We start from the raw sequence: 66,743 nt of genomic DNA, 5'->3' as shown, positions 1-66,743 counted from the left end.
CGAGTTCCTCCGATCCTCCTCCCCCTACATGGTGTTGCATTCAACAGAGACGGCGGTTTGTTTCTCCGAGCTGAGCTGTCAGGACTCAGGACCGAGGTTCCTTTTCAGTGAAGGAAACCTCCGATGATGATGCTGTCTGCTAGCTAAACAGTTTCCAGTCTTTCAGATGCTGCTAACCAGCAGTGTTTTTCTCGTTTGACGCCAGCTGCTTACGTGCTAATCTTATGCAATTGGAGCCACAACTACCCGGTGGTGCAGAACGGTGGACCGGTGATCTCCGCCCTATTCGTACGAACCTTATTTTTTCAGCTAACGAATATTATTTTTTCTTTATAACGAATCAGTACTTTTAGTCATGGTTTATCAAACAGGACACTCATCCGTGCGTCATGACCACCTCGGTTCTGAAAGCTACACCACCATGGCGATCCTCGCTCTCTGCTCGTGACTTGTCGACCTAGCCGCAGATGGAGCAGTAACGGAATCACGGCCCTGCGAGACCGCATCCGCCTCCGGCTATTACTCAGGGACAGTGACAGTGCGTGAACAAGCAGCCGGCTCAGTGCGCGCACGGGGTGAAATTCCCCCAGATCTTTCGTCTCGTTGGAACGGATTATTCGCTGGGATTTGATTCAAAGCGAGGCGAGGTGAGATGCTTCCTCGCCTGTGAGAAAGAAAGGCCCCTGAAGAAGAAAGGCATCTCTGCTCTACGCCCTCTTGGCAGCAATGAGTGAGGAGTATCAGGAACCTCGAACCTTATCGTCGCCTCCCTTTTCTGCATCCTCCTAAGTGCACTGCCCTTTCTGGCCTACCTTTCTCATCCTCTGGCCTCTGCTCACTGCTCAGCTCAAGCTCAAGCTCAACCTCCCTCGGATCAGCTTTTATTGTGCGACCCTTTTCTGTGCCTGGTGATTCTTGCTTTGTGTTGTATACATGCCCTGTCCTGCTGTTCCTTGCACCCAGTCACTGAAGCTATTCAGATTGTTGGGGGGCATCGGTTCCTTGTGGAGCTTGACTTGCTTTAGCTTCCTATTTCTGCTTGGTTTGGTTTTATCACTGCCAGTTGGCACAGTCGCTTGTTTTGGTGTCGTCTCACAACAACAGCAAGAAATCGAAACGGGGAAGCGAAATGCATCACAGTACAGTACAGAGGTTGAGCGAACGAGTGAGTGAGATTGTTTTGCTTCTCAAAACAAGACAAGATGAGATACTATTGTGAAAGAACATTAGACACAGGAAATGGTGATCAATTGCCGAAAGGGAACTGATTAATTTCTCGCTAATTAACACAGGAAATGGTGATCAATTGCCGAAATGAGGATTCTACGGCAATTAGAACATGGCGCCGCGATTTGATCGACGGGCTAGCCAACTCTTCTACTCAGTCTCAATTAGAGGAGGCGACGCTGCAGCAGCTGCTGCTCCCTTCATCGCCGTCATCCTCTTCCTGGTTGACGGTCTCGGAGGCGTCGGTGACGCACGACGACGGGGACGACGAGCTCTCCGCCGCCGCGTGCTCTTCTTCTTCTTCCCTGCCGCCACCAAGGCGGGCGCGGTGGGCCGGCCTGGCCCTCCTGAAAATGCGGCAGACCACCCAGTCGGCCGCCGCGCCACCACCGGCATGGGAACTCACCTGGATTACAGATTCAGGTACATGAAATAGCAAGTTAGCCACCGTACGGTCGTCGCGAAGCACGAGCTACGTCAAGCCAGCCAGGATTGGCGCTTACATTAGTGGGCTGAGGCGCCTTGGCGGCGCAGCCATGGAGGTGGAGGCCGGCGGGGAGGAGGCGGTACTCGTGCATGGCCCAGTCGGTGCGGGCGCCGCCGCGGCCGCCACGGCGGGGGCAGAAGACGAGCGTCCGCTTGGTGCCGACGGGGCGCTTGCAGCGCGGCGAGACGACGAGGGTCTCCTTCCCGGACGGCCTCCAGACGCCTGTGCCGGCCGCCCTGGCCACGCCGCCGCCCTTGCGCCAGCACCGCGTTGCCGGGCGGTGGAAGAAGAAGCGCTCCCCGTCGGCGTCGGCTGCTGCCCCTGCAGTTTCGTTCGTTGGATCGCGCGTACTCGTAGTCAGGTAAGGGACGCGAATGGAAGTGGACGAGCGGCAATGCGGGGAGTGGGGCGATGGAGAGGCACGCGTGGTACCTGGTGCGGCGGCGGGGAGGAGGTCCCACGGGTGGAGGCGCGCGAGGTCAGCGTCCGGGATGACGCCGGCGGGGAGCGGGCAGGCGAGCGCCTTGCGGCGGAGGTAGTGCAGCAGCAGCTCCTCGTCGGTGGGGCGGAAGCGGAAGCCGATGGGCAGGCCCGCGACGGGCACGCCGGGACCCCGCTGCTGCTGCTGATGCAGGCGCCACGCGCCGGGCCGGCCCTCCATCGTCGGCCGACGGGATCGAAGCAGGATTGGATTTTTTTTTTATTTTTTGGATTTGTGTGGGTTGATCTGCCTGGCCGATCGATGTCAGATAGTAGACGACATCGGCGACCTGATTTTTGGCGTGGTGGGATGGGGATGAAGAAGGAGATGGATGGGATCCGTCGTCTCGGCGTCCCTCGTCGTGTGGAGGAGCGGAAAAGAGGGGGCCGTCGGCTCCGCCGTTTTATAGGGTAGCGGCGGTGGCGTGAACCGGACTCAACCCCGTCCAAAGTCCAAACACAACTGCCCTCCCCCGTGCCCGTCTCTTCCTATTCAGCTTTCTTTTTTTCTCCTTTTGGAGCCACTCAAGTCCTAGTCCTGCTCAATGGGATGGGAGCATTGGCGGCCATGACTGCAATGCAACCCGGTGAATAATTTGTGCTTAAGCTTGCATTTGCAGAGATTGAGAGATGAGTGCACTATAAACCGGCAGTAATTTCAGTTTCTACTACTGTACTAGTAATACCATTGCCCATTGGTGTAGTATATCCTTCTACCTTTTACTGAAAATGAAAGAGCAATGGCCATGGGCAACAACAACAAGCCAACAAGGCAGGGCATGCTCACGAGTCACGTCTCGTGTCTCCCGGTGGTTGAGTTCAGTGCCCTCTCGGTTTCCAAGGTACGGTCGGGTGCGGTTCCTTTCCGGGCTTTGCTTGCTTGCGCTTGCCTTTTCCGCCCTGACGAAATTCCTTCTCGTCGTGTCGTGGGTCTCTCTTCTTCGCTCGTTCGCCGCCTTTCCCAACGGGAGCGCAAGGAGAAGCTTCCACGCCATGGCCACCGCCCTCCTCCGTCCTCACCTGACGGCTGACGCGCCTACCAACATTGGATCCCCCCACATTCACCTCGTAATCTTGCTACAATACAGGCTTGTTTAGCACGCCGCTTCCAAAAAGGGCACCCAAAAGTTACCGCCGACGTCTCTCGTGCTCGTGCAGCTGCGCTACAGACAGGCAGAGAGGCGCCGCGCCCGCGCGCTAGTAAAAGTCGTCGCCTTTGTCCTCTTTTTCTCTCTCCCGCTGGCGATGACCGACCGCCGTGCGGTGCCAAAGCCAGGCGGTATGAACAGCGTGGCGTGCGTGCGCGTCCCCCGTCAAATATCAGCGCGTTTTGACCTGCAGGCAGCGGGCGCTTCGTCCACCGACCACCGCCGGTGGTCGGCGTATCGGGCATCGTCAGAAGGCAACACGGGTGGGTCTTGCCTTGCTCGACTCGCTCGTCAGGCGGAAACGCCACGAGCAGCAGCGGATTTTGCTTTTTGCCAGTGAGCCGTGACTCGTGGGTCAATGTGGCATGCCACTCGGTGCAGAGCAATGCAGCGCAAGGCATCGGGCGCGTTGGGGCAAGGCAACGCCTTTTGCAGTTGGCAGTGCCTTTCGGAGCCCGCCCGCCCAGGCGACCGCACGCGTACGTCCGCCTTTTTTTGCCTTTGGGCTTCTGGCATTTGCAGTTGCAGCGAGGGAGGGGAGTGCGAGGGCAGGAGGGTGGCCGTGCCCTGCGCGACGGGCACCACGGTGCCATGCATGGCGCGTGGCGTGCACGGACGACGTGACTGACGCCGGCAGGTCCTGGGCGAGACGATTCTCGGCCCGGCCCTGCCCGGCAAGCAAGCCGGCGAGCGCTCACGGACGGACGGACGGCCGCCCCATCACTAGTGCCATCACGTGCACCGCACTGCGCACTGGCCCGTGGGCGGTGGCCGCTGCGTGCGTCCATCCCCATTGACTGCGCGCGCGCTCGCGGATCCTCTCCTGTCAAGACTCAAGACCCCGGTGGCGTCCCCGCAAGTGCCACCCCGCCGACCCGCGACAGACGGAGGCAGGAGTGCCCACGGGCGCACGTCTCCGGCGGTGGCACTCCGCTGGACGGATGGATGGATAGATGGGCAAGGCGGTGGGCCGGTGGCGGAAGCTACAGAGCATGGCCACCGGACGCTGCCGTGGCGGGCGAGGGATGCCGCCCGGCGCCCGCGTCACGCACGCATCGTCCGTACGCGTCTGGACAGGACAATCGTGTGGGCCGCGCGCACCACATCGCCTTTTTCCAGCACCGGACCGGACGCCGCGGTTTGCTCGGCTTGCACGCAGAGCGCCGAGCACGTCTTGTTGCCTCCTCCAACCTCACCCTGCACCTGCTCGGGTCCGGATGGTTGGTTGCTGGCACGGAAGGACGTGCCACCCGTCTGTCTCGGTGCCGTGGCAACCCTGCCTTTGCCTTGGCGTGGATCGCAGGGAATGCCAACTCCAGCGAGCCTTGTCTTACAGAAAGGATATTGCGTACAGTACCGCAACGAGTTTGGTGCGTCGCTCACGTCCGCTTTCAGTCCTGGAGTCGGGGGGAAAAGATAAGAGAGCTCCAAAGCTAGCTTACTTTGCACTTGGGAAGGAGACAAATGTTTTGGGGTGTTTTCTGTCCCCTAACCTGAAATAAGTATAGTATACCACCGAGCACGGGCACGGCGACTTTTCGGCCTTGGATTGGATCGAGACGAGAGCTACTGGCCGGCCCAGCCGAAGCCTGTTGGGCCCGGGCGCGCACCAAGGCCACTTTCCCACTACGACGTGTTGGATTACAACCATGCATCCTGGCCCACGGAAAGTGCCTGGGCCCTACTTCCACACTGGGCCGACGTGAGTGTTACTCCGCTTGTTAGTATGGTATTAGTATTACTCCTGGTCCAGGTTGGGTCTGCAAAAGCAAAGAGAAAAAAAGGAACTCTAATACTGATATCATTACCAAGAGATGATGCGGCAGTTTAGGGATCCATGAGCGGCGCAATGATTGGGGGCTCTTGGTTTAGGGCGAGGAAGGATCCGAGCGGCTGCCAAAAGCTCTCACGAAAGCGAGATGGCATGAGATGCGCCGGCCGGCGGCCGCAGCGGTCCAACCGGATCACCGCTTTTCAGCCTGGTTTTACATTTCACAACCTATGATGCTCCATGAATGATTGCCTTCTTGCTCCAAAATCTCGTGTCTGCAAGCAACAATTTGGAGGACAAGTAGTCCCCTTCGGCCGCACTAACTAACCCCAATCAAACACACTTTCTGCAGTCACAGAAAGTTGACACAAAACCCATTTCATATAGAATCAAGATTAAAAAGAAACATTCAGCGATAACTCTCGTGTTCCTCACTTTACAGGCAAGCATGGTGTTCAATTACAAGCACAACTGCTCGTGCACTCAACTGTACGCTGACAAAACCTAGGCTTCTAAGGGTAGTCAAGTAGACAAGTACCTTGATGGCACTCTGATACCAAGGAACAAACATATTTATCAGTTAAAAGCTCCCGAAACTGCATAGATGAAGTCCAAGAAACCAGTCCCCTTGAGAAGGCCCTTGCCAGTTAAAAGCTCGAAATCTATCAACAAGAGAAAGCCAATTATAGCGGCTTTTCCATTGATCAGCTCATTGTCGCTGGTGAAACCGAAACCTCCGACATCCTCGTCGACTATCATTCTCACCTGAAAACGTAAAGAGATATAAGTTATGTAGACTGAAGTTAGTTAGAAAAGCAGGAATCATATTGAACAGAAAAAAAAAATGTCTGAAGGTGGCTAGCAGAGTATGAGGAAAAATCTGATACCTCTTCCACATTGACATCCGATGCAGTAACGCCAGGTTGAGCTTTCCCACTAAATATAATCTCCGCTGATCCTACACTATCAGACCCACTGATGCTGATGTATATGTTTTCTTCATCTGTTTTCACACGGTAAGTGAATAGTTTCCTCAAAGCCGGCGTAAGAGCCCTTAGGACAGGGTTTTTGGGATACCATTCTTTTATTTCCCCAGTGCGAAGGTCAAATGTACTGTCTGTTGATGGGCAAACAATGCACCCATCCTGAAACACCAAAAAAAGAAAATGCAAGGTCACATCTTCACAAAAGAAAACAAAATCATATCATCTAAGTAATACACAAGAAAGGTATTATTACTCCCTACCCATGACGCTTCAGACATGTTAGAAGAAATTAAGGATTGAGTGTTTTGACTCTTTTGCCCAAAACCTTCAAAGAATGTTCGAATTTCGATGACAGGGTTTAGAAGTTGAAAAGCTTGATATGGCTGAACGATAGACTACCACGAACATTTCACTTTTGTAAAATGTACATAAACAGAAGCGATATAGGACAGTGCATAAGACAAGACTCATGGGCTTGTGAAACCAATAAAGCTTTAGTGAGCACATCTAAGGGTCACATTTGTTATAATCAATCATAAACGAGAGTAATTTCATTAGTTCATGAAGCGGGTAAAGAACTGCGCGTAGTCAGATACATTTTATGCAAACATGAGTTCCTAAAATCACTTAAAGATGCATTTCGGTACATACAAAACAGGCACAAAGTTGATACCTGCTCACACCAAGCACACAAGTTAGAAGTAGCTTTTTAACTTCTTTTCAAACTCTAGAACCAACTAGGGAAGTTTATTAATAGGGAATTTGTAAATTGTTTGAAACAAGGGTACTTCGACGGGTTTGGTTGTCCATCTTTTTCTGTCTTCATACTTTTTCATACGGTATACAGAACAGGTAACGCCTGTCGGCCTGTGTCACTCGCGGGCACGAAAAAGCTAATAGTCAGCTGCGCGCGGCGCAGGCCGGCATTGGCGTGAGCTCGAGTCGAGACGCACCTGCGTGAGCTTGGCGTTGAGAAGACCCTCAGTGTAGGCGCCCTCCGCTGGCGACCGGTTCTCGATGGCGAAGACCTGGTCCTTGTACCAGAGCAGCAGGATCTCCTCCCCGTCCTGCACGATCACGCGGCGCTCCCCGCGCGGCAGCGCGGCGAGCGGCACCACCGGCACCCACGACGCGCCCCCGCCTCCTCCCGGGCCCTCCGCCGCCGGCGCGGCCGAGGTCGGCTCGGCCCCGGACACCTCGGCGGCGCGGCAGGCGAGCCTGGAGCTGGAGTGGCGGCAGTGCCACGCCGCGGCGCGGAGCGTGGCGCGCCGGCAGTGGGCGGGGCTTCGGCGGTGGAGGAAGGAGGAGGAGGACGCGGCGGCGGTGGCTGTGGTAACGGCCGCCATAGGGACGGGAGGGGAGTGGCGGGGAGGCGAAGCGAGAGGGGGTGGGTTTGAGGAGGAGGGGGACGGGGTGGTGGTGGTGCGTGGTGGAGCGCCCATGGCCACAGGTTGGCGATAAAGCGACAAGACCGGGCGTGGGGAAGAGAAGCGGACACATTTATAGGTTCCCGTCCAGTGAACTCCTTTGAGATCCGAAGATGCACAGCACGACGAAACCTGTCATCCATTCTTGTCCTCCAGCGAGCTGCCATCCACTTGCCACTCGAGCTCGATGAACGGAGACGGGCAGATCCACCGTTGGAGCTCGCCCCCGACGGCTACCACCACCAAGCCACGTGCTTCCCCGTCTTGCCGCATCTCACCCCAACTGGCAACTGCAGCTGCAGTGCGGCAGGCCGGCAGCTTTCGATTTGGCGGCGGCGCAACGCAGCGGCTCGCCCCCGCCGCAACGCAGACTGCCCCGCGCCCCCGCATCGCAGCAGCCCGGCTCCGCCGCCACCGCGCCGCACCCGCAGACCCGCCAGCCGCCGCGTTGCGCCACCGCGGTTGAACAGAGGCAGGCACCGGTTCGTGACTCATGGTCCCTCACGCGCGGCCCAAAGCGCGGCCCTCCTCCTATGCGGCGCAGCGAGCCAGCAACCGGCACCAGTCGAATATACTCGGTTCGTTCCGAATTACTCCCTCCGTTCCATTGAGTTTGTCATTGGAAAACCGTGCCCCCCTCACAATCCCGCTTCCCGAGTGACAAACTCAATGGAACGGAGAGAGTATAACGCTATGAATAAAGAAATACCAAAACATCTTGTACGGAACGGAGAAAGTAGTAGTTAATCGTGCCCAACCCAAATACCTCAATAAAATCAAGAATTAAACATCATTGCATATGCCAATGTCCTTAGAGCACATCTAACTTCATCTACTTTTTATCTAAAATCAAAGGAACTAGAGGGGACTAAAGATGGCAACGGGCAGAAAAAACCCGCATACCCGCGGGCACTCGACCCGGCGGGCGCGGATACGGGCATGAATCTGTGCCCGCCGGCACGGGCACAGGTTGCTGCGGGTGGCGAGCGCGGGTGCGGGCATGAGATTTTTCTCGCGGGCGCGGACGTGCGAAGCCACTATCCGCGCAGATATTACTAAAGATGACAACGGGCAGAAAAAACCCATGTACCTGCGGGCACCCGACCCGGCGGCGCGGATACGGGCATGAATCTGTGCCCCGCGGGCACGGGTACGGGCACAGGTTGCTGCCCATGACGGGTGGGGGGCACGGGTGCGGACATGAGATTTTTCTCGCGAGCGCGGGCGTGTGAAGCCACTATCGCATGGGTATTACCCGTTGCCATCTTTAGAGGGGACCTGCAGCGGTGTATTCCTGCTAGCCTTACATCCCTACTCATAGGGGGTAGGCGGCGGCACATGCTTGTGTGCTCGAGGAAGAAAGCAAGAGGGAATTTTTTGTGAGCCATTATAAAAGATCGGAATTTCTTATGAGACACTGTAAAAGGTCGGTGGATTTCAGCGTCACTGCTCTAATCTTTTTTCCCTCCATGCCACTGCCGTCAGATAGGGCTCTAACGGTGTCAAACTACAGGTGTAAAAAGATTAAAAATACCCTTAAATTTAAATATATCATTAATTTTTTTGAGCATCTTAACGGCCTCACAGAGTCACAGGAGGCCACAAGGCTTTAGGATATGACATGGGCATTATAGTCTTTTTCTCTCTATTCTTTTTCCAATTTATTTTGGCACATTAGAGCATCTCCAGTGCCCCAATAGTTAAAAAAGCAATTGGTAAATCAATAAGTTTTTCAAGTGGCTAAAAAAACTTGGGAGCACTCTATTGGATTTCTTCAACGGTTTTTAATATCTCTATCTTAAAGTATAAAAGACAATTTTAAATCACGAATCACGGATAATATCTAAGTCATCCTAAGTCCTGGTTACTTTTATACTGTGGCAGAACCGCCCGAAATAGCACGCTTCCCGAGGCAGACACTAAGCACCTCGAAAACAAACTATATCGAACGGTTCCGCCGAGCACACCCCAAGAGAGAACTCGAACAATTCACGTTTTTCCTCTAGGATCCAATAATGAGAACGAGTTTACAATACTCAGTCCATTTCATACATAAGAGTTCTCAAAAATATATTATTACAATACCAAGTTCAGAGTGTGAAATTTAACTAGCGGAATTTAAAATAAATATCTAGCGATAAGATATAAGGATCCGTCTGTGCCTACTAGAAGAATCCTCCACACAACAACTACTCCTCAAGCTGCACCTGCAACAGGGATAAATAAATCCTAAGCACATAATGTACTCGAAAGACTTATTCGACTAGTGGGAATAATTTTTCGACTCCAAAGGATATGATAAGCTTTATAGTTTGCTGGATTTTCATTTTGCAAAAAAAACAATACTAGTAGTGAATCCTTATGTATGTGTTTTATTAACAGTCATAATTAGTTCATTAGCTAACCATTCTATGTAAGTACATGTTCTACTTTCAAGCAAGAGTTGAACAATCAGATCCATTTCACCATCTTTTATCTTCTAGTTATTACTACGGTGCTAGATCGTAGACAAGTCGTACCGTATTACACAGCGATTCATGAATCAATGTAGCCTAGTTGGATACCTCAAAACACACGCCCTGCTTATACCTCAGGCATAAGCATGACCAACCCACCACTCTCCTATCAAGGGGTCTAGGTCTCCGTTCAAACCTAGACTCTAAGCCCCCACACTTGAGTCCCAGACTTAGTGTGGTGCTTAGACCTCCACCATCTCCACCTCTAATCAGTCGATCCGAAAAGAGTCGAAATCCACGACAAGAGAGCAACGAGCCTTCCCGCTCTCATAAGCAAGTATGTGCTCAGGATAATAAGTTTGTGATCTGACTAGAATCCAATGCAACGATCAGCCCTTAATCGACATGGACAGGGAAAACAGTGTAACCAAGCTATGTCTCGTTGGCCACGGGACACAACCTCTTACACCCACCAATACCCGTACCATATCCCTGCCCGAACTCTATTTCTTTTCACCATTTTATCATGAGAGTAATATTTAATAATCACCTATTGCGAGTAATGACAAGTTACTCACGCTACCGAAAAACCAAAGCATAGCAGCTACACGGCCTAAGCTAATAGGACTCATAGGTAGGTATATCTATGCATGTAGTTTCAACAATAAGCCTATAACGTAAATGCACATCACACACACATATATATAGTGATTATTCCTCATCGTACTCCTCAATCACCTCCTCAAACTCATGATCTCCGTCAACTTGTTCTCTACATGCATGCGATGATGATACAACACTTAGCATTTCGGCAATAATAACTGTTAAAATAAAAATACACATGGTAAACAACTAAGGTAGCTCTAATAACTAAGATACTAAGCTAACTATCATCTTCATCAAGTAAAGTGTTGGGTTCAACTAACAAACACCTAGCTTTACAATTGAAGGATATATCTCTATTTCTACTAATAATTTAATGTATATTTGAAACAAAGAGCATTTAACTATTCTTATGTTAAATCTATTCTAAAGCTACAAAAATTACAGTGAGCATGTAATAATATCATAACGCTACTGTAAAATTTTGAAAGCTAAAGCTATCACTATTTTACCACAAAAATTCCTGCAATATTTAACATAATAATATTAAGCACTCTCAAATAATTTAATAGCTCCTGATATCGACAAGTATATATATGAACTAAATACACTAACAGATAGAGCATAATTTTAAAAGCTTAACAAAATTGGTTTCACAATTTTTGAATACCTACATTATTTTATATTAATTACCAAAGTTCAGCTCAGAATTAAAATAAAAAGCTATTTCTATTCTTCCACGAAAAAACTAAATTAATTTCGGCCCAACACGACCCACATGGCGTAGCACGCGTGTGAGCGCGTGGTGGCCCACAGGCGCGGCCCACGCGAGGCGACCCGCGGTGGGGAGATCCTGTGCGCACTGGCACATTAGCAAAAATGCCCTCGCGTTATTAGAAAATAGCACGAACAATATACGTACTATTTCTATAGTCAGCGACTTTGCGACGGAACCCTCGGATCTTCTCCTCTTTACAATGGCAAGGCCCTCGACCATCCCCGTGCTCACCGACGCGATGAGTGGTGGCACTGGCGCTTACGCCGGTCACACAGGACCCACACGGACCTATCTACGAGGGCGACGCTCATATAGGGTTCGACGCGAGATGATGGGCGGTGGTTGCACGAGCCGAGACGCTGTAGAAGGACCTCTCCACGATAGCGGGCACCCTATGGCAATGGCAACAGCGTTTTGGTGAGCCGCAGCAACAACAAAGCGGTAGGGGTAGCGGGTGAGCAATGACAGCTCACCAGTGACCTTACCGAGAAGCTGTCTTGATCGGAGACGACCCAAGCGAGGCTGGCCACGTGCGCGCTGCGAGGTGAACGGCTGACTGCAAAGGCACAACTATGTCAGTGGTGAGGAGGCGGCACTAGAGCTGCGACTAGTGTGCGCACGACAAAGACGGAGCCAAGGTGAGCTAGTGGTGCATAGGATTTGACATGGGGTGAAGTGTTGGAGGCAGGCCACGACGCGGGCGGTGAGGGGCCTTAACGGCATGGCGGCGGGTAAAGCTCCAAAATTGGAGCTCGACGTGTCAGGGACCTAATACTAGGGTACCCAAAGATGAGGAGTTAATAACCGTCAAACGTTAATGGCTCCGAATAGACAAGAACACAGCTACACTTCTTGCTGAAATGACTGAAGATTGGCTCCGCCTCGCCCGACCTCTAAGGGCTGGCTCTGCCTCACCCATCCCCCAAGGGCTAGACTCTGCCTCGCCTAACGCCCAACGACCGAGGGCTGGCTCCGCCTCGCCCGACGTCTAAGGGTAGGCTCCGCCTCGCCCGACGTCCAAGGATTGGGCTCTGCCTCACCCAACATCCAAGGGCAGGGTTCCGCCTCACTAGGTGTCTAGGGGCAGGCTCCGCCTCGCCCGACGTCCGAGGGCAGGGCTCCACCTCACCCGACGTCTAGGGGCAGGCTCTGCCTCGCCCGACATCCGAGGGCTGGGATCTACCTCGTCCGATGTCTTGGGGTAGGCTCCGCATCGCTCGACGTCTGAGGGCAGGCTCCGTCTCCCCGACGTCCGAGGGCTAGCCTCCACCTCGCTCGACGTCTATGCGCTACTCCTTCATAAGTACACATGCAGATAAGGCGGGGCACTCAAGTCAACCATAATATCGAAGACCATACGCTTTAAGCCCTTCTAGGCATGTCAGAGCCAAAACAGTGTTGTGGGCGTCGACATTTGTCCCATAGTGTTAAGCGCCCAGCCTACCCTCTCTCCCTTCCCTTGCTAATGCGGGCCTCAGGCCGGCCTGGCCTGTTAAAGAGGCCGTGCTTTTCGGGCCGGCCCAGCACGAAAAGTGACCCGACGGGCCGTGCCTAGGTCATCGGCGAGGCACGATGGACTAGGGCGGCACGGCTCGGTGGCTCGTCATGCTCTACCATGCTGTGCCCTACCAGGCCGTGCCTGGTACGGCCCGGGCGGCCCAAATGGCCAGCTATACATACACTAGAGGTGCCATTGCCCATGGAAAATACTATATATTTTGAAGTTGGTTCTCAATCGTATCAACATTTTTTTTCTGATCGAGACTTCATTTCCGAAATTTGATGTTGTTTCTCTGCTGATTTTGATTTCGTATAATTTTAAAAAATTAAAAGTGGTTAAAGCCTCTTTTCGACCGTTTTCATCCTTTCTCACTTCCTTTACACCTAGTTTTTTTTACATTCAACACCTTGCTTGTTGTGCTTGACAATCGCTTTCTTGCTTCTTTTTTTGGTTATTAATTATTTCTTGCACAATTGTTAATTGGCATATCCTGTTTTTGCCAACTCATTGATGACTTCATGGCTCAATGGGTGCTCTCTTCCATCTCGCTTCCAAATATGGTGATCACAATGAACACTGTGGCTCCTTTGAAATGCAGGATTTCTTTTCCGTTTTCTATGTTTTCTGTATATATAAAAATAAACTGATTCTCGTGATATTCCAAATTCCTACGTTTGAAATAGGTCATATATATATATATTTGGAATCCAAGCTCACGGTAGCAGGGAAGAAGAACGAAGATCTTATAAGGCCGGTCTCAATGATAGTTTTATGGGCATTAAATGAGGCAATATATCAGCTAATTTGATGACATGACATCATATTTAAGAGGAGAAAGAGAGGTGATAATCATTTCATCCCCACAAAACGTATGCACAGCGTTTCCAAGGTCTTGGAAAAAGAGTTATTTGGATTCTTGCCATTACAATTTCTCCAGTTTTGAAGAATGACATTACTATTTGTCTTATTGGAAGCTTGCCATTACTATTATGCTTTCCCCTCACCCTTGCCCTTTTTCTACATCTGGAGCTGTCGGTGTTTTGGAACCGGGGGTCCCTCAACCAACGAGTGAATTTGTACTGCGTGTCCCTAATCCCGGATGGTGATGCAAAGAGACACAAGGTTTATACTGGTTCGGGCAGTCGAGGCCCTACGTCCAGTCTGAGAGATTGATCTTGTATTCCTTGCACCGGAGTGCTCGTGGTAGGGGGTTACAAGCTGAGTGAGAGAGGGAGCTAGCCCCAGGTCTCGGCGAGGGTGGTGCGAACTGCGTGGGACGTTGCTCCTAAGCAGCGTGGAAGTGCGTGATTCTATCGGTGTGTTTGTCCTCCTGCCCCCCAGAAATGGCCCTGGCTACCTCCTTTTATAGTTACAAGGAGGAAGCGAGAGGTACATGAGAAGGCTACTATTTGCTGACGTATTCCGCTCCCTGAAGCAGTATGGCGTCGTGGGAGTTCCAATCGATGTCTAGTCGGTATGGTCTTCAAGGCTGACGACATGCTGCGCTCTTGTACTTTTGTTGACTTGGTGAAATGCCGAGGCCTGGGGGCTGCTGTAGTAGGCTGTGTCGAGACCTGTCGCGCTGAGGCCGAGACCCACTGTGCCGAGGCCTGCTGTGCCGAGGCCTTTAGCGGGTGGCAATGTGAGGTCTGGGCGGTCATCGCCGATAGTTGATTTGGGCGGAATAGTGCCGAACACGCGTCTATAGGATATGGTGCCCCGTATCGTCAGTAAGGGATGGTAAAAAGGCGATTTGACCGTTGTCCTGTCGCGGCATGCTGCCGATCGTGACTTTCGTAGTGCGGGCAGCTGGGTGCATTAATTGGATGCGATAGCCCGCCAGAGTGACCTTTGAGGTGGAGGTGACGAGATTGCGGGACGAGCCCGGCCTCGGGCGAGGCGGAGCATGGCCAGTTCGCCCGAGGCCCTACCGGGAGTCTCGGGCGAGGCGGAATCCGAGGCTCATCGGGGGTCTCGAGCGGGGCGGAGCGGTCGGTTCGCTGGCCCCGAGGTCACAGGAACCCGGTTCTGACTCCCCACGCCGTGTCCGTCCTTTGGTGCAGGAGTTTAGGCAGCACAGTAGCCGGTAACCCTTGCACAGCCCCGTCGTGGATGGCAGGGCGCTGATGTGACGGACGTCCGGTCTGCCACGTCGCTGCACCGCGCCGCCGTGTGATTTGTCGGAGTGGTTGAGCGCCTCGATAGGACGTGCGGAAGTGACATGCTGGTCGTACTCGGTCTTGTGCGTCGTGGGGCTCCAGTACGGCTTGATGCAGGACATGGCGGGCGTCGTGCGGGTTGCCGTGTAATGACGCCGTAGGGGGCAGCGGCTATGCCGAGGCCGAGCCATCGCGGGGGGCTCGGTGGTCATGGACCCTCAGGCTGCCGAGCCCGTGAAGCAAACTGGAGGTTCTTGGGGGGAGTTATTGGCCTTGGGTACTGATTCCGAGGCTACAGTAGCCCAGATGTGGCTCCCCACGCTGCATTGTCCTCGGTGCAGGAGTTGGCAGCATAGTGAGGCATGGGCGTCACGGTGGTTAGTACAGTGGCGGGTAACCCCTGCCCAGTCCTGCCTCCTGTCCCATCGGCCATTCTGCTGTACTGTGCCGGGCGTGCGGTTGTCGTCAGGGGCAACAATCGGCTGAGCTGATGTGACACGACGTTTTGTCAGAGGGACGGGAGAAGGAAGGGGCGGCGGAGTGCTGCCGAGCCTGCCTTGCGCGAGACGGAGGGTCGGTGGCCCGGCCGTGGCCTTTGGCGGGGAATCGCTCGGGGTCGGTAGCGAGGGGGCCTCGGGCGAATCGGAGAATCGGCCGAGGCCTGCGGCGATGGGCCTCGGGCGAGTCGGAGAGTCGGCCGAGGCCCTTGGAGCCTCGGGCGAGTCGGAGAATCGGCCGAGGCCAACAGCGTTTAGCTGGTTTCGATCTTTACGAGGTCTAAGCAGTCGTTTTTTGGATTTTGCTTAGGGTACCCTTTCTCACGGTATCCGACAGTAGCCCCCGAGCCTTGGGGGGAGTGGAGGCACTCCCCCTGAGGTTCTGACGAGAATTGGCTCTTGATAGTTCCTGTCGGGATGTTGTTTCGTTTTCGGGGTTTCGGTGGGTGCGCGCGAGCGCACCCGCCGGGTGTAGCCCCCGAGGCCCTGGAGGAGTGATTTCACTTCTCCAGGGGCTTTTCTCTCTTTCGAGTGGGGAGTTACATTGTGTTTGCCGGGCCCGTGGGTGCGAGTTCGGATCGCAGGGCCTCGACGGTGCTGCGGGAAGAGCCCCTTAGCCTCCGCCTGGAGCGAGAGGGCCGTCAGGGGTTCACCCGTCTTTTTATTCGACCCTCGCGCTTCCTTTTCGCTCGGAAGGAGGGTTTGTTTTGCCGAGACCCCTCGTGTGCGAGTCTGAGCCGCTGGGTCTCGGCAAAGTGTCGCAGGAAGAGTCCCTTAGCCTCTGTGCGGAGCAAGAGGGCCGTCAGGGATTCTCCTGACTTTTTGTTCGACCCTCGCGCTTCCTTTTCGCTCGGAAGGAGGGGTGGAAGATGCCACGCTACCCTCGGTGGGCGCGAGCGACGGCATTTCCGGTGAGCTGTTATCGGGTAAGTCCGAGTGGAGGCCCGTACCCCGTTCGCTGGGGGTCGGCTAGCGGTCCTGAGACGCGCTCCAAGAGTACCGGAGGGTTTCTCTAGTGGGTGCCGAGGCCGTTCGCTGGGCCTCGGTGGCTCGGTGCCTCCCTACGGTGGGATCCCATTCGGAGACTTCCCTGCCGGTCTCGGACACGACACAGGGCATCCCAAGCGTCTCGCTTGCTTGGGCCTCGGCCTCGCATAGGCTCGCCCGTAGTCGCCCCTGACTCTGTTGTCCTGGGGCGGCTGTCGAAACCCCTGGGGGCCCAGCCTTCGAACCCCTGGACCGTAACGGGCTTGGGTCGCTTGTCTTTATCTTGGGTGCAGGAAGAGCCCCCGAGCCTCCGCACGGAGCGAGAGGGCGGTCAGGGGTCCTCCCGTCTTTTTTGCCCGTCCCCCGCCCGTCCTTTTCGCTCGGACGGGGGGGGGGCTGTTTGCCGAGCCCACTCGTGTGCGAGCCTGAGCTGCTGGGTCTCGGCAAAGTTGCAGGAGGGCCCCCGAGTCTCTCGCGCGGAGCGAGAGAGCGGTCGGAGGTCCCCTGGCTTTTGGTTCGCCCCTCGCGTGTGAGGGTCTGACTGCCGAGCCCCCCTCGGGTGCGAGCTTAGGTCGCGGGGTCTCGGCGTCTTTTTGCAGAAGGAGCTCCCTAGCCTCTGCACGGAGCAAGAGGGCCGTCAGGAGTTCTTCCGGCTTTTTGAACGACCCTCGCGCTTCCTTTTCGCTTGGAAGGAGGGTTTGTATTGCCGAGCCCCCTCGTGTGCGAGCCCAAGTCGCTGGGATTCGGCAATGTGTCGCAGGAAGAGTCCCTTAGCCTCCACACGGAGCAAGAGGGCCGTCAGGGATTCTCCTGACTTTTTGTTCGACCCTCGCGCTTCCTTTTCGCTCGGAAGGAGGGTTTGTGTTGCCGAGTCCCCTCGTGTGCGAGCCCAGGTCGCTGGGACTTGGCAACGTCTCGCAGGAAGAGTCCCTTAGCCTCTGCGCGGAGCAAGAGGGCCGTCAGGGATTCTCCTGACTTTTTGTTCGACCCTCGCGCTTCCTTTTCGCTCGGAAGGAGGGGTGGAAGATGCCATGCTACCCTCGGTGGGCGCGAGCGACGGCATTTCCGGTGAGCTGTTATCGGGTAAGTCCGAGTGGAGGCCCGCACCCCGTTCGCTGGGGGTCGGCTAGCGGTCCGGAGACGCGCTCCAAGAGTACCGGAGGGTTTCTCTAGTGGGTGCCGAGGCCGTTCGCTGGGCCTCGGTGGCTCGGTGCCTCCCTACGGTGGGATCCCATTCGGAGACTTCCCTGCCGGTCTCGGACACGACACAGGGCATCCCAAGCGTTTCGCTTGCTTGGGCCTCGGCCTCGTATAGGCTCGCCCGTAGTCGCCCCTGACTCTGTTGTCCTGGGGCGGCTGTCGAAACCCCTGAGGGCCCAGCCTTCGAACCCCTGGACCGTAACGGGCTCGGTGCCTGGTCCCTTTGCCTGAAAGGAATCGGGTGGGGGTTACCTCTCTCCCTGCGGTTAGCAACGGCAGGCGCGCCTTTTGAGGCAGCTTTTTCGGGGAGGTGGGACGGCGCCTGCAGCCGCTGCGGTCGGGCGTGACGTGCGTCAGTCGACGGGACGTAACTGCACGCGCAATTAATGAGGAGGGAGTGGGCGGTAAGACCGGATCTGGATAACCGCACCGGATTTCCTGGGGGAAACTTCCCCGATTTCGTCGCCCGGTGGTTTCGATTCGTCCCTGCATAAATACGCAAACAGCCTCGCCCTCTCCCTCCTTACCTTTTCCGCGTTCGCCTTTGCTGCCTCCGTGCCGTCGCTGAGAGCATAGAGCGCCGGGGAAGAGAAGTGCGAGGGCGAGAGATCGAGAGAGAGAGGGGGAGAGATTACCGCTGTAGCAGCGTCCTCCGCCGCGCAATGGCTGGTGGTCCCGTCATCCTCCCGGCGGATCCCTGGGAGCGGTCCGACGTCACCGAGGAGAAGCTGCAGTCGCTCGTGGAGGCCGGTCTTCTTCGCCCGATCACCGACCCCGACGAGCCGGAGTGGATTGCTCCGGGGGACGAGTCGGAGCCGAGGCCGCGCGACGGTTACGTGGTGAGCTTCGTCGTCTTCCACGAGCGAGGCTTCGGGTCGCCGGCGGATAGCTTCATGCGGGCACTCCCGCACTACTATGGCGTGGAGCTGCACAATTTCAGCCCCAACTCCATCGCGCAGGCGGCCATCTTCGTCGCCGTCTGCGAGGGGTATCTGGGGATCGCTCCCCACTGGGAGTTGTGGCTCCATTTGTTCCGAGCGACGTTCACCTCCAAGCCGGGGGGAACGAGGGGGGCTCGGAAGGCGCAGAGGGCCGGCGGCTGCACCCTCCACGTGCGCCAAGACCGGCAGTCCCTCTATATCCCGGCCCAGCTGTCGACGTCCAACCGTCGTTGGTATGACGGCTGGTTCTACCTCCGCAACGACGGCGGAGGACTTCCCCCTTATACCGGGCGGGTTGTAGAGAGTCAACCGGAGAAATGGGGGTACGGCGTCATCAAGGTCGACCAGCCTAGGCTGGAACCGCTCTTGAGGGCCTTGGGGAAGCTGCGTGACTGCGGCCTTTCGGCGGCCGTGGTCGTGGCGGCCTTTCACCGCCGAAGGGTGTTGCCGCTAATGGCCCGGCGACGGCGGCTGTTCGAGATGACGCCGAGCGACCCGGTCGCCGGTATCAAGATGTCCGCCTTCGCCCTTTCCGATGACGAGACCCTGCGTCGGGTGAGGGAGGCGGTAGACGGGAAGCCAAGGCTCGATGACTTGATGCCGTTCCCGATGCGCCCGTCGCGGGGGTATGTCTCGCTGGTAAGTTGGATGTTGTCGAGGCTTTCGCGTCCTTCTTGTTTTTCGCCTTTTTGGTCTGTTGTCTTACTTCGTCGCTCTCACAGGGGATAAGAGACGTGCGAGGCTCCCCGCCGCCCGTTCCTGAGGACGCCCGGCGGCGATCCGTGAACAGGGCGCGTGCCGAGGAGGAGAAGAAGAAGAAAGATGCCCAGGAGGCGAAGCGCACGAAGAAGATCCTCGCGCGCGAAAAGCTGGACGCCCGTCGCCGGCGCCAGAGGCTCGACGGTCTCCCCTTGGAGCCGTCTCCCTCGCCGTCGGTGTCGGATTCTTCGAGCGACGGCGGTGGGTGCGAGGTGGGGACGGCCTGCCTGGAACACCTCCCCGACATCAGGGAGATGGTTCCCGGGGCGCCGGCAAGGAGCCTGACGCCCCTAGGAGAAGGAGGAGGTGTCCCGGGGCCAGTGGTGGCCCGTCCCGGCGCCGAGGCCGGCACACCCGAGGCGCGGGTGTCGGAGGAGCGTGCCGTCGGCCCGATGGGTTCGACGGTGGAGGTTGAGCGGGTGACGGTGGGGGCGACCCCATTATCTCCGCGAAGGGTCGAGGAGGTGCCGGGGTCCGACGGGGACCAGCTGGCGCTGGTGGACACCGAGGCCGCGTTGCTGCCACCACCGCCGCCGTTGCAGAGGAGGCGGACGGTGTCGAAGCGGTTGCATCCCCGTTCGCGGTAAGCGTCTTTCCTGGCGGAGTCCGCTTCTTGTTCGCCCCTTGGTTGCATGCTGACCTTGGGAGTGTCTTTTCTTGCAGCCAGACGCTTCTGGTGGGAGACCCTCCCTTGGCGCCCCGTAAGGCGCTCAAGGTGAACGTTAGCTCCTCCGCCCATCAGGCAGCGGAGGCGCAGGCTGACGCGCAGCGCGGCGCGGGGTCGGGTGAGGCCGTTTTGAAGGAGGCGGCCGCCCAGGAACAGGGGGCCGAGGCGGCCGCGGAGCGAGTGGAGGAGGAGGCCGCCCAGGAACAGGGGGCCGAGGCGGCCGCGAAGGAGGCTGGGGCGTCTGCTATTGCCGAGGCCACTGAGGGCGAGGCCGGAGCCCCCAAGACCTCCGATGTCAGGGCGGTGGACACCGAGGCCATCAAGGTAGAGACGGCGGAGGCCAGAGCCCTCGGGTCCGTCGAGACCGAGGCGATGGAGGTGGAGACGGGGCAAATTTTGGCGCCGCCCCTGGTTCAGACAATCTCGTCTGATGATTCCTCCCGAGGGAAGGAGGCGGCGGACGTCGAGGCGGCCAGTACCGCGGAGCAACAAGTCCCAGATCCTGCCGAGGGGAGTTCGGCCCTTGTTCCGCTACGGCCCGAGCCCCGTGGGTGGAACTTCCCGCGTGTTTTCTGGCGGGACCAGGCTGATCCCGAGGGGGAGCCTGTGTTCGCCCTTGAGGACGTCGCCGAGGGGGGGCGTTGGGATACCCTCGAGGAGTATCGCCGATTGGCCGTGCGGTCGTTGCAGACAGCGATGACTGTCATGGAAAGGGACTTGCCTGGTGTCACTCGGGTGAGTACTTTCCCCTCTCGTGCCGCGTTGTTTTCTCTCCGAGCCCGCTCGCAGTGTTTTGACGTGTGTTTTTTGTTTTGCCTCCTTAGGAGCTCGAGACCCGATCCCTTGGGAAATCGGTGTTCCTGCGAAATGAGAGGGATATCTGGGACCAGCTCCGGCGCCAGAAGGGCTTGCTTGCCGATGCCCAGGGACTATTGTCGGCGCGGAGTGCGGAAGTGGAGGACCTCCGCCTTCGTTGTGCCGACATTCAGGCGGAGTTGGCCATGGCTAAGGAGCAGTCCGCCCCTCTGGTGGCCAAGATCAAGGAACTGGAGGAGGAGCGAGACTCCTTCAGGCTTCGGGCCCAAGAAGCGACGGCCTCTGCGAAGGCTACAGCCGGGCAGCTGGGTGCGGAGCAGAGCGAGCATCAGGCGACAAAAGTCGCCCTGGCAGAGGCTACCAAGGCGGCCGAGGCCTCTCGGGTCGAGGTCTCAGCCTGGAAGGGCAAGGCCGAGGGTAAGTTCCGCTGAACCATGTTCCTCGTTCCATTTGCTCTTTTTGTCCTGGTTCGCGCTTGACTCCTGACCCCTTGCTGCGACGTAGGTCTGGAGAAAGAGGCTTCCCAGGCGGCTGAGGCCTCCGCCGCGGCGCAAGCAGCGCTGGATGCCGAGGTCCGGGAGCACGAGGCGCTGCGCAGCGCTGTCCGGTCTGCCTGCGAGGCTCTGGACGTCGAGGAGGTCCAATCAGCTAGCTCCCTTGGGAGCCGCCTCATTGCGTTGAGCGGCCACGTCCGCGAGAGACTCCGAGGGGCGTTGCACACGGGTGTCAAGCGCGCCCTGGCCGTCGTCTCCTCGCACTACGCCATCAACCTCGAGGCTGTCAGCGACGGCTACGTGTTGCCAGAAGATGACGAGGAGGCTGATGCAGAGGTCGTGAGGCTGTTGGAGGCGGCCGAGGCACCTGGCACCGCGTTGGCCAAGCTGTTCGAAGAAGAGGTGGTCCCTCCCGCGCCGGCCGCCGATCCTTGAGCTTTGACCTGGGCCAAAAGGGGCCATGTAACCGAATCGAGTTAGTTGCCGAATCATGACGTTTTTTTGTGGCCGTCGAGGCCCTTAAAGTATTTGCGTATGTGTGCTTTTTAACCGTTTTCCATTCTATTTCTAAGTTCGTGCCCTCTGTCCCGATCGCGAAGAAATCCCTCGGAACCTAAGCCGTCCTTCGGCGAAGGGCGGTGAGGGAGCTGCCGTAGCCCAGAGGCGTAGGCCGTTCTCACGACTCAGCCAGCCCTTTGGCCTCTAGACACGCTTTTGGTCTTTGGGTTTCTTGCGAAGGTCCCGCCGGAGCGCGAGAGAGTTTGGTGTGGAAATTTTCGGAAAAACGGTTGAGAAATGGTGTCCGGGACTTAGGGGGGTTCCCCCTTTTTAGCCCCCGAGGGAGGCTCGACTTTGCAGAGGCAGAGCCGAGTCTCCCTTATTGCGTTATAGTGACGTCGAGCCCCTATCGATAGATAACCTCTCTGCAAAGAACTTCCTCGGAACCTAAGCTGTCCTTTGGGCGAAACGGTGGTGAGGGAGCTGCCGTAGCCCAGAGGCATAGGCCGTTCTCACGACTCGGCCGGCCTTTTCGCCCTTGAGACGATCTTTCGGTCCTTGGGTTCTATGCAGCCGATTTGTCTATAAGGGGGTTCCTCGAAAGATTATAATAATTAAAGAACGCTTCTTTATTTATTTCGAGAAACAATGTAAACAACGTTTGGAAATTTAAGGGTAGAAACGACGTAGCTGTTCTATGTTCCAAGCGTTGGTGAAGATTTCGCCCTTCTCGTTGGCTAACTTGTAGGTCCCGGGCTTCAGCACTTGAGCGACGATATACGGCCCCTCCCAGGGTGGGGTCAGCTTGTGGCGGCCCTTGTTGCTCTGCCTTAGTCTCAGCACTAGGTCGCCCACCTTCAGGTCCCGGCTTTGGACGCGCCGGGCTTGGTAGCGTCGTAGGGCTTGCTGATACCTGGCTGAGTGTAGTAGCGCGACGTCGCGGGCTTCCTCCAGTTGGTCGAGGGCGTCTTCGCGGGCAGTGCGGTTGCTTTGCTCGTTGTACGCCTGTAGCCTCGGGGAGCCGTATTCTAAGTCAGTGGGGAGGATGGCCTCGGCTCCATAGACCAGGAAGAACGGTGTGAATCCCGTGGCTCGGCTCGGGGTATTTCTTAGGCTCCAGATGACTGACGGGAGTTCGGCAAGCCATTTCTTGCCAAACTTCTTCAACTGGTTGAATATTCTTGGCTTAAGGCCTCGTAGGATCATGCCGTTGGCACGCTCTACTTGGCCATTCGTCCTTGGGTGCCCTACGGCCGCCCAGGCCACCCGGACGTGGTGGTCGTCACAAAACGTTAGGAACTTGCGCCCGGTGAATTGTGTCCCATTGTCAGTGATGATGGTGTTAGGAACCCCGAACCTGTGGATGATATCCGTAAAGAATAGCACCGCTTGCTCGGATTTGATCTGAGCGATCGGACGAGCCTCGATCCATTTAGAGAATTTGTCGATAGCTACCAGCAGATGGGTATAGCCCCCGGGTGCCTTCTGCAGAGGCCCAACCATGTCCAGTCCCCACACAGCGAATGGCCATGTGATGGGGATGGTTTGGAGGGCTTGGGCCGGGAGGTGCGTCTGTCGAGCATAGTACTGGCATCCCTCGCAGGTGCGTACTAGCTTTGTGGCGTCGGCCACCGCCGTTGGCCAATAGAAACCTTGGCGGAAGGCGTTACCTACGAGCGCCCGAGGCGCCGCGTGGTGCCCGCAGACTCCCGCGTGTAAGTCCTGAAGTAAGGATTGGCCAGCCTCGGTGGTGATGCATCGTTGGAGAATACCAGACGGGCTGCGCCTATATAACTCGCCGTTGCAGAGGACGTAAGTCTTGGCGCGACGCGCAAGCCGTCGGGCTTCGGTTCTGTCAGCAGGAAGCTCTCCTTGGACGAGGCGATCAAGGAAAGGGACTCGCCAGTCCGTTCCTTGGTCGGTCTTGGGAGGCTCTTCGTCAATCGCCATCGCCTCGGGCTCGGCTGGCGGGGTCTCGACGGCAGAGGGGGCCTCGAGCCCTGCGGTGGGCTCGGCCGATGGGTCTTCTTCCGTCGCCGAGGCGTAGTCGACGGACGGCTTGTGGAGGTCTCTGGCGAAGACGTTCGGAGGGGCCGGGGTCCGTGCCGACGCCATCTTTGCCAGTTCGTCCGCGGCCTCGTTGAACTTTCGTGCAACGTGGTTGAGTTCGAGACCGTCGAACTTGTTCTCCAGACGACGTACCATCGCGCAGTACGCCTTCATTTTGGGGTCGTGGCAGCTTGACTCTTTCATCACCTGATCGACGACGAGCTGCGAATCACCCCGTACGTCGAGACGTCGTACTCCAAGTTCGATGGCGATTTGCAGGCCGTTGACGAGGGCCTCGTATTCGGCGACATTGTTGGAGGCGGCGAAGTGAAGCCGGATCATGTAGCGCATGTGTATTCCGAGGGGCGAGACCAGGAGCAGGCCCGCGCCGGCCCCAGTCTTCATCAGAGACCCGTCGAAGTACATGGTCCAGCATTCTGATTGGATTTGAACGGGTGGCAGCTGTGTGTCGGTCCACTCGGCTACAAAGTCGGCCAGGACCTGTGATTTGATCGCTTTCCGAGGCGCGAAAGACAAGGTCTCCCCCATGAGTTCGACAGCCCATTTGGCTATTCTACCCGAGGCCTCCCGGTTTTGGATTATCTCCCCCAGGGGAAAAGACGACACCACAGTCACCGGGTGGGACTCGAAGTAGTGACGCAGCTTGCGTCGAGCCAAGACTATGGCGTAAACTAACTTCTGGATGTGCGGGTAACGTGTCTTAGTCTCGGAGAGCACTTCGCTGATGAAGTAGACAGGTCGCTGGATGGGCAGAGCGTGTCCCTTCTCCTGCCTCTCGACGACTACGGCCGCGCTGACCACTTGGGTCGTCGCGGCGACGTAGAGCAAGAGGTGTTCGCCCTCGGCGGGCGGAACCAGGACGGGGGGGTTGGTGAGTAGTGCTTTGAGCCTGGCGAGGGCTTCCTCGGCCTCGGCGGTCCAAGAAAAGCGCTCGGCCTTTCTCAAAAGGCGGTACAGGGGCAGGCCTTTTTCGCCAAGGCGGGAGATGAAGCGGCTCAGGGCCGCAAGGCATCCCATGACCCTCTGCACGCCTTTGAGGTCTCGGATCGGGCCCATGTTGGTCACGGCCGAGACCTTCTCCGGGTTGGCCTCGATCCCACGCTCCGAGACTATGAATCCTAAGAGCATGCCTCGGGGGACCCCGAAGACACACTTCTCGGGGTTGAGCTTGATGTCCTTCTTTCTGAGACATGTGAAGGCAACCTCCAGGTCGCCGACGAGATCGCTGGCCTTCCTGGACTTGACTACGATGTCATCCACATAGGCCTCAACGGTTCGTCCGATATGTTCGCCAAAGACTTGGATCATGCACCGTTGGTAAGTGGCCCCTGCGTTTCTGAGGCCAAACGGCATGGTTACGTAGCAGTACATGCCGAATGGAGTGATGAACGAAGTCGCGAGCTGGTCGGACTCTTTCATCTTGATTTGGTGGTAACCGGAATACGCATCAAGGAAGGAGAGGGTTTCGCATCCTGCAGTGGAGTCGACGATTTGGTCAATTCGTGGTAGTGGGAATGGGACTTTCGGGCATGCTTTATTTAGACCAGTGTAGTCCACGCACATCCTCCACTTGCCACTTTTCTTCCTGACTAGTACAGGGTTAGCCAACCACTCTGGATGGGATACTTCCTTGATGAACCCGGCGGCCACGAGCTTCTGTACTTCTTCGCCGATGGCCCTGCGCTTCTCCTCGTCAAACCGGCGCAGGCGCTGTTTTGCCGGCCTGGAGCCTGGCCGGATATCTAAGGCGTGCTCGGCGACCTCCCTTGGTATGCCTGGCATGTCCGAGGGACTCCATGCGAACATATCGACGTTCGCACGAAGAAAGTCGACGAGCACGGCCTCCTATTTGCTGTCGAGGGTGGCGCTGATCTTCAGTCCTCGGCCGTCGGGGACGGCGGGGTCGACGGGGACGTGCCTGACAGCCTCCGCGGGCTCGAAGGCCCCGGCGCGCCGCTTGGCGTCGGGAACCTCGCCGGCAAGCTGGACCAGATCGGCGATGAGGGTCTCGGCCTCCACGAGGGCCTCGGCGTACTCGATGCACTCGACATCGCAGTCGTATGCATGTTCGTACGTGGACTCGATGGTGATGACGCCGTTGGGGCCTGGCATCTTGAGCTTGAGGTAGGTGTAGTTGGGGATCGCCATGAACTTGGCGTAGCACGGGCGCCCCAAGATGGCGTGGTACGCCCCCCTGAATTCTACCACTTCGAAGGTGAGGACCTCCTTGCGGTAGTTGGAGGGAGTGCCGAAACAGACGGGTAAATCGATGCGTCCGAGGGGTCGCGTGCGCTTTCCTGGTACGATGCCGTGGAAGGGCGCGGAACCGCCTTGGAGCCGTGATCAGTCGAGCTCCAGGAGCTCCAGAGTGTTGACGTAGAGGATGTTGAGGCCGCTGCCTCCGTCCATGAGCACTTTGGTGAGCCGGGTGTTGCCGATGATCGGGTCGACGACTAGTGGGTACTGCCCGGGGTTTGGAACGTAATCAGGGTGGTCATCTCGGTCAAAGGTGATTGCTTCCCGAGACCAATCGAGGTACCGGGGGGTGGCTACCCTGACCGAGAAGACCTCCCGGCGTTCCCTCTTTCGCTGGCGCGCCGTGAGGCATGCCGAGGGTCCGCCAAAGATCATGAAAGCGTTGCGTACCTCGGGAAACCCATCATCTTTATCACCGTCCCTTTCGCCGGCGCCCCTTTTCCTGGCCTCATCGTCGTCGGGGAGCCCGAGCCTGGCGTAGTAACGCCGGAGCATGGTGCATTCCTCGAGGGCATGCTTCACCGGGCCTTGATGGTAAGGACAGGGCTTTTTTAGCATGTCGTCAAATAGCCCGGGGCCGCGGGGGCCTCGGGGATTCCTGCGATCTGTTGTGGCGACGTGAACGGCCTCGAGGACCTCCTGCTTCCCCGGGCGGCCCTTCTTCTTTCTCTTAGGGACGCGGGTGGGCGAGGCCTCGGGGGCCTCGTCCTTTTGCTTCCCCTTGGCGTCGTTGTTGGGGAAGATGGCCCCCACCGCCTCTTCGCCCGAGGCGAAGTTGGTGGCGATGTCGAGGAGCGCGGCGGCAGAGCGCGGGACGTTGCGCCCTAACTCTCGGACCAAGTCCCGACAAGTGGTGCCGGAGAGGAAAGCCTGGACGATCTCCGAGTCACCAACGCTGGGTAGCTCGGTGCACTGTTTGGAGAAGCGCCGGATGAAGTCTCGGAGAGACTCGTCCGGCTTCTGGCGGCAGTTCTTGAGATCCCAGGAATTCCCGGGGCGCACGTAAGTGCCCTGGAAGTTCCCGACGAAGATCCTAACCAAGTCGCGCCAGTCGTGGATTTGCGAGGGGGGGAGATGCTCAAGCCAGGCTCGCGCCGAGTCCGTCAAGAGCAAAGGGAGATTGCGGATGATGAGCAGATCATCGTCCGCGCCACCCAGCTGACAAGCCAGGCGATAATCGGCTAGCCATAGCTCAGGGTTCGTCTCGCCGCTATACTTGGTGAGGTTGGCCGGCTGTCGGAACCGGGCGGGGAAAGGAGCAACGCGGATGGCCCTGCTGAAGACCCGAGGTCCTGGTGGCTCAGGGGAGGGGCTGCGGTCCTCACCACTGTCGTAGCGACCGCCTCGGTGCGGGTGGTAGCCTCGGGCGGCTCCGTCGTCGTGGCGCCGTCGCCTGCCAACTACCTCGTGGTCGCCTTGTACCTCGCGTTGGTGGCCAGGTCGGTCGCGCACCGAGGGGGCCCTGTTGACCGTCGGCGCGCGAGCGGGCTCGGGACGGACCGAGGCATCCTGACCTTGGCGAGGTCGTGCCGTGGGTTGCTCCGAAGTGCCTCCACGCCGGCGGGAGGCGGAACTTTCGGCCTGCTGTACTGCTGCGGTCTCGAGGAGGTCGCGGAGCTCTCCGCGGACCCGTCGCCCTTCGGTGGTGGAGGGCTCGGGCATCGCTCGGATCAGCATCGCAGCAGCTGCGACATTCTGGCTAGCGCGGTTAAAGATTGGGGGTGGCTCTCCGCCCTCGTTGTCGTTGATGCGGTGATGAACGTCGCGGGCCCGCGCTCGGGCTCCTCCGCCCTCACCGCGCCCTCGCTGCTCCTGCTCGAGAGTGTCCCGGAGCTGTTGCAGAAGGAGTCGGTCCTGTTCGACCTTGGCCTGAAGCTCGCGGAGCTGCTCCAGGTCTGGGCGACGATGCCCCCCGTGGACGAGGTTCTCGTTCCGTGCTGCCGGGGCTACGAGACGAGGAGGCGTGGCACCACCCGTCCCCGCCCGGGGCGGTGAACGAGTGCCTGTCCCTTCTTCCTCTTCGCCCACCGTTGGCATCCCGAGCCCGACGTGGAAGCACTCACGGGATGGATCGTAAGTCCCTTCGTCGTCGGAGTCGGAATAGCCGAGGCAGTAGTCGCTTGCGGCCAAGAATTGGCGTAAAGCCCCAGGGTTGTGGAGTTCGGAGAAATCCACCCCGGGCCACGCCTCGTCCTCGTCCGAGGGGTCGGAGTGGGTGCTTAGGTCGAGAGCGAAGCGCTGGCGGCGTTCCGAGGGGTGCTCGTGAGCGGCAGCGTAAGCGTAGGCATAGGAGGTGGCGGCATTTCTTAACCCAAAGGGGTATGGGAACGGGGCCGTCTCCAGATTCTGCCCCGCCGGGGTCGGTTCTTCAGGGAGTGGCGGAGCGGGGTTAGATGACTGGGCATCGTCGTAAGCCCCTGGCGATTTTCCTTTGTCCAGGCTCAGGTCAGACAGGTCCCCAGTCAGGGACCCCGTACCAACAGCTGGTCGCAGGATATCGGCGGGGAGTGTCGTGCTGCCCTGGGCTCGCGTAGCGTCGGGGTGGCCTTGCTCGCGCCGTGCCCGGCGAGCGTGGCGAGAGCGGCCGCCCGGACGCCGCCTACGCCTGGGCTGCCGGGGCGTGACTTCGTCGTCGGACGGTGGGGTTCGAGGAGCGAGGAGCACCATGTCGTACTCATGCCCTAGAGACATGAACTCTAGGCTCCCGAACCAAACTATGGTGCCGAGGCGCAATGGTCGTATGTGGTCTGCCATCCGGAACTTGCTAGGATGACGAAGCTGACACGCAGAGCCCCCTACCTGGCGCGCCAACTGTCGGTGTTTTGGAACCGGGGGTCCCTCAACCAACGAGTGAATTTGTACTGCGTGTCCCTAATCCCGGATGGTGATGCAAAGAGACACAAGGTTTATACTGGTTCGGGCAGTCGAGGCCCTACGTCCAGTCTGAGAGATTGATCTTGTATTCCTTGCACCGGAGTGCTCGTGGTAGGGGGTTACAAGCTGAGTGAGAGAGGGAGCTAGCCCCAGGTCTCGGCGAGGGTGGTGCGAACTGCGTGGGACGTTGCTCCTAAGCAGCGTGGAAGTGCGTGATTCTATCGGTGTGTTTGTCCTCCTGCCCCCCAGAAATGGCCCTGGCTACCTCCTTTTATAGTTACAAGGAGGAAGCGAGAGGTACATGAGAAGGCTACTATTTGCTGACGTATTCCGCTCCCTGAAGCAGTATGGCGTCGTGGGAGTTCCAATCGATGTCTAGTCGGTATGGTCTTCAAGGCTGACGACATGCTGCGCTCTTGTACTTTTGTTGACTTGGTGAAATGCCGAGGCCTGGGGGCTGCTGTAGTAGGCTGTGTCGAGACCTGTCGCGCTGAGGCCGAGACCCACTGTGCCGAGGCCTGCTGTGCCGAGGCCTTTAGCGGGTGGCAATGTGAGGTCTGGGCGGTCATCGCCGATAGTTGATTTGGGCGGAATAGTGCCGAACACGCGTCTATAGGATATGGTGCCCCGTATCGTCAGTAAGGGATGGTAAAAAGGCGATTTGACCGTTGTCCTGTCGCGGCATGCTGCCGATCGTGACTTTCGTAGTGCGGGCAGCTGGGTGCATTAATTGGATGCGATAGCCCGCCAGAGTGACCTTTGAGGTGGAGGTGACGAGATTGCGGGACGAGCCCGGCCTCGGGCGAGGCGGAGCATGGCCAGTTCGCCCGAGGCCCTACCGGGAGTCTCGGGCGAGGCGGAATCCGAGGCTCATCGGGGGTCTCGAGCGGGGCGGAGCGGTCGGTTCGCTGGCCCCGAGGTCACAGGAACCCGGTTCTGACTCCCCACGCCGTGTCCGTCCTTTGGTGCAGGAGTTTAGGCAGCACAGTAGCCGGTAACCCTTGCACAGCCCCGTCGTGGATGGCAGGGCGCTGATGTGACGGACGTCCGGTCTGCCACGTCGCTGCACCGCGCCGCCGTGTGATTTGTCGGAGTGGTTGAGCGCCTCGATAGGACGTGCGGAAGTGACATGCTGGTCGTACTCGGTCTTGTGCGTCGTGGGGCTCCAGTACGGCTTGATGCAGGACATGGCGGGCGTCGTGCGGGTTGCCGTGTAATGACGCCGTAGGGGGCAGCGGCTATGCCGAGGCCGAGCCATCGCGGGGGGCTCGGTGGTCATGGACCCTCAGGCTGCCGAGCCCGTGAAGCAAACTGGAGGTTCTTGGGGGGAGTTATTGGCCTTGGGTACTGATTCCGAGGCTACAGTAGCCCAGATGTGGCTCCCCACGCTGCATTGTCCTCGGTGCAGGAGTTGGCAGCATAGTGAGGCATGGGCGTCACGGTGGTTAGTACAGTGGCGGGTAACCCCTGCCCAGTCCTGCCTCCTGTCCCATCGGCCATTTTGCTGTACTGTGCCGGGCGTGCGGTTGTCGTCAGGGGCAACAATCGGCTGAGCTGATGTGACACGACGTTTTGTCAGAGGGACGGGAGAAGGAAGGGGCGGCGGAGTGCTGCCGAGCCTGCCTTGCGCGAGACGGAGGGTCGGTGGCCCGGCCGTGGCCTTTGGCGGGGAATCGCTCGGGGTCGGTAGCGAGGGGGCCTCGGGCGAATCGGAGAATCGGCCGAGGCCTGCGGCGATGGGCCTCGGGCGAGTCGGAGAGTCGGCCGAGGCCCTTGGAGCCTCGGGCGAGTCGGAGAATCGGCCGAGGCCAACAGCGTTTAGCTGGTTTCGATCTTTACGAGGTCTAAGCAGTCGTTTTTTGGATTTTGCTTAGGGTACCCTTTCTCACGGTATCCGACAGGAGCGTAGCTAGGCCCACCTGCAGGTGCCGTATTTCCGTATGTGCCCGTATTGCCCCTGTACGAGGTGGTGCAGCCGAGGGTCTCGACGCTAGGCAGCTTCCTGACGAGCGCATTCTTGGCAGCCATCTTCCTAGTCCCGAGCGCGAGGCAGGTGGTGATGATGGCGGGCAGGGCCTCAGGTATGGCGGCGACGGCGAGCACGATGACGATCTCAAAGTAGTAGGTGCACTTCTCGAAGGAGAAGCTGACGTTCCTGGCACCCATCCCCCTGGAGGTTGAAGGTGAGAAAGTACTTGACGTTGATGAGCCAGACGAGCGCGCAGATGAGGCCGATGATCTTGGTGAGCGCCTCCCCGAACTCGTTGAGCTTCTTCTTGAGCGGCGTGTCGTCGTCCTCCTGCGACGCCTGGTGGATCTACGTGTGGATGGCGTCGATCTCCGTGGCCATCCCAGTGCGCGTGACGATGCAGAGCGCGACGCCGTTGACGACGGTGGTGCCGGCAAACACCATGCACTCGTTAGCCTGTATATCGATGTCCTCCACCGGCAATGCGCGGGAGGTCTTGTTGATGGATGTCGTCTCCCTGGTCAGCGACCCTTGCTCGAGGCGGAGCATAGAGGTGAGCAGGCTTGCGATGCGCATGTCGGCGGGCACCTTATCCCTGACGCAGAGCTGCACGACATCGCCCGGGACGAGGTCCCATGCGGGCAGCGCGGGGACCCAGCCGTCGTCGCGAAGGACCGCGACATGGTGGGACTGGATCTCCCGTAGCGCGTCCAACGCCCGCTCCGCGTTGGCCTCTTGCCACACCCCGACGGTCGCGTTCACGACGAGGATGAGGAAGATGATGAGCGACTCGACGAAGGCGGCGAGCGTCGGGGCGGCGCTCGAAGAGGCGAAGGAGGAGAGCGCGAGGAGCAAGGAGACGGCGGCGGTCACGAGCAGGACGCGCACCAGCATGTCCTCGAACTGGTCCAACAGCAGCCGCAACAACGACGGGCCCGGGTGCTCCGCCAGCTCGTTCGCCCCGTGGACGTGCAGCCGCGCCGTGGCCTCGGCGAAGGAGAGGCCGCGAGTGATGGAGACCCCCAGCCGCTCCTCGTAGTCTGACACCGACCGCGCCCACGCCGGGAACGCGGATAGGCCGCCCGCGTCGCCGGTGGCGGCGGCGGGCACCGGAGCGGCGACGGTGGAAGAGTCGGGTGGTTGGTTCATTGGCATGCGGTGCAGAGAGCCGGAGACCGGAGCACGCCGCAACGAACCAAGCCGACGAAGCAGGGGATGGCAATGCCCACTCTGGGGATGGATGGATGAAGCAGAGTGCAGGCACGGGCGGCGGAGTTGTGGGAATCCGAGCGGCGGCACACGCCGCGGCACTGGCAGCAGACTGCTCAGCCTTATCCTCTCGTACAGAGGCAATACAGCACATACGCTGTAGGTGGACCTAGCTACGCTCCAGACGTAGAAAAGGGCAAGAACGAGGGGAAAGCAAAATAGTAATGACAAGTTTCTAATAAGATGAATAATAATGGCATTCTTTAAAACTTGAAAAATTATAATGGCAAGACTCCAATAACCCCTTGGAAAAAGGGTGAAACGCGCACTGCGAGCCCGGATCGTTTCATCGCCGATCTGGTGCGCAAAGGCGACCAGCGGCTCCCCAGCTCCACACCAACTCCGGCCAGCAGGCCACGTCGGCGGCGCGGGCTGCGGCGGCAGGCGGACACAGCGCGTGGCGGCAGCGGACGCGGCTCGCGGTGGCAGGCGGACGCGGCAAACAGGTTCCATGCCTCCATGGGCATGTACTGTAGCCTCATTGTCTTCGTCGGATCTTGGTTGTGGGGAGCATGAGGATCCACATGCCAGAGAGCATCGCATCATCTGTGTCTTTCCGATCTTCGTCGTCATCAGGATCCCACTCAACGAGATCGCACGCAGGTGGGGAGGGATACAGCCTGCTCAAAGGGAGACGCGGCAAGGTCGGAGGTTGACGACGACCGAGGTACAGGCCAGCAGCACAACATCCGGCAACTTCAGCTCGGCCTCGATGAGGCACAGAAGGGCCACTCCGGTCGTCCTGTGGTTCCATGGCCGCACTTTCCGTTGGCTTCATATTGACATGTTCTGAAAGTCTGAAGCTATTTAATCGTTGCTATTCAATTGTGCCACAACCATGTATAATACTAAAATTAGCAGCAGTAGCTTGCTGATCGATTTCAATAAGAATTGCTGATCGATTTACAAATAATATCATCTAGTTAACATAGGCCACGTTCGTTTCTCTTATAATCTGTCTTTTTCAATTTGTTTTTTTAACTAGGACAACGTTTTTCTCTTACAACAAATCAGCCGGAACAGTATTTCGATTTTTTTTTCAGCGAAGTGAACGGAGCCATAGTTCACGTGGCACATTTGATCACAATACAAAAGGAGAATTAAATGCTGTAACTAACCTATGAAACAGTGAATTAAAACTATGCACTGAGACAAGTTGTTTTATGTCCAGTTTCACGCCTTACAAACAGGACATAAAACCTTTCCTTGAGACTGGCCTCAATCTCCCTGTTTTTGGCGTGAAATCGTATGTTCCCGGCCTTTAGAACTCCAGCCATCAATTATTGTGCGGGCCAAAGCCAACTGATTCCACTTCAAAAGTTGTTCAGCTGTGGCACATGCAGAAGAAAGGGCACCAGTTTCTCTTTTGACCTGACAATGACTTTCGTTGTGCCATAATAACAACAACTAAACCACTTAACCAAACGCCACCTTCTTAAGTTAGCACACTGCAGTTCGTTTGCAAGTAAAACTTACTGTCACAGATCTCAAGTTAGCATTTGGGAATACCACAAAACCCTCCCAGCTTTGGCTCCGTTCGGCTGGTTTATAAGCCGCTTGTGTTGATTTATACGACTGATTTGTTAGGAGAAAAAAAAATTATATCATAGCTGATAAACCGGCTTATAATGATAGCCAAACATAGCCCTTGTTCACCCACTTGGCCAAACTCTCCTGCCAGCAAGGATTTGGTGGAGAAGTAGCCCTTCGGCTCCACTAACCCCAATCAAACAAACTTTCTGCAGACGCAGAAAGTTGACACAAAAATCTTTTCAAATTTTTATATTAACAGAATTGAAAATTCATTCAGAAAAGAGAGGAAGCTACCTACACTGTGCACGGCGCAAATGGCGGGGCTTTGCTGTTCGCTGCCGTGCGGGGAGCAGAAATGTTGAGAAATAGGAGGGCTTTTATGCAAAACCTAGGGAAGAAGGGACCACCACGAGATATTACTACATGTCCCCAGCAGAGGCCCTCCATTTGGTCTCGTCTCATCTCGCTTCTCTCCCTCCCGCGACATCAGCGGCGGCGCAGCGGTGGGGTTGGGGTGGGGCCTGGGGGGACGGCATTGCGAGCTCACACCACCTGCGGCGCGGCGATCCCGGGAGGTTGCTGTGCCGCCGGCTATGTAGTGATCTGGACCGTGATCTGGTCGGCTATTCGCGGCTGAGCGGGCGGCGGCGATGAACGGAGCGAGCGCCAGCGCTGGCGTCGGCACCGGCGCCGGCGCTGGCGGGGAGGCGCCGCTGGTGTACAAGGCCTGGAAGGGGAACAATGTGAGCGGAATGACCCTCTCCTCTCTCTTCCCCTCTGTGCCTTTCTTCCTCCCGTAGTTCCTTTGTTGCGGGCGTGGTGTGGATCTGTGCGGCCTTGAGGTCGCGACTCAAATTAGCTGTTCCTTTCTTTCTAGGGACCGGCACTAGATTGACTCGTGTCTGCGGTGTCGTAGGCAGATGTTGGGATTCCCTTGCTGAGCTTGGCAAATTCGTTTGGTCATTGTTGGCTCCAAAAATAATTGATTACTCGATTTTCCCCCATTTATTTTATGATTTTGTACTGGGATTCTGGGAATGTAGGTTCTAGGACGGCTGGATGGGTTAAGTGCCTCTGGTCTTGGTCAGGACAAGAAACCTGAGTTTTAGGACCGGACTAGTGCATTAATTATACTTCGACTGAGTGTCTATTACATCTCAGAATAATTTCACCGTCTGCTTTCTTTTGTGAGTTGTGCATAGACAAAGTTGACAATGGTACCCACCTAGCTTGAGAAGAAATGTTTCCTACGAGATTTTCAAGCTGTTTCTGTCGTGATAGAACTAGAAAGTGTGTTTGACGGTAGTTTGCATGTTTTGCAGGTGTTTTTACTGAAGGGGAGATTCATATTTGGTCCTGATGCAAGATCCTTGTTTGTCACCATGTTCCTTATTGTCGCGCCAGCATCAATCTTCTGTGCATTCGTTGCGAAGGAATTGATGGATACGTTCTCTTATGGTCTGGGATTGCCGGTTATGATTGCAGCAGTTCTATTCACAGCATATGTGAGTATGGTTCTTAGCCTTTTTCAAATCACCACTCATTTATTTCCTGAGCTGTGCGGTACAGGTACTGCTGCTTAATACATATGCAGTTATTGGAACAGTACGAGTCTTTAACAAAGCCGACAGCTTCAGTTTTTTCAAACTATGCTTGTATTCTGCATCTATACTGGTTGTGTCTGGCATGATCGCTTGGTTCAGTTTTATTACAATCAAAATATATGATTAGAAACTGGAAATTTGCAGTTTCACATTTGCCTTTCCAATACATTGCATTCCAACTGGGCAATTGACTCCCTAGACGATACACTGCGTAAGAACTGTTATTTAATTGCTCCTAACCGTATGTGTCATGTGTTAAATGGCAAAGTGATCCCTAATTATACAATGTAACTTAGTTCTGGATGTCATCAAAGGGGATTATTCCTTTCGCTTCTGCATTAATTATTTTATTATTCATTATATGCTAATTGTGCAAGCGGCTCACTCCAGATGATATAGTACCTGTGAACTGTCAAATTTAATTGCTCATAATGGCATCGAAATGTAATATTCTTCCTTTATTAAGCATCATGTGTTAATTGAAGTGATTCCTGATTTTATCTAGAAAAGGGGATTATCTGTCCTGTTGTAGTACCTTTTTAACTTGCTGTCCACTAGCACCAAGCATATTTTGCTGGTGCTCCTACCCCTATCTTTTAATTTGGTACATACACAAATTTATATTTTGTCATGGTCATGCTGGTAAAGAGAAGAAGATATAGAATGAGCATATTTTCTAACTTGTTTAAGCATCGTGCCACCTTTCAGGATCTGAGTCTTCTGCTTCTAACTTCTGGGAGAGATCCGGGGATCATACCTCGCAATGCACATCCTCCAGAACCTGAAGGTTTTGATGGCAATGCAGAGGTTGGGGCTAACCAGACTCCACCCGTGCGTTTGCCCCGAGTGAAGGATGTTGTTGTCAACGGGATCACTGTGAAGACAAAATACTGTGACACTTGCATGTTGTACAGGCCTCCTCGTTGCTCTCATTGCTCTATCTGCAACAACTGTGTGGAGCGTTTTGATCATCACTGCCCATGGGTTGGACAATGCATTGGACTTGTAAGTTTATTAACTAAACACTTGTGACTCAGAAAGCCTGTCTTGCTGTTCATACTTCATATACAATCTTTTGCCAACACTTTATGTTAAATCTTGCAGCCCCGGTTGTCTCTTCATTTAACGCATCGATTGTATTTGCTTGTTCCCCCCCACATTACTAAAATGTAGAGCATCTTTTCCTTTTAGAATGCCTAGATTCCTGCTTAAATTGGATGGATTGTAAAAGACTTCAAACACCTTAGAATATTTCTTATGTTTATGCAGAGGAATTACAGGTTCTTCTACATGTTTGTATTCTCAACAACTCTGCTCTGCCTGTATGTCTTTGGGTTCTGCTGGGTGCTCATTGTTAAGATCAGAAATGAAGAGCAGATAACAATTTGGAAGGCAATGGCAAAGACCCCTGCATCTATTGCTTTAATCATCTACACATTCATTGCAGTCTGGTTTGTTGGTGGCCTCTCTGTGTTCCATTTGTATCTCATGAGCACAAATCAGGTAAAAACTGATTCCAAGAAGGATGTATTTATATCCTTGCCTGATGAAGTATGTTGTGCCAATTGCTAATCAGTTGCCCTACTTCCGCTTTGTAGACAACATATGAGAACTTCAGGTATCGCTATGATCAACGAGCCAACCCATACAACAGGGGAGTCATAGAAAACATCAAAGAGATCTTCTTTACAACGATCCCTCCTTCCAAGAACAACTTCTGTGGTAGGGTCCAACAGGAGCATGGTCTGAGGCCTCGTCCAACAAATGGTTTCATGAGTCCAAACATGGGGAGAGCTGTTGGCGACATTGAGATGGGTAGAAAACCAGTGGCTTGGGATGAACCTAGGATGGCAGCTGAGATTGGTGATTTAGGAGCAGGTCTGAGCAACTTGTTGGAGGACAAGGATGGCAGGTTTTGTAGCGCATCTCCAGATCTCAGCCGTGACGCGCTTGCAGTTGGAGGCGGCTTGGAAGAGCAAGGCTCCTCAGCGACAAACCCTGGGCGTTCAAGCTGGGGAGTTGAAGCAGGTCGATGATGGCATTGACCATGTAAGCGTCTCTAGTGAGATGCTCAGGGTTGTTAGTGCCAGTTCGTTGCTAATTTGTTGTTCTATTTGAGATTTGAGGTCACTAATGTTATTAGACTCATGACCTGTATGGCGGTTGTTTCTGGACTTTCTTTTCTTCTTTCTCTTAATTTGAGATGTCTTTCATGTCTATTGTCTGAAGCAGTTGATTTGTGACGTCTCCAGTTTGGCACTGTCAGGTTTTGTCTGTATATAATCGGAGCAGTAAGCCTAAAATAGGTTTCAGTTGCTTGGATTGGATGGTAATGGTTGTGAACAATGTCGAACCTTTGCATTGCAGTAAATGAACATCGCTTGATCTGAGTGCCCATGTTAAGATTAATTTCATTTCTTTGTTTCTTTGGAAATGTTAATTTATCGCTAAGAGTTTTTTTTTAATGCTAAGTTACCTCGAGTTAATATGCTATAGTATTGTTCCTGCTCTAAAGTTCCTTGACATGTAGAGTTCATGATGAAGAGTAGGGTGCTACACTTCTGGGGCATATTGCTCTAGTATTCATTTTCAACAGTATAAGTAAAGGTTTTCATCTTGTAGCGGTGAGACAATTGTCTGGGGGTTTGGGCAACTGGGACATTCACTACCGTGTATATGGTGCAGTCGTGCAGAAGAAATGAGTCTGCGTACAGACTGGAACAGGTAACAAAACAATAACACCCTGGGCTCGTTTGACATATCGACCGAAACAACTTTGGTAAGCTCAATTGATATGGAAAAATGTCTTCACAACTCCACCGAGAACATGCATTTTCCCTGACAAGAAAGGATGTTTCGCCAAATGCTACCACAGATGGTATTCTTGTCTACTCCTAACACACTTTATTCCTTTTATTAATTTTCAGATAAGTAGAGGTATGGTATCTGAATCTGATCATTACAGCTTGGAGAACACAGGCTTACGCTTCTCCAGGAAGGCTCTGATGGCCTCCTTCAGATCATTCGATCTCATCATACCCGCATTCCATGTGGCTACATGCTCCAGGCCTTGTTCTACAGTCACATCCCTGCTTCTTAGCAAAACCGCCTTGGTTCCCATCACCGCCCATGCTGACTTCTCAGCTATTTCTGAAATTATCACCCAAGTTCAGTCCAAAACTAGTCAAGAATATGACAGATTATGTTCGTGCAGGAGTGAGCTCAAAATAATTTGCAGTTTAACCTAGCATATGAAGTAAAAGAGCACTCATGCACAATTGAACAGACTAACACAAAACCGACAATAGGTACAACACTACTCATTCTCATCATAGAAGGGGAATGAGTGTGTAATCTATGGGCACGATCTTTGAAAACCCACAAGACTACCACCGCTAGGTGCCTAAGCCACATGGGTGCCCCTTGGAGATGGATCTATATGAATTCCAGGAGCATAAGCATAATACTCACATGGTGGAAGAACCGTTATACTCCTACAAGCTAGTTAACAGTTATCTTGAGCTTGATATATTGGTGGTACAAGGGTTGTCAAAAGGGCTGTGACGGTCATTGGTGCTCACTAGAGTATAAGTATTGTTTGTTGCTTTCAGCTCTATTGCAGTAAGCTTAGTACATCTCATGTTAATCAAGGCAGCGAAGCATGAACAGTTGTACTGTATGTAAGAAGGAGAAGATTGATACTAGCAGATGTTAATACCTTTGGCGATCTTTGCGACGCCGGCATCCAATTCTTCCTTGGAATCGAAGACCCTGGTAACCAGGCCCATCTCCTTGGCCTCCATGGCGGTGATCTTGCGTCCGGTGAGCGCGAGGTCAGCAGCGTTGCCGTAGCCGACGATCCGCGGGAGGCGCTGCAGCGCGCCGAGGTCGGCGACGATGGCCATGTCCACCTCCTTGAGCACGAACGTGGCGTCCCTGGAGCAGCACCTGATGTCGCAGGCCGCCACGACCTCGACGCCGCCGCCGACGCAGGCGCCGTGCACCGCCGCGACGACGGGCTTCCGGCACCGCTCGATGGCCGTGAGCGCCCCCTGCATGTCCAGGACCGCGCGGCGGAGCGCCTCCGCGGCGACCACGGTGTCGCCGGCGCCCGCGGCGGAGGCGGCGGCCAGCGGGTCCCCGGGCCCCCCCAGCTCGATGCCCGCGCAGAAGTGCGGGCCCGCGGCGGACAGCACCACGGCGCGCGCGGTGGGGGTCCGGTCCAGGAGCGACATGGCGCGCGGGATCTCCGCGAAGGCGGCTGGGCTCAGCGCGTTGCGCTGCGCCGGGCGGTTGAGGCGGACCTCGTATACCCCCGCGGAAGGGTCCGGCCGCGTCACGGCCAGGGTCTCGAACCCCGCGCGGAGCTCCGCCTCGGCCGCCGCCGTCGCGTCGGATGCGTCACGGTCACCGGCCATCCGAGGTGGGTTGCTGTGGCGTGGGGTTCACTGCTACCTGCCCTCTCGCGGGCTTGCGGCTGGTGGTGGTTGCGGGATATGAAGCCGCGGGTGATTTGTCGCCACGTTCTCCCCTGCTCTGCTCGCTCTTGTTCTTGTTTTGGATCCCGGAGACATCTAAGATAAGCGGCGGACAGGGCGAGGGATAATCATCGTGAGTAATCTGACTTGTATCGCTCTTGGACGGATCAGTAACAGCGGCGGTAAAATCGATTATTGTTCCATGTGTTTTGAGAGGACGACTCGTGTTTCTTGAAGATGACCCCTGATCGGCCAGCGGAATGACAGTGAAAGGTTTTGTCAACGCTCTGGAACGGATATCACGCACGCAACGTTCACGGCCCAGCCCATAATATGATCCGCACGACGCACGGCCCAGCCATTGTCCCTCACGCGCGGCCCAAAGCGCGGCCCTCCTCCTATGCGGCGCAGCAAGCCAGCAACTGGCAGCAGTCGAATATACTCCTTCGTTCCAAAATATAGGATGCTTTAGCTTTTCTAGCCTAACTTTTGTTATACACTTAAATACATATTGTCTATATACATAATAAAAGCTACAAATCTAGAAATGTCAAAATGTCTTATACTTTGGGATGGAGGAAGTAGTAGTTAATCATGCCCAACCCAAATACCTCAATAAAATCAAGAATTAAACATCATTGCACATGCCAACGTCCTTAGAGCACATCTAACTTCATCTGCTTTTTATCTAAAATCACATCGGAGGAACTAGAGGGGACCTGCAGCGGTGTATTCCTGCTAGCCTTACCTCCCTACTCATAGGCGGTAGGCAACCGCACATGCTTGCATGCTCGAGGGAGGGAATTCCATGTGAGCCATTACAAAAAATCATAATTCTTTATGAGCCACTGAAAAAGTTCGGTGGACTTCAGCGCCACTGCTCTAATTTTTTTTTTGCCCTCCATGCCACTGCTGTCAGATGGGGCTTTAATGGTGTCAACTACAGGTGTGAAAAGTCAAAAATACCCTTAAGTCTAAATATGCCATTAGTTTTTTGAGCATCTTAACGACTTCAAATGGGAAAACTCAAAACTAGAAAGTTGTAGATCTCGTCGAGATCTACAATTTTCATACAAAAATATCTTTATTTAATTCAAAAAAATGATATGATTTGATATGATTAATATATCTTAGAAAAATCATATCTTTTTTACGGTATTAAATGAAGATAATTTTTATATGAAAATTGTAAATGTCGATGAGATCTACAACTTTCTAGTTTTGAGTTTTTCCAGTTGAAGTCGTTAAGATACTCAAAAAAATTAATGGCATATTTAAACCTAAAAGTATTTTTGTTTTTTCACACCGTTAGAGCCCAATCTGACGGCAGTGGCATGGAGGGCAAAAAAAAATTAGAGCAGTGGCACTGAAGTCCGTCGAACTTTTTCAGTGGCTCATAAAAAATTACGATCTTTTTTAATGGCTCACAGGGAATTACCTCATAGAGCAATGGGGAGGGGTGAAGTGGTCAGTGATGGCTGGTGCGGGGGTGGAAGTCACAATAAGGCCTTTGTTTGGATGGTTTTTTTTCGACTTCACCTCAATCCACATGTGTTGGGGTGAAATTTCGTTTAAGATCCACTCCAACCCACTTCAATATACGTGGATTGATACGAATTTAGTTCATGTTTGTTATAATCATTTGGGTTTATGGAATGTTAGAAATAAGACGGGGATTGAGAAGAAATTTCCGAGGAGTTGTAACGAAGTTTTCCACAAAATCTTTATGTTTATGCAGAAATGGCGAATCCTATTGAAAGGACAAGATGTCGGATATATGGATGATAAAATCCGAAGAATGAAAACCTGGCTGTTGTTTTTTTTGGAAGAAAACTAAAGACCTTGAAGTTGAAGGAGTTCTCTAAGGGATGTCTGTTTTGTCTTTCGCCCACAATGTGTTAGTTTTTGTAGTTTGAGTCAGCTCTTGTGTGGTCTTGAGACTTTAGCTTGTTTCTATTTAGTTGTTTGGCATCCGGTTCCTTTCTTTGTAATGTGCCGCTGATAGCTTTCTATAAAAATTGGGTTTACCTCTATCAAAAAAATGAAAAGAAAAGAGCTGATATCTCTCTAAAATCTGTGGTCTAAACAGTAGGGAATTTTTATTATCTAGAATCCTAATACAATACGCATTCCTATAATCGCTAGGCCATCCAAACGTTACCCAAATCTCGACTAGGCTTTTCGAATTTGGATGATCCTACAAAGAATCTTTTAGTTCAGATTCTGTATCAAAAAAAACAAGGAAGAAGTCAGGGACACAGATCCTATGCATTGGTTACTACTACTAAAAAATAATCAGTGGCTGCACCTGAGCCATGCACACGTGAAGGAACGGCTTGGATGAGAGCTCTCATTTTCCCTCTTTTTTTTATGATTTCTATTTACTCTCTTCTGCTATAAGTCGGTTCTTCTTGAGCCATGCACCCGTGAAGGAACGGCTTGGATGAGAGCTCTCATTTTCCCTCTTTTTTTTTGTATCATTTCTATTCACTCTCTGCTATGAGTCGGTTCTTCTTGAGTCAAAATTTAGAGATCAAGAATAATGCAATTTACACATGATAGCCCATTAACAGTAATAACATATATTTGCATATATTTTGCTCTAAACTGGGAATTAATGTCCTCTAATTACATTTACAAAAGGGGGAGAGTGTATGGTGAACACAAAAGAGCAAATGATAAACTGAGATCCTTTAGTAACCACTGCACAGGATCTGTGTCCGAAGCCAGGAGGGTAGAACCAAATTGAAAACGAGATTAGTCTTTGATTTTTGGGTTCATTTGTTCAAGTCCTTGTCAGTCACCTCGCTGCAGGCACGCATCATTTGTAGGTGGTTCGATAAAGCCGTGGCGCCAATCGCCAAAATATCTACTCCTATATAGTCCTATCTCACAACCTCCCAGACCCACGTCCCCTTCCTTCCGGCTTCCTTCCGCCTGCACTGCAGCGGCGGGAGCCGGCCGCCGGCGCAAAACCACTCGCGAATAAATAATCACAGAATTCGCCGTTCGTTCTAGCTTAGCACGTGCGAGCATCAATGCAAAAGTATGTGTTCACACTTCGCTGGTGGCCTGGGCCCTGGTGTCGACGAAGACGGCCACCGCGACCTGTCTTCTCCCCGCCCGCCGCATTGACTTGTCGCCACCAACTCAAGTGATGCGCCTCCCTGCCCACTGCCACTGCTGAGCTTCGCCTCGCCATACATTATACATATCCGGCGGCGCGCCAAGTCGATCCGGACCAGCGCACTGACCACCACTACTGCCTGCGGGAGGAGCACATACCACCAGCAGCAGCATGGCGGAGACGGCGATCACGACGGTGCTGGCCAAGGTGGCGGAGCTGGTGGCGTGGGAGGCGGCGGTGCTGCTGGAGGTGGGCGACGACGTGCGCCTCCTCCGCGACAAGCTCGAGTGGCTCCACACCTTCATCCGCGACGCCGACCGCCGCCGCCGCCTCCGCGACGACGAGTTCGTCGCCGTCTGGGTGCGCCAGACCCGCGACGTCGCTTTCGAGGCCGAGGACGCGCTCGACGACTTCCTCCACCGCGCCGGGCGGAGGCGGAGGAAGGTCGCGCTGGGTTCCGGGTGCGCCGTCGGTGGGTGGTGGTGGTGGCCCGGCCGGTGCGCCGGCCAGGTCGCGCTCCGCCACGACCTCTCGGGGCGTATCCGCCAGATCAGGAATCGGCTCAATGAGATCTCCGAGAACCGCGCCGTCTACAACATCGAGCACACGCCCGCGCCGGCCTGGGCCGCCGCCTCCTCCGCCACCACCCTCGCCGCCTGGTACGAAGCAGTGTTTGCGGTCAATTTGAGTAGATTTCCTCCTGCAAATCTGTCCATGCGGTGCTGCTGTCCTTCTCGTTTCATTCTCCGGCCAAGATTCGTCTGAATTTTCAAGCTGCTGTGCTAGCGAAGCGATCAATTTGACCGGATTTATTTCTGTGCAGGGACGATCTGGAGGAGGATACGGTTGGGCTGGACAAGTACAGCGACATGCTCAAGGAGCAGCTCGTAGACGACTCCGTCCCCGCGCGCGCGCTCGTGGCCATCGCCGGCGAGAGCAGCATTGGGAAGACGACGCTCGCGCGGAAGGTGTACCAGAGCCTCGAGGTCCGCAACCACTTCGAGATCCGCACGTGGACGGTGCTCCCGCACAAGTGCCGCGCCGCCGACGTCCTCTGCGACATCCACCGGCAGATGACCAACCAGCTGCGGCGGGCCCCGTCCGCGTCCAAGCAGGCCGCGGAAGACTCCTGCGACGGCGACAAAGCCGTCGGGACGGGAAAGGACATCAGCAACCAGCTGCACAAGAGCATGACGGGGAGGCGGTACCTCGTGGTCGTCGACGGCAGCGTGTCCATCACGGACTGGAACAGCCTGCGAGCCTCCCTCCCCGACGAGGGCAACGGCAGCAGGGTGCTCCTGATCACGGACCCGGAAGGCCTGGAGGTGGTCGGCCTCGGCCACGCTGGCCACACGTACGACCCGATCGAACTGACCCGGCTGAGCCCGGAGAGCACGTACGAGGTGTTCCGGCGCCGGGTGTTCGGCCCCCGCGGCGACTGCCCCGGCCGGTACAAGTCGAGGTACTACCAGGACGTGTTCCGGATCACGCGCGGCCTGCCACTGTCGATCGTCGTCCTCGCCGGGATCCTGCGGTCCAAGGAGCTGCCGGCGGAGTGGGACGAGGTGATGGCGCAGCTGGCCCCGCCGGCGCGCGAGAAGCAGCACAGGGGCGGCAGCAGCAACAGCTGGCCCCGGATCATGTCGCGGGCCTTCGACGACCTGCCGCACCACCTCAAGTCGTGCTTCCTCTACCTGGCGGCGATGCGGGAGAGCACCCCGGTGGACGCGCAGCGCCTGGTGCGCCTGTGGGTGGCCGAGGGGTTCGTGCGCCCGCGCCGCGGGAGCACCATGGAGGAGGTCGGGCAGGGGTACCTCAAGGAGCTCATCTCCCGCTGCATGGTGCAGCTGGTGGACAAGGACGACTTCGGCGGCGTGCAGACGGTGGTGGTGCACGACCGCCTGCACGCCTTCGCGCAGGACGAGGCGCAGGAGGCCAGCTTCATCGAGAGCCACGACAGCACTGACGTGCTCGCGCCGGCCACCGTGCGCCGCCTCGCCGTCCTCAACTCCACCACGGACAGGTACGTGCAGCTCAGCAACGCGCTCCCCAAGCTGCGCTCCATCATCTGCGACTTCGTGGAGGGTCGACGAGTCAGGTCGTCCAGCAACTTCATCCACACCACCGACCTGGACTTCCTCCATGCTTCCAAGTTCCTCCGTGTCATCGACATTCATGGACTAGAGCTCAAGAAGCTCCCAAACGAGATCGGCTCCATGATCCACATCAGGTACTGATCGATTCCGAAACACTGGAGTAGGAGTAGCAGAGATGAGATTAGAGGCTAGATTATAATGTTTGGTCACGCGTTTTGGTATGAGCAGATACCTGGGCCTCCAATGCGGCGACCTGGAGAAGCTCCCGAGCACCATAGGCAACCTTGTCAACCTGCAGTCGCTCATCCTCGGCGGCCGGCACGTCCTGGAGGTGCCCGCCGCGTTCTGGAGGATCCCCACGCTGCGGCACGTCGTCGCGCTGTTCACTCTGCCGAGCAGGGCCCTGGGCGACCTGCACAGCCTCCAGACGCTCCACGGCGTGCATCCGCGCGGGTGGGGCGGCGACTACAACCCGCTGGGGAAGGCCGCCAGCCTCCGGTCGCTGGAGCTCCGCGAGCTGACCGCCAAGCACGCCGATGCGCTCGAGGCCGCGCTGGAGAGCCTCGACCTCCTGGAGCACCTGGAGCTGCGGGGCGACCCGCTGCCGTCGAGCGTGTTCAGTATCCCGAGCCTCCGCCGGCTGCAGAGCCTGAAGCTGATAGGCGCCATGGATGCGCCGGAGGGGCCCAGAGGCGCGGAGGACGTCCGGTACATCCGGCCGAACCTGATCAGGCTGTCGATGTGGAACACCGAGGTGGGGCAGAAGTTCGTGGACATGCTGGCCGAGCTGCCGAACCTGGCCGAGCTCACGATGATGTACGACGCCTATGACGGCGATCGGCTGGCGTTCGTGGAGACTGGATTCCCGAGGCTGCACAAGCTGAAGCTCGGCCTAACGAAGTTGGAGGAGTGGACGGTGAGCCCGGAGTCCATGCCGGGGCTCGCCATGCTGACGCTGTTCCGGTGCGCCAAAATGCGGATGCTCCCGGAGGCTCTCGCCGGGATGACGGAGCTGGAGGAGGTGGTGCTGTACAGCATGCCCGACATCGTGGGCAGGATCAAGGAGGGCGAAGGCCAGGATTACCACAAGGTCAAGCACGTTCCCGTCATCCAGACTATATACTGATCATCACCATCTGGTGAATGGTGGTGGCTCGTTGTCAATAGTCAATACTGCTTCAACTCATGAACGACTATGATGATATGATGAAGCGAGGACATTGCAATTCGAGTGTTAATGTCAGTGTTGCCATCCCTATTTAGGCACTTATATTATTGAGTTATTTGATCTATGCCATTATAATTTTTGTGTTTTTGGATATGTCATTACTATTCATCTATTTGAAAATTTATCATTACAATTTTGTCTCTACCTCACCGGTGCCATTTTCTGCATCCGAACCACGTCAGTACCACACATGCAGGACACCGTATTTTCGTATGGCCTAAAATACCCGTCATTTTTTTGTCTCCCCGCTCACTGCCCTAAAGGGCCCACTCGTCATCCCCTGTTACCTTTCTTCTTCCTCCTTCCACCGCTGTTTGCTTGCACGGGCCGCCGCCCACCCTTCCCGTCGCTGCCCGCCTACACGGGCTGTGTGAGGCCCTGATCTCGAGCTCGCCGACGCCATGCGATGGACCTGCGCTGCGCTCCGGCGGACGACCGCCATTGGTGGGCTGCGACTGCGAGATCGATCCAGCTGCCATCGGGCCGAACGCGGCGAGCTCGGCTCACGCGCAGATCTGGCCATCGCCAAGCCAAGAACGACAAGCACGTCATGGAGCTAGGTTGAAAGCGCCAGTGGGGGGCGGAGGTTGACAGCGCCGGTTGCCGGAGTGGAGGGCGCTGCTGGAAGCGCCAGAGGCCAACGTGCGCCTGTTGTCGGAGTGGAGGAAGGCGACGGGGAGTGCATAGGGGAGGAGGATGGGGCCTCAGGCTCCGGTACGGAAAAGGATGGCGCGAGCGCGGGAGCCTGCTCGCCTGCTCCATGGCGCCCTGGGACCTTGAGGGGAAACAAAAAGAGGGGAAGGAGAAGATGGATGGGGACCGGAGAGGGAGGAAGGGGATGGCCAACCCTATTTAGTACCCGGGTACTACTGACTTATTTGGTACCCAGCGTCCTTCTTCCGAAAAAAAAATTGGATTCGGCCGTGTGCACCTTCTTCCGAAAAAAAAATTGGTTTCTTGCAGCCGTATGCAGCCCTCGCCGTGCGGTTGCTACTCCGAGCACGAAGTCAATTTCCCGGTTAAACGACCGAGAACACCACAGTGCGCTCGCCTTGCGGTCGCAGCAGCGCTCGCCGTGCGGTTGTGGCCGCCCTGGCCTGACGAACGAGCGGGAGCCCTCGCCGTGCGCTCGCCGTGCCCTCTCCCGGCCTCGCGCGCCCACGCCGGCCTCCCACGCGCCGTCCCCGCGACCCTGCTGGCCTCCCGCGCCGCCGCGGAAGCCCGACGCCGCCACCGCCCCGGAAGCCCGACGCCGCCACCGCTGCCGTCCCCTCCGGCCCTGCGCGCGCCCGGCGGCCGGCACCCCCCGTTGGCCAGCGCCCGGTGCCCTCACCATCGGACAGCGAGGTCAGACCATGACCTTCTCTCTGTTTATCCTGTAGCTGCCCTGCTGCTGCGTTCATTTGCTTCATCTCTCCATCCTGGTTTCCTTTTTGCCTTACACGATCCTGTATGTTATCACTATGTAGTATCATATACGTTCTTGATTTGTGCGAGATTCATTCGATGCATGAATAATCTGTGCTACCTTTGCTTTGGGGCCTAATATTGCACTGTAGAATCTTGGCTGTAGCAGTTGACCTGAGGATTTCGCTTCTCATTCATTCAAATCTTGCAACTTGATGTGCTTTTGATTGATTTCCAGTGACTAAATTTGTCACTCTATATATACGGATTGATTCACCAGTTTCCTTGGATCAGCTATGAGGTCAAACTTTTGTCCTGATATTTTTTGTCAGTCGCTGTCATACCATTAAGTTGCTTAAGGGAAAGAAAGCACCTTTCCTATACTAAATGCCACCATGGAGTCATACTGATAATCTTAGGTGAGGGGCACTTGCAGGGTAGTAAAGTCAGGGGAGGGTAATCATAGTTGATTGTTATTGACACTTTATATTTACTTTTGGGGTAGGGTAAATCACTGCTGGAAACCTTAGTCCTTGGTTCTTCTCTGTTCAACATGTATGGGCAAGCTTTGAAAGTGATTGCAAGTCCAGTTTGGTTTTTCTGAATGTCACTGTCGCAAAAAGTGTCCATCAATTCAATAGGATTGAATGAACCGGCTCATTCAATAGGAGTGCATCCTGTACAATTTCTGGTCCATAATAACTTACATGATCATAAATTTGTTTTGAGGATTAGATTGTGGTATGAAAAATGAATTACATGTTTAGTGAATGGGACAGGCTCTTATCGATTCTTTTCCTGTTGATTGCGTCCCCAATTTATGGATGCACTCTTATAGATTGTTGAACCAGTTCATTCAATGGGACTGATTGTTGACTAATTTGTGGAGATTAGTTTCTGCTCTGTGCATACACGTGCCATGTCTGAAATGACAGCTGATCCCAATCAACCCAATTGAAGCTGGAGGTAGGAGCAAAGAAAGCAACATGGGAAAGAGAGATGGAAAATTAGATTTATAGAAACAATCCGATTATTATGAAAGAAATTTATGAATCTGCATGCATCAATAGGCAAAAAATAATAATGAATTGCATAAGGAAAGAAAAATATAAGAGATTGAGACAAGGAAAGGAGAGGTGTAGGCTTCGAGAGTTTTTGTTTCCAAAATGTTTGACATTGAGTAATGATGATAAATATGTACAATTGTCTTGAAGGGCCCTAAACATTTGTTGATCAGTGAATAAGGATGGCAACGAGAAGGCTGCAATTTGATGAAGTAGGAAAGAATAGATGTGTTGCAGAGATGAACGAAGAGGGTGTCGCTGTTGAAGAGGTGACAAGATGCAATATAGGGATGCAACAGGTTGACACTCCATGCTGCAACTTTGTCTATCAAGGAATCCAGGGGAATGGTTCAAGTGAAAGAAGCACCGAAGGAAACCGCACACCGCAAGCATGCTGCCAAACCGAGGGTTAGTGTTTCAGATTTCAGTATTTTATTGTTTCAATTTTCAGTCTGAATATTTTCAGTCTTCAGTTGTGCTCCCTCTGAATTTTTCTCTCCACTATTTTGCTCTGTATTTCAGTCTGCAGTAATTTTCATTGCTGTCCAATTCTTCTTCGCAGTTGAATGTTACACTTTTTTTTTTCCAAAGTAGGCTAATCTGGGACCCACTTCAAGTGTTTCCTTGTGTTACTATGCTCCGTCATTGTCTTCAGCAGATAACTTCAGTTCAGGTTATATGTACCACGAGTAATGCTAAAAGTTTCTGTTCTAGGCTTCTTGCAGCCAGAGCGCTCTTCCCTTTTCTGTCAGTGAACAAGAATCCATAATAGCAATATAGACAGTTCAGTTGTACTTCAAAAATCATTTTCCAGCACAGTATCTGTTGGTTACTATGTTTCTGGTGCCTTTTGACTGAAAAAGAAAGGAACCATCTCTGACTGCAAAGTTATTCAGATTCAGTAGCCTGCATATACCCAAGCTTTCAATTACACTGCAATTCTCTGGTTCAGAAATTGGTGCTCGATAGCCATAAATTATTAAAATTTTTAATTCTATCAATATTTATTTTATTGCTTGCATGATTTTTTTCAGTAATCGGTTCAATGATTTTTTGTCAGTGGTCTACGTGTGTGCTGGTTCTAAACTTTTGGTGTTTAGCAGCAGTATCTGTCTTTACAGTATTGCTTTTAGAATGTCCATTTCTGATCAGCAAATAGCACTTCTTTTCTTATCTTTGGCTCTATCTTCCTTCCTTTTATTCTTTTTTTTTCTTGGCCTCCAAGATGATAAGTTTCAGTTAGCTTGCCAAAAGGAATCGGAGTGGTTGGATGTGTACAGAGGGCACGTGACTTTTCCTGTGAGTTGTTGCGTTTGGGCAGAGAGGGAGAATCTGGTTTGATTATTTTGTTACTTGTCAATCAGTTTTTTATTGCTCTGCATAGAAAATCTGGTTGATTTTATCATATTTTTCAATCATTGTTTCTGTGCCGTTTTATATACATATATCCTACTGATGACGTGTTTAATTATGATTGGCTCAAAAAGTGGATGATAACTGTATCAACTATCAACCGAGTGATGGGTAGTCACTCCCAATAATAATATGCAGTCTTTTTTTTTAGAGGTGACAGATACAGATGCAGTTAGTGCTTGGTTATTCCATTTCAAGGTTTGTACAGCTTCATACATTTTAAGCTTTATTCTCATTCAGGTCAAGAAGGACGTAGCATAACTTTGTTCTTACTGCCTGAAACTGTTGACCCATCAGTGATTGTGACACCAGACGAAGAGCATAAATACAGCCATGTAAGTGTAATATTGGCCTTGCCGGTAATTTAAGTTGAGTAGATCTTAAAAACAGTCTATTTGTTTCAGTAGTGTAAATGGTAAGCATATAATTCTGAAATGGTTATGAGAATTATTTTTTTGAACAGAAAGAAAACTTGGACCAAGCTTTGATTCCTAGAGTGGGTATGTGCTTCAAAACAGAGGATGAAGCACATAAATTCTACTGTACATATGCTGAGAGGGCAGGTTTTCAGCCAAAGAAGGCTAACAAAACAGATTATACTAGGTACTTAAGGTGCAATAATTATGGAATAGGTAAATACTACAAGGGGAATGAGGCAAAACGTGTCAGGGGCAAGACAACAAAGAAGACATCATGCCTGGCATTCATCAAGCTAAAGTTTAGATGTGACAAAGAAAATAGTGAAGAATTTGCAGAGATTACAGATGTCAGACTGAACCATAACCACGTGTTGCTCCCAAAACCTACAGAAACAAAACAGATAAGGGCGCACAAGTACAAGAATCCTTTGCTTCTAGAATATGTTGATGACTTACAATCAAATGATGTCCCTAACCATAGCATTAGAAACATATTAAGAGATATGCATGGAGGTGAGGAGAATATAGCGATGACAAATCGAGATTTGGAAAACCGGTGAGTGGCAAAACATAATATATTTTTTAATTCATGTCGATATGTGATGAGCTTATGTACGACTAACCTGCAGAAAGACGGCTAATATGAGGGCGGAGCATGCAAATGATGTCAACAAGCTGCTGGAATTCTTCAAAGACTGTGAGTTAGAAAACCCCCAATTCCGCTGGGAGGCAAAGGTTGACTTGAATGGATGTATACACAGCATATTTTGGAGTCATGCCAGCATGCAAGGGGAATATGTAGATTTTGGAGATGTAATGTCATTTGATACAACCTATAAAACAAATGTTTATGATAAACCACTGGCTATGTTTGTTGGCTCTGACCATCACCTCCATAACACTGTTTTTGGATGTGCACTACTCGGAGATGAAACAACGGAAACATTCGAGTGGGTTTTCAGAGCATTTAAAAAATGCATGGGAAAAAACCGAACAAGATGCATTCTGACAGGTATCCATTTTTTATATTTTGCATAAGTTTATTTATATGATAAATTTAGTTGCTTGGAATAACCAAGTGTAATGTGGTTTCGTGATATACTGTCAATTTTCATGATTTAAATGAAAGCATGTGAAACAAAACTTGCAGACCAAGATTCAGCAATGGAAGCAGCAATCAAGGAGTTTCCAGGGATAACTCACAAAATATGCAGGTGGCATGTAGTCAACAAGCTATCAGCCAACCTGAATGAATTGTATAGCATGTATGAGAAAGAAGACTTCAAGGAAAAATTTAATTCTGTGCTAAACCATCCACTAACACCAGGAGAGTTCGAGGAGGCATGGAAGGAACTAATAACAGAATTTAATCTAGAAAAAAATAGTGCACTTCAGAGCCTTTATGATCAACGCAGCAGGTATATCCCCGCGTATTTCAAAGGTGAATATTGTGGAAGAATGGCTTCTACACAGCGCAGCGAAAGCACTAATTTTATAATGAAAAAATGTTTTGTGGGAAAGAAAACAGCATTGCACCGGTTTGCAAAGCAAGTGCTGAATTTTGTGCATACAAAAAAGAAGGGGTGAAAAAAATTGACACAGCCATATATTGTTAGGTGGTAGGAAAGCTGCAAAAAATAAATAAAAAGATGGATGGATGAAAAGAAATTTACTAGCAGAAAAATGGCACAGCCATATATGTTTTGAGTGAGTTGATTTTTGTCACGATCGTGCCAGCTGCGAACAGCTATCTGGAGATCATTGAATACAGCCTGTGACCAGTCAATAACTCCGAACAATTGGTGATCCATTGTCCTCTTGATGTCAACTGAACCAATGGTGTTACTGCTGCTGGGAAGTAGAAACCTGTTGCAAAGTATCATGAAGAAGCATCTCTTCATGAGGGGGTTCACATTTCCCTTTAAGATCTCTTGTTGCAGGTTTGATATATGTATGTCACAATCTTCAGTGAGACTTTGGTTAAGATCAGAGATAAGCTGCTGGCGAAATATGATACCTTCCTTCCATAAGTATTGCTTGAAGGTTTCACTACGTATAGGCAAACCAAGAACCATGCTAATTATTTGTGGCGTGATCGGAAGGACCTTGCCTGCACCAATCCTAATTAGCATACGATCAGGGTCAGTGTGGTCTAATAGCCAGGTTAGCAGATTCTTGCTCTCTACAGCATCGATCTTCATTCTCAGCAAATGACCAAACCCATCAGCTTCAATAGCAGCATATTGCTGTGGGTTCAACAAGTTAGTGGTGAAAATAACATTTCTGGAATTACACCGAACATTTACAATGGAAGAACGGCTGGTAGCTCTCTTTTTCCTTTGTCTTGCCTGGGACAAATAACAAGAATTTTAGAAATGGTAAGGACAAGAATGGATAAAAAAGAAGAGACACTCGGAATTCTGAGAAGCACTATAGAAATGATAAACTGATGCATGGGTAGTCGAGAAGAAGACAGATTTCTAAAAAAACTAATAATTGGAGAAAGGGATGTAGGAATGATAAACTAATGCAGGGGTAGTGTAGTTGATTTTTTTTTTGCAGGGGTAGTAGAAAGCAAAACAGATATAGAAAAGTAGAGATTTGGCAACAAAGACATGATAGTAGATTTGTGGTATATTGAAGGAAAAAACAAACTAGTGGTACATACGAAGAGGAGCTTTAGAATGATAACTCTTATGAAAAGAAAGTGCAGAAGTAAATAAATGGTATACACCTCTGTACATGCACCGGTCGACAATCCTGCTCGTGTTTGCCTAGTTTTCCTCGGACCAACATCCTTAGATTTGTCGATGTGTGAGGATGAACGGGTGTTGGGAATGGGCATGAAGTCGTCGTCATCACTGTCGTGACCAGCTGCAGAAGGCAACACATGCTCTGGTCGAATATGATGCTCAAACCTAAAAAAAGGCCACGAACAGATAAACTTTAACAACAAACTAAGAATTAACATTAATCGATGATTCTCGGAAATAAATAGAATTATAATAAATTGAAACACATATGAACCTCTCCTGCGAGCTCTCAAAAACCACCCTCTTAAGGTTACACGGGACCCTATCCACAGTACGCTGAGCAGCATGAGTCCTACAAACAAATAGAAAAAAATGATCCATGAACTTTTGGGAAAAAAATAAAACCAGGGGTATGGTTAAATAGGAGATAGAAGAAGGAGATTTTTGTGTAGCATGTTAGTACAGAATATACAAATTGGAAGAGTACACTGATATGCCTCAGACAATTATGATTGGTGGGAAATTTGGTACACAAGATTGTAAGAAAACAATACCTTCTCTGAGAGTGGTCACGGGAAGTAGGTGCTACCGCAGGGGTCTTAGAAGGGGAATGCCTTGCATCTGAATACCAAAAGGACCAAACAAGAAAAATAATAAACAACAAAGGTAGATAATTTTAAAGAATAGAAAAATCTTGTGAGCTTTCAGAACAAGATGAAAAGTGTTAATTAACACAAGGACAAGCTAAAGTGGAATGAAAAGAATAATGGAAATTTAAGATAGCAAAATTTAAAATCCATGGATATTAAATTATTCTCTAATTATGTGTACATACAGATCATATAAATATAAATAAAAAATTCATAAACAAGATTAGATAAGCTATAAATGAATATATGTAATATTATCTAGTCATTTGTAAAATACTAACTCCATACTGCAACAGATTAAAATTATAGTACATCCATTCCCCTTTGCACCTCTATTTGGTGGAGCCGATGCAGAGGTTGTACCAGGAGAGGAGGGTAACCTCTCGTCTTGTCGCAAAGGGACCTCATACCTAAATGGGCAATGATCACATTAGCATCATCGTACAGAGAAAAGCAGGTACAACACATGAAAAAGGCCACTAAAATAAAAAAAAAGCATGTACTGACCGCTGTTGAGTGCTCTCAAATACAAGCCTTTTTGGGTTGTCAGGCATCTTATCAACTAGCTCCAACCGGAATATGAAGACATTGAGTCAGAATCTAATTAGAATACTGCACTCATATAGTGTACAACTTAAAATTACAAACTCAATCCACATAACAATGTAGTTGCAAATGCTGACTCAATGTGAATGTCTAAAATAAGATAAGTACAACATAATGGGGAAATGATAAAAAGAACCTTTTAGTTGACGAACCAGGGCCTTTTTCGGCATGGGCATCCTCTGCAAATGCAGAATAAATAGAATTGATTTATGAAACTATAATCACGCCATAAGTAAAAACATACGTGTATGATCTAAAAACACAATGCAAAGCTGAATCAATGTGTATGGTTGTAAGAAACCAATTAGATCATCGCATAATGAATTAGTGAAGTTCAACAGGATGTTCAAGAATTATATCTGCATAATGCTTACCAAAACTAAAATAAAAGGGAAAATAAAAAATGAAATGGAAACACATTAATCATTCTTTAACAAACAGTAACCATATCAGGGAATCTAAATAGTCAAGCAAATTTGACACTACCTTAATGGGGCATCAAAACGAGATGCATGAATAAGGAGGGTAAAGGAAACCTGAGGGACCGGGCGGCTCCATCCAAAATGATGCAAGCTCGGCAATCAACGTGTGTGTTCGGTGGCACAGCGCTGTGGGGCGGCGTGGCGGGAGGCACGGCGGATAGATGGCCAGCGACGCAGCAGCGGTGGTACGGAGAGGGAGCGACGGGCAGTGCCGGCAGAGGGAGGGAAGGAGACCGAGTGGACGGGAGAGGGAGCTGAAACTTAATATAGAAAAATCATATTGGGAGAAAAATTAAATATCATAGTTAAAGGGCATGCTATTAACATGTACTAGAAACCAAGAAACAAAGATACCTTACGTGTATAGAAACCTATTCAAGCCACAAATCACATTTCAAGCCACGAATCTTTTGTTGCAAAAAAAAACATTGTAATTAGCTAGATGAAATTTGCAAGATCAAATCTTTTAGTTCAATAGACTGAGCAAATTTATCAATAAGCATAAATAGTACATAATAAGTCAACACATCAGCCAAGTGCACAAAAGCATTCTACCATACAGAAAGCTGAAAGAGCAACAGCTGGCCGTGGCTTAGTGATGAAAAAACTCTATATAACATGAATGCTAGAATTTGAATGCAATGGAGCTGCTGCTCTCTTGTAGGAAAAGAACGGATATAATAAGGCTCCAGCTGGTATACAAATGATCATATTGATTTGATGAGTCAATAGTAGGAGACAAACATCCCAATAGCTATTGGCGTCGTCGACATTGGGGAAGCTGGTGACCGACTGCTGGCTGCTGCAAAATCCATAGGGCACATCGTGAATGCAGCAAAAACTTGGTCCTCTCATGCGTCAACTTGATCACTGACCCATAGGTTATCTATCCACAAATGGGCTAAACAGTCATATCACCCGTCCAATTTACTAAGCACGACGGTGGTGAGGAAATCAGTTAAGCACCAAGTCCATCGTTCCCCAATCCGAAACGCGCAACACATCCAAATCCCGCACAAACACAAAAATTAAAACACAGATGAGGAGGTGCAAAGGGGAGGCCACTCACCTCGACGACGGTGTCCGGGTCGGCGGCATAGGACTGCGCAGGCGTAGCCTCGGGTAGATCGAGGCCGAGGTAGAGCAGAAGCGCGAGAGCAACTGACGCGATGGTTGTTGCCAGCAACAGCGATCGTCACCGCAAGGGCAAGACACCTCCTGCTCCTTCGAGGCCACGTCCGCGGTCCGCCTCGCCGCGACGCCTGATCCGCTCGCGGGCGAGGGCGATGGCGAGAAGGTGTTGGAGGAGGAGCTGGCGCTGAGAGCTGCCGCCGCCGAGATCCGAAACACCGAACCGGTGAGGCGAGGGGCGGGGGCAGCGCCGGTGCCGACTAGATTAGGTGCGGTACTACGGCGTCGGCTGAGCAGATGCGGATTGGAATAGAAACAACTGCAAAGAACGTCGGCTGGCCAGGAGCTCGGCAAGGAAAAAAAAGGCTGGGCCGGGCCTGGGAGGCTGAACGAAAGGGTGGGCCTGATAGCATGTACGGTGGCGGTGCTGGGTACTGAATAGTTATTTGGTACCTAGGTACTATATATATATATATAATGCATGTAATATAATGTGTAGATAAATATTTGGTAACTTAAAATGATCAATAAAAATATTAAATGAAAGTTAATTCAATAGTTCAGGTATATCAAGTAGGGTTTAAAATCAATTTTTATTAAGCAAAAATACTATAAAACATGTGTGTGATACTTAAATAAAGTTTGAAGTACAAACTTTGTAGATGACAGTGAAATACTTGTTGTCGAAAAATGATATTACTAGCTAATATTTTCACTAGCTTAGAAATCGTAAATTGAAATCAAATACAGCTCAAAACTTAAAAAAAATTCCAAGTTGTCAACAGCTAGACATTGCTAACCTTTGATATTGCGACTGTAGTATCTTCGCAGGCCTTCTAGGTATTTGGCTGTGCGGATGCAAGTGATTAGGCGCTCTTCTTCGGCCTTGTCGATGTTCTCTGTTCGAACAGCTGTGGCTTGCCCTTCATTATAATGTTCCACCCTAGGTGCTCGGAAGGCAATGTCCGCAGGAAGTACGACCTCTGAGCCATAGACCAAAAAGTATGGAGACACCCCGGTGTTGTGACTAGCTTGAGTGCGCAGTCCCTAGACCATAGTTGGGAGCTCTTTGAGCCATCTGCCCGAATGCTTTTCCTTTTTCTGGTATAGTCTCTTTTTGAGGGCATCGAGGATCAAGCCGTTAGCCCGTTTGATCTGGCCGTTGGCTCTAGGATGGGCAACAGAGACGTATTTGATAGAGATGCATCGGTCTTCGTAGAAGTCCCAAAAATGGTGACCAGTGAATGTAGTTTTGAGGTCGGTGATGATGCTGTTCGGGAGATCGAATCTATGGATGATATCTTCGAAGAGTTCGACTGCCTTCTTTGTAGTGGCCAAAATAAGCAGCTTGTATTTGATCCACTTGGAGAACTTGTCAATGGCGATGTATATGTACCGAAAACCACCTAGCGCAGGCTTAAAAGGCCCGATCATGTCCAATCCCCAGCATGCAAAAGGCCAAGAAGCTAGGATGGTCTGCAATTCCTACGCTGGCACGTGTATTTGCTTAGCGAAAAATTGATATCCTTCACAATGTCGGACAAGGTCTTCTGCATTGGTGATGGCCGTGGGCCAGAAAAAACCAGCTCAGAAAGCTTTGTCGACCAGGTTTCTAGAGGGCGTGTGGTTGCCACAGGAGCTAAAGTGAATTTTAAGAAGTAACTTGACTCCCTCTTCTTGGGTGATGTATTTCTTCAGTATCCCTTTCTTGACACTTTTTCTCATCAAATTCCCGCCTACCAACACGTAATGCTTGCTGCGACGGATGAGGTGTTCAGTTTCCATCTTATCGGCGGGTATGTCGATGCTAGTGAGATACTTGATGAACTGTTCCCTCCAATCCATAATCGGCGAAGGTACTGTAAGTACCAACTATTCGCTGGGGGGGTCTCTTGAACTTCCTTCTCTTCCTTAATAGACGTCGTAAAGAGATCTTGAACGAAGACCCTAGGCAGAATCGTGGTGCATGATGAGCCTATCTTAGATAGTTTGTTGGCGAGTTGATTTTGATCTCGTACCATGTGGTGGTACTCGATACCGTAGAACTTCCCTTTGAGTTTCCTGATCTCGGTGCAGTACGCGTCCATCTTCTCACTAGAGCAAGACCAATCTTTATTGACCTAGTTGATGACCAGCGCAGAGTCTGTACACCATGAGGCGTTTGACGCCGAGCTCAACGGCTATACGGAGTCCGTGGAGACATGCTTCATATTCCACGGCTTTGTTGGAGGCTGGAAAATGAATTCGGGGGACGTATCAGAGCTTGTCCTTGGTCAGAGTGATGAACAGAATGCCGACACCACCACCGTTGATATTGAGGGCACCATCAAAATACATTATCTAGTGCTCGGGGCAAGTAGCAGGGATAGGCTCTTAGATCTCAGTCCATTCAGCGATGAAGTCAGCCAACACCTATGACTTAATGGTAGGTCTGCTTCTGAATTCTCTAGAGTAAGTGCCGAGCTCGACTGCCCACTTGATGAGGTGGCCATTGGCCTCTTTGTTACGGAGAATGTCCCCTAGAGGGAACTCAGTGACCACGGTGATCTTGTAGTACTCGAAGTAATGGCAGAGCTTGCGCGACATGACTAGGATGGCGTATAACAGCTTCTGGACCTTAGGGTAACGGGTTTTGGACTCATTAAGAACCTCACTGGTGAAGTAGACCGGACATTGCACCTTATAGGCATGACCAGCTTCCTTGCACTCAACGACGATAGCTGTGCTAACAATGCGAGAGGTGGTGGCGATGTAGATCAATAGGGTTTCATCTGGTCGAGGCGCCATCATGATCGGAGGATTCGTTAGGAACAACTTGAGCTGCTCGAAAGCCGTATCAACCTCCTCCGACTAGGAGAAACGCTCGGAGGCCTTGAGAAGTTTGAAGAACGGTAGTCCCTTTTCGTCGAGGCATGATATGAAGCGGCTGAGAGCAGCCATGCACCCTGTGAGCTTCTGTATATCTTTTACGTAGGTTGGCCATTTCATATTGGTAATGGCAAAGACCTTGTCGGGATTGGGTTCGATACCATGGGTGCTGACGATGTAGCCTAGGAGTATGCCGGATAAAACTCTAAAGATGCACTTTGAATGGTTCAATTTCCATCTGTATCTTTTCAAATTGGTGAACATTTCTTTGAGGTCGGCGATGAGATTGTCAGCGGTTTTGGACGTGATGACCACATCATTGATGTAAACTTTGACGTTACAGCCTATCTATTGGTCAAGGCATATCTAGATGGCCCTTTGATAAGTCACCCTAGTGTTTTTTAGTCTAAAGGATATAGTGGTGTAGCAATATGCACCGAAAGGCATGATGAATGATGTTTTGATCTGGTCGTCCTCTTTGAGAGATATCTGGTGTTAGCTGGAGTAATTGTTTACACCAAAATTGGTGCCAAAGATGACCCCGAAGGCTAGGTAGAGTTAGCCCTCTGATCCTCTTGTTGTTCTCCATGACCTCATACCTACGGAAAGGCAGGAACTATATTGAAGACAAAGAAGGTTTGAGACGAAGCGGGTTGTTTTTTGATTCACAGTCGTGGCCCATATATATAGCCTGAGAAAGCGAGAAGGTAGATCTCACTGGGGGTGTGAATTTGAAATCAGAAACAGATCAACACTCTAGAAATTTAGGGGACGGATAATGAGCAGATAACAGACTCAAACATATTGCTTCCCCAAATTACAAAATATCATGGGACGGATATGAAGAATTTACATTGACCAGAGGTTAACCCACCAGGGCTTCTTTGGATTAAAGGGAGTCTAGATCCCCACAAGGCCAAAACTCATCGTGAACCGAGTCACATCGGCCCATTGATAAAATTGTGCCAGAGAAGAGGAAAGGTCGCCCCACCTAACATATGATCAGTAGATTTCTCGGTAAATTGAGGAACTATGGGAAAGAAGCCTATGGCTTTCTCGGTGGTCATTTGGAGGAGCAAACAAGGGGAAGGTGTCCACACATTTTAACCCTCACAAATACTAGAACAGCTTTGCAAGCATGGAGAGAAGACTCAGGTTATATCACAAGAATTCTTCTAACTGCAATGGCTAGTCTTCTTGCTCAACGAGGCGCTAGAATGAGCGACACAATCACCCTATGCCTAAGAATTCTTCTAACCTTTGGAGATCTTCATAGCAAAAAGATAGACCATGGAGGGTCCAGCGGAGTCGGGAGCACTCGAGGAGACAGATAGAAGAGAAACATGGCTGAATTGTTGAGTTGCTCCCACCAAGGTCGGATAGACATTTTATAGCCGGCCTGAAAAGATGAGTCCAAGTGCCCGTGAAGCAATGATGCTCTCATGAAAGTTTTGTAGCATGGGCTCATGAGCAGACATAGATGATGGCAAATAGTAGACCCCAAATTGAGATTCTTTGCCTATGACTGTGGACCTATCGGGGGCACTGACGTGATAATTTTAGAATAAAATTACTTTTATCCTAAAATGGGGGGCATATGTTTATACCAAAATTTAGAAGAAGAGTCACAGGGACTCGAAAGCTCCCATGATCATGTCAGTAGGGAATCAATTACGTGCGGACCAGGATCAGCTGATTCGAATGCAGCACTAGAATCAGCTTTCTTCAGACAGCGCTGGCAGATAATGACAAAGGCTACGATCGACGCTAGGACGAAACATGATGGACTCTACAAAAGGGAAAAGATTAGAGTCCAAGTTATGTTAAATTAGGAATGCTTTCTCTAGGGTAAAAAATTGTGATGAGTCATGCTTAGACAAGAGTCATGCGCAAGTCCTGGGTATAAATATTAAAGCCTGGCTATTGTAAATGACACAATCAATCCAATATACAAGTCATTTACTTTTTTTACTCCGGCCACCCCTTAGGAGTAGGAGTAGAGTAGATCTCGATAAGTTCTTCAGCAAGTACGGCTGTATCGATCCGTTCGACCTCTACTGCTTGTTGTAAGTACCATCATGGCTTATACCTCTGTTCATACGGCTATATTGATCTGGTCGACCTTTACTGCAACTCTGGTATAAGTTAGTTATTGATTCTTGCCTAGTTCAAGTATGGCTGCATCGATCCGGTCGACCCCCACTGCATAAACTAGATCAAGGTCAAGTTATCAGCTCTACCTTAGAATAGCAGTCTTTGGTAGATTCATTAAGTTACCGATGTTGCTTATTGCTTTCATTATTTATCTAACTACAGCAATATTACTCTGCCCAATTGGGATTGATCTAGATCAGCCTTATATCTTGTTTAGCTCATCGTTTGTTAATCTAAAACTGATCTAATCTACACATCAAATGATAAGTTACGTTTTATCGACTGTTTTACATCAATCTTGATCGTGCATTGCGTGCGGTTAAAGCATGTTGCGTCTTGAGTAGATTTATTGGCTAGTAAAAACCGTTCCATGGTCCGTTATCATGGCCTATGTGATTCTGCCTCACACCCCACTGTTAGCACCGTGGAGTGGGGATCATTATTTGGTAGATCTATTCCTGACAAGGCATGACTTTAACTGTGCGCTATGCCTGAATCGGCTATTTTAGCCGATATCGAGTGCTTTCACAAACAGTTCGCATCACGAGACCATTGAAGTAAAGATATGTTAAAAAATGTGTTAGCCCCATGATCTTATTATTGTATTACGATCTATATGATTCTGCCTCATGCCCCACTAATATTATTAATGAGTTAGGGTCATTGAGTCTATTGTTATTTCTATGGCCTGCATGATTCTGCCTCATGCCCCACTGGTCATAGCAATAGATGAAATCTAACATGTTCATTAGATTTATCTTTATTAAACGGTTAAATGATGTTGAATTGTTTCTTTATATAGAAAGGGGTTCGGTTACTTGTAATCATTGGCTTAGCATAAACCAATCATTGTTGATATCTTATTGTCATTGATTAATATTTGTTCAAATAACGACATTTATCCTAAATGATAACCGATTCTTCTTATACAGCCCAATTAGCTTTAACTAATTTATTCTCACGAATATGCTGGAATCGGTTGTTTAGTCGATCTCCTTTCATATCGGCTCTCAGAGCCGTACATTCAGGACTGTCTGGCAACACCGATACGTTCCGCCCTTAATTACTAATAAACTTTTTCTCCTTATGAATTACAGGGTCAAATTGACTGGCATGTCTTGGGAGGAGTGCTTAGGATCAACCATCCCTACGCTGAAGCTAGGCGGATCTACAGCTCCATCGAGCAAACCCTTCCGACTTGCTACGTGTGTCCTAGGCACAGGACAAAAATTCTATGTCAACACACATTTCTGGCACGCCCGATGGGACCCCACAATCGTCATGGCGGTTCACAACAACAACAACATCCTTATGTTGCATTATAAAGATCTACCTGATGGGGATAAGGGTATCATCAGCAAAGCTACAGATGAGTTTCAGAATAAATGTTTGTTGTCCTACACCAAAACACATGACAACACAATTGTTCAGAAATTTCCACTACCAAGAGTTCTACTATACGGGCAGACAGATACAACTGAAGGTGAAGACAAGTGTTTCTTTAAGGAAGTTGTAGACAAATCTATTCGTGTTGCCATATCAAGCCATAACGAAGCTTTCGTGAACATATTCCACAACGCCATGAGAGAGGCGATTCATGGGTTTCTAGTTAGTCAAGGTGGGCCGGCTTAGTACAACATTCTAGATCTATCGACCCAAGGGACTAATCAAGTCGGTACCAACCTTCAAAAAGCAGCACCAGCTGGTAGTGGTGATGTCCAGACAGTTTAGGGTTCATCTGAATAGGCTCAAGGAACTACTACGAATTAGATACAGTATAATCCTAGGCCGTCAATACAGCATGTGCAATAGCCGACAGGGCAAAGTTAGAACCAGATGATAAATTTTAGCACATCATGTCACATACCATCGTCGGCTTAAAAAATAGCACCATCAATTTAAAGGATCTATAGAGATATAGATCCTTATGTCTACAATCAAAGATGTCAATCAGCAAGCCAGTAAAGAACCTAGCAGATCAAGTTTCCACAAGGGTATCACTATGGCACAGATTATAACCCCCTTCACATGATGCCAAATCTAGGATATCAAGGCACACGTGATTTCAATCCACAAATGAGTCAGCAGGTGCAAAGAAATCTAAATCCGTAAGCTGATGAATTACTGCTGAGGGTGACCGAGATGATGAAGAATCAGTTTGGTCTAAAGCCAAAAGGGCTAACCTTTTCAGATAAACACCCATATCTAGAATGGTATGATTTGGTCACTATTCCCACAAATTACAGGCTCCCAGAATTCGCTAAGTTCACTGGCCAAGAGAGTATAAGTACAATAGAACATATCAGTCGGTATCTTATATAATTGGGCGAAGCATCAGTTGAGGATGTCCATCGAGTTCATTTCTTCTCCTTGTCCTTATCAGGGCTAGCCTTCACTTGGTTTTCATCATTGCCAGTCAATTCCATTACCAATTGGGCTGACCTAGAGAAGAAGTTTTATACATATTTTTACACTAGGACTGGAGAAAAGAAGATTACCGATCTAACAACTATAAGACAGAAGACTAATGAATCGGGCACTGAATTTCTTCAGAGGTTCTGAGAAACCAGGAACTTGTGCTTCTCCTTAAACTTGGCTGATGATCAACTAGCTACTTTAGCTATTCAAGGAATGCTGCCGATGTGGAAAGAAAAGCTACTGGGACAAGAATTTGACAACTTGGGTCAATTGGCTCAATGAGTAGCAGCGCTCAACAGCCAATTCTAGAGTATGCGCAAAGAACCTGATTTCAGAAGAGTACCACAGTAGCCGAAGCTTATGATCCATACTCAGACGATGGCAGCTATGAAGATGAAGAAGAAGTGGTTGCTACGGCTGAATGGAATTGGGGCAGGAAGATAGTAATGGTGCAAAATCCTTGGGGAAGAGGAGTCGATGAGAGCTATGACTTTGATGTTACCAAATTAGACAAGCTCTTCGATTTCTTACTTGAGATGGGGCAGATCAAGTTGCCTGATGGTCATGTTATGTTGCCCCTGATCAATTGGAGAATAAGAAGTTCTGCAAGTTCTATAATGCTACTTCTCATTCCACCAACGAATGCAGAATTTTTTGGTAGCATATACAGAGGGCTATTCAGTAGGGGAGGCTCAAATTTGATACACCTCAGAAAATGAAAGTTGATGATAATCCTTTCCCAGGAGATCAAAACATGGTTGATGCTGGGTTACTCAAAGGAAAGACTAAGGTCCTAACATCAACCAAATCAAAAGAAGCTAGAACAGTCGATCCCAAGATGTAAATATCGGCTGACGAGTATAGAGAGATTAGAAGATGTCACGCCAAGCAAAAGAGTCGATACAAGCAGGGGGAGACATCAAAAGCAGGGACGACAAAGCCATGGGTTACATCTTGGATTCTGTTGAATAAGTGGCAGCGATAGAAGGAAAAGGATTATCAGCGTTGGTTAAAGGATCAAGTATACCAACATCAACTGAAAGAAGAGAGGTATGAAAGGAAACAAGCCAAATTACATTGGAATTGTCCTTTCTTTAGACATTACTGGAATGAAGGTTTGAAGTTGCCTACCAAACATGACTTTCCAAAATGCAACAATCAGTATTGGGAGTTTAGGTAGTCTCAAACCAACCGTCGATCTATCCATACTCAAGATGCATATTATCATAATAACATGGATCAGCGCTTAAAAATGGAAGTATTCATAATCAGCTGGGAAAAAGAGTTATTGACCAAAACTGGGTTGATTATGAAAAAGAAGGCGACGAAAGAAAGTATGTTTGGTAGGAAGGCCAGTGGTGCCTAAGAGGTTTGATAAGAAGCCAGAAGAGAAGGGTGCAACGCCTAAGAAATAAAGAGATGGAACAGGCTCAAGCATCCGGTAAACCTCAAGTATGGCGTACCAAGCAAACAGCCGATAGAAAGCAACCATCAGCTAATATCTAAAGGGCTTTTCTGTTGCCATTAGAATTCAGAGTCATTGGTAATAGCCAACAGCCGATCCTGGCAGTCAGCTTTGAAAACTTGTATTAATGGATAATCCAATAGATGGTACAGATGGCAAACTAGGACATGGCTTTATGTTGGCCGATGAATTAGAAGAAGTAGATATTGGTCCTAGAGATAGACCTAGACCGATGTACGTAAGTGCTAAGTTGGATCTGAAGTATAAGCGAAAATTAATGTATTTATTAAAGGAATTTAAAGGCTGCTTTGCTTGGGAATACTATGAGATGCCTGGTTTAGACCGATCAATTATTGAACATCGGTTGTCAATCAAACCTGGATATCAGCCGTTTAAACAAGCTCCGAGAAGATTCAACCCAAACGTGCTCGATGATATCAAAAAGGAGACTGAATGGTTACTGGAAGCAAAATTTATCCAACCCGCTTCTGTCGGAGAGGCGGGCTAGAGTCAAAAGCGAGCATTGTTCCTCCTTGGCTAGGCTTTCTGGTCGGAGATTGGATTACCCTTCTGGTCTATCGTTTAGGTATTTAGGCCAACCCATGAGTTGCGCATCATTCACAATGTTTGTCTGCTGGGCTGAGCCTTTGTTGGGAAGCCGGTCCATGAGGGACCCTAGATATATGATCTCGATAGGATCCCCTGAGCCCTCGAGCGATTCAGGTAGAATCGTCTGGGGGATTTTTGTCTTGACAGTGGGTGCACACGAGCGTACCCATAGGTGTAGCCCCCGAGCCCCCGGGTAATTCAAGTAGAATCGTCTAGGGGGTTTTTCATGTTGCCAGTGAGGGAAGTTTGTGTTTCGTCAGTGGGTGTGCGTGAGCGCACCTACGATTGTAGCCCCCGAGCCCTAGGGTGATTCAGGCAGAATCGCCTAGGGGTTTTGTCAGCGGGCAGTTTAGGGATCGGGTGAGACGGAGTCGCGTGTCCTAGCATCAGACGTGCCGAGGCAATTTAGGGATCTAGCGAGATGGAGTTCATGGATCCTGGCGTTAGGCGTAGCTGAGGCATTTTTAGGGATTAGGTGAGATAGAGTCGTGGATCCTGGCGTTGGACGTGCCGAGGCAGTTTAGGGATCAGGCGAGATGGAGCTCGTGGATCCTAGCGTCGGGTGCAGCCGAGGCTGTTTAGGGATCAGGCGAGACAGAGTCACAGATCCTGGTGTCGGACGTGTCGAGGTAGTTTAGGGATTAGGCGAGATAGAGTTCGTGGATCCTGGCATCGGACGTGCCAAGGTAGTTTAGGGATTGGGTGAGACGAAGTTCATGGATCCTGGTGTCGGACATGCTAAGGTAGTTTAGGAATTAGGCGAGACAGAGTTCGTGGATCCTAGCATCGGACGTGTCGAGGCAGTTTAGGGATCAAGTGAGATGGAGTTTATGGATCCTAGCGTCGGACACACCAAGGCAGTTTAGGGATCGAGTGAGATGGAGTTCACAGATCCTAGCGTTGGGCGTAGCCGAGGCA

At 51.8% G+C, this 66,743-nt stretch overlaps 8 protein-coding genes and 1 pseudogene across 8 annotated transcripts; 4 read left to right on the top strand and 5 right to left on the bottom strand.

The window, feature by feature from the left end:
• Positions 1-1,165: 1,165 nt before the first annotated feature.
• LOC136459759 (NAC domain-containing protein 83-like) lies at positions 1,166-2,527 on the bottom strand. The gene is made up of 3 exons (XM_066459597.1): positions 2,147-2,527; positions 1,731-2,035; positions 1,166-1,633 (listed from the first exon to the last, which is right to left on the bottom strand). Exons 1-3 carry the CDS (start codon positions 2,373-2,375, stop codon positions 1,388-1,390), a joined length of 780 nt encoding a protein of 259 aa, XP_066315694.1. The 5' UTR covers positions 2,376-2,527; the 3' UTR covers positions 1,166-1,387.
• Positions 2,528-5,475: 2,948 nt separating this feature from the next.
• Positions 5,476-7,786, bottom strand: LOC136459758 (uncharacterized). The gene is made up of 3 exons (XM_066459596.1): positions 7,053-7,786; positions 6,001-6,258; positions 5,476-5,878 (listed from the first exon to the last, which is right to left on the bottom strand). Exons 1-3 carry the CDS (start codon positions 7,539-7,541, stop codon positions 5,690-5,692), a joined length of 936 nt encoding a protein of 311 aa, XP_066315693.1. The 5' UTR covers positions 7,542-7,786; the 3' UTR covers positions 5,476-5,689.
• A 12,660-nt stretch (positions 7,787-20,446) lies between these two features.
• LOC136461307 (uncharacterized) lies at positions 20,447-21,388 on the top strand. Its single transcript, XM_066460653.1, has 2 exons — positions 20,447-20,809; positions 20,899-21,388. The coding sequence occupies exons 1-2, from the start codon at positions 20,447-20,449 to the stop codon at positions 21,319-21,321; spliced, it is 786 nt and encodes a 261-aa protein (XP_066316750.1). The 3' UTR covers positions 21,322-21,388.
• A 4,409-nt stretch (positions 21,389-25,797) lies between these two features.
• Positions 25,798-32,773, bottom strand: LOC136461306 (calcium-transporting ATPase 4, endoplasmic reticulum-type-like; annotated as a pseudogene).
• A 1,545-nt stretch (positions 32,774-34,318) lies between these two features.
• On the top strand, positions 34,319-37,841 carry LOC136459757 (probable protein S-acyltransferase 7). Its single transcript, XM_066459594.1, has 5 exons — positions 34,319-34,596; positions 35,176-35,358; positions 36,166-36,462; positions 36,727-36,960; positions 37,056-37,841. Exons 1-5 carry the CDS (start codon positions 34,504-34,506, stop codon positions 37,491-37,493), a joined length of 1,245 nt encoding a protein of 414 aa, XP_066315691.1. The 5' UTR covers positions 34,319-34,503; the 3' UTR covers positions 37,494-37,841.
• A 368-nt stretch (positions 37,842-38,209) lies between these two features.
• LOC136459756 (delta(3,5)-Delta(2,4)-dienoyl-CoA isomerase, peroxisomal-like) lies at positions 38,210-40,160 on the bottom strand. Its single transcript, XM_066459593.1, has 2 exons — positions 39,176-40,160; positions 38,210-38,607 (listed from the first exon to the last, which is right to left on the bottom strand). The coding sequence occupies exons 1-2, from the start codon at positions 39,873-39,875 to the stop codon at positions 38,417-38,419; spliced, it is 891 nt and encodes a 296-aa protein (XP_066315690.1). The 5' UTR covers positions 39,876-40,160; the 3' UTR covers positions 38,210-38,416.
• A 2,698-nt stretch (positions 40,161-42,858) lies between these two features.
• On the top strand, positions 42,859-46,471 carry LOC136457058 (disease resistance protein RPP13-like). Its single transcript, XM_066457101.1, has 3 exons — positions 42,859-43,721; positions 43,886-45,292; positions 45,387-46,471. The coding sequence occupies exons 1-3, from the start codon at positions 43,234-43,236 to the stop codon at positions 46,282-46,284; spliced, it is 2,793 nt and encodes a 930-aa protein (XP_066313198.1). The 5' UTR covers positions 42,859-43,233; the 3' UTR covers positions 46,285-46,471.
• Positions 46,472-46,615: 144 nt separating this feature from the next.
• Positions 46,616-52,059, top strand: LOC136461304 (protein FAR1-RELATED SEQUENCE 5-like). Its single transcript, XM_066460652.1, has 7 exons — positions 46,616-47,733; positions 49,008-49,265; positions 50,511-50,605; positions 50,734-51,245; positions 51,319-51,701; positions 51,840-51,954; positions 52,017-52,059. Exons 2-7 carry the CDS (start codon positions 49,040-49,042, stop codon positions 52,057-52,059), a joined length of 1,374 nt encoding a protein of 457 aa, XP_066316749.1. The 5' UTR covers positions 46,616-47,733; positions 49,008-49,039.
• Positions 52,060-52,095: 36 nt separating this feature from the next.
• Positions 52,096-56,277, bottom strand: LOC136461303 (uncharacterized). The gene is made up of 10 exons (XM_066460651.1): positions 56,250-56,277; positions 55,235-55,306; positions 54,835-54,877; positions 54,600-54,654; positions 54,423-54,502; positions 53,997-54,063; positions 53,717-53,794; positions 53,424-53,607; positions 52,290-53,037; positions 52,096-52,175 (listed from the first exon to the last, which is right to left on the bottom strand). Exons 3-10 carry the CDS (start codon positions 54,872-54,874, stop codon positions 52,096-52,098), a joined length of 1,332 nt encoding a protein of 443 aa, XP_066316748.1. The 5' UTR covers positions 54,875-54,877; positions 55,235-55,306; positions 56,250-56,277.
• Between the last annotated feature and the right edge of the window lie 10,466 nt (positions 56,278-66,743).

The sequence above is a fragment of the Miscanthus floridulus genome, chromosome 6 (assembly GCF_019320115.1).
Source record: "Miscanthus floridulus cultivar M001 chromosome 6, ASM1932011v1, whole genome shotgun sequence".
Lineage (NCBI taxonomy): Eukaryota > Viridiplantae > Streptophyta > Magnoliopsida > Poales > Poaceae > Miscanthus > Miscanthus floridulus.
Note: the sequence above shows the minus strand (reverse complement) of the source record. Positions and strands in the feature narration are given on the sequence as shown.

What these genes read in the sequence shown, in the direction of transcription:
- LOC136459759 (XM_066459597.1), bottom strand. Translation starts at nt 2,375, where the DNA reads ATGGAGGGCCGGCCCGGCGCGTGGCGCCTGCATCAGCAGCAGCAGCGG. An exon ending in CCTCCCCGCCGCCGCACCAG is followed by an intron (nt 2,036 to 2,146) that starts GTACCACGCGTG and finishes ACGAAACTGCAG; the next exon opens with GGGCAGCAGCCGACGCCGAC. An exon ending in AGGCGCCTCAGCCCACTAAT is followed by an intron (nt 1,634 to 1,730) that starts GTAAGCGCCAAT and finishes TCTGTAATCCAG; the next exon opens with GTGAGTTCCCATGCCGGTGG.
- LOC136459758 (XM_066459596.1), bottom strand. Translation starts at nt 7,541, where the DNA reads ATGGGCGCTCCACCACGCACCACCACCACCCCGTCCCCCTCCTCCTCA. An exon ending in TCAACGCCAAGCTCACGCAG is followed by an intron (nt 6,259 to 7,052) that starts GTGCGTCTCGAC and finishes TTGGTGTTTCAG; the next exon opens with GATGGGTGCATTGTTTGCCC. An exon ending in CGGATGTCAATGTGGAAGAG is followed by an intron (nt 5,879 to 6,000) that starts GTATCAGATTTT and finishes TTACGTTTTCAG; the next exon opens with GTGAGAATGATAGTCGACGA.
- LOC136461307 (XM_066460653.1), top strand. Translation starts at nt 20,447, where the DNA reads ATGGAGGTGGAGACGGGGCAAATTTTGGCGCCGCCCCTGGTTCAGACA. An exon ending in ACTTGCCTGGTGTCACTCGG is followed by an intron (nt 20,810 to 20,898) that starts GTGAGTACTTTC and finishes TTGCCTCCTTAG; the next exon opens with GAGCTCGAGACCCGATCCCT.
- LOC136459757 (XM_066459594.1), top strand. Translation starts at nt 34,504, where the DNA reads ATGAACGGAGCGAGCGCCAGCGCTGGCGTCGGCACCGGCGCCGGCGCT. An exon ending in AGGCCTGGAAGGGGAACAAT is followed by an intron (nt 34,597 to 35,175) that starts GTGAGCGGAATG and finishes CATGTTTTGCAG; the next exon opens with GTGTTTTTACTGAAGGGGAG. An exon ending in TTGGACAATGCATTGGACTT is followed by an intron (nt 36,463 to 36,726) that starts GTAAGTTTATTA and finishes ATGTTTATGCAG; the next exon opens with AGGAATTACAGGTTCTTCTA.
- LOC136459756 (XM_066459593.1), bottom strand. Translation starts at nt 39,875, where the DNA reads ATGGCCGGTGACCGTGACGCATCCGACGCGACGGCGGCGGCCGAGGCG. An exon ending in CGTCGCAAAGATCGCCAAAG is followed by an intron (nt 38,608 to 39,175) that starts GTATTAACATCT and finishes TGATAATTTCAG; the next exon opens with AAATAGCTGAGAAGTCAGCA.
- LOC136457058 (XM_066457101.1), top strand. Translation starts at nt 43,234, where the DNA reads ATGGCGGAGACGGCGATCACGACGGTGCTGGCCAAGGTGGCGGAGCTG. An exon ending in GCCACCACCCTCGCCGCCTG is followed by an intron (nt 43,722 to 43,885) that starts GTACGAAGCAGT and finishes ATTTCTGTGCAG; the next exon opens with GGACGATCTGGAGGAGGATA. An exon ending in GGCTCCATGATCCACATCAG is followed by an intron (nt 45,293 to 45,386) that starts GTACTGATCGAT and finishes TGGTATGAGCAG; the next exon opens with ATACCTGGGCCTCCAATGCG.
- LOC136461304 (XM_066460652.1), top strand. Translation starts at nt 49,040, where the DNA reads ATGGCAACGAGAAGGCTGCAATTTGATGAAGTAGGAAAGAATAGATGT. An exon ending in AAGAGCATAAATACAGCCAT is followed by an intron (nt 50,606 to 50,733) that starts GTAAGTGTAATA and finishes TTTTTTGAACAG; the next exon opens with AAAGAAAACTTGGACCAAGC. An exon ending in CTGAATGAATTGTATAGCAT is followed by an intron (nt 51,955 to 52,016) that starts GTATGAGAAAGA and finishes CACTAACACCAG; the next exon opens with GAGAGTTCGAGGAGGCATGG.
- LOC136461303 (XM_066460651.1), bottom strand. Translation starts at nt 54,874, where the DNA reads ATGCCCATGCCGAAAAAGGCCCTGGTTCGTCAACTAAAAG. An exon ending in CCTGGTTCGTCAACTAAAAG is followed by an intron (nt 54,655 to 54,834) that starts GTTCTTTTTATC and finishes GGTTGGAGCTAG; the next exon opens with TTGATAAGATGCCTGACAAC. An exon ending in TTTGAGAGCACTCAACAGCG is followed by an intron (nt 54,503 to 54,599) that starts GTCAGTACATGC and finishes TTGCCCATTTAG; the next exon opens with GTATGAGGTCCCTTTGCGAC.